The 72,089-nt window shown below is 41.5% G+C and overlaps 1 protein-coding gene across 1 annotated transcript; it reads right to left on the bottom strand.

Annotated features, from left to right (window-relative positions):
- Window positions 1-29,376: 29,376 nt before the first annotated feature.
- marc1 (mitochondrial amidoxime reducing component 1) lies at window positions 29,377-71,407 on the bottom strand. Its single transcript, XM_043695895.2, has 7 exons — window positions 70,620-71,407; window positions 57,564-57,737; window positions 56,355-56,520; window positions 50,388-50,528; window positions 45,249-45,310; window positions 44,878-44,949; window positions 29,377-31,337 (listed from the first exon to the last, which is right to left on the bottom strand). The coding sequence occupies exons 1-7, from the start codon at window positions 70,892-70,894 to the stop codon at window positions 31,208-31,210; spliced, it is 1,020 nt and encodes a 339-aa protein (XP_043551830.1). The 5' UTR covers window positions 70,895-71,407; the 3' UTR covers window positions 29,377-31,207.
- Window positions 71,408-72,089: the final 682 nt, after the last annotated feature.

Below are 72,089 nucleotides of genomic sequence, written 5' to 3'. Positions count from 1 at the left end.
AGACAGAGGGACCCATGGTTGAGAGACATGTTAAAACATAATTACATTGGTGAGATTGAGCTGATGTGACCTCTTTCTATGCCTAATATCTTAATTTTTAAATAATTCTGGCTTTCACTATCTTAGTTCAAGAACAAATAGGTATACAGTATACATTTTCATGATTTTGTGACCCCCACAATACATATTTAAGTACACTGAAGTGCTTTCTTCCTCTATGTAATATCAAAAATACACATGACACACACCTCTAACTTTACTACATTTATAATATTTAAATACTGAAAAAATAACATTATCAGTGAGGAATAGATCTGCACAGTGAAACACGTGAATAGACCTGAGCATTAATATTTTAACTTGGGACCCAATGTTTATTGATGGAAGTTATTTATGAAATTTGATTAAAATTTCATGAAGTCTTTTTGAAACAAGTTACAGCTTTACAGAGATAGTTAACAATAGATTGGGTCATCTCAAAATAATCTCTCATTCCTTGTTTATAGATGAGGAAAAATCATTAATAGATAATGAATAAAGTTGGAGTTTTCCAGTTTTACCCTTGCTTTATGATAGTTTTCTGCCAAACAATTTTAAATGATGGAAAATTGTTGGTTGGATATCGTTTTTTAAATAATAAGGAATTATCACACGATTTATAAGGAGATACTTACAGGTCCAACAGTTCAACTGATACTAAAATTAATTCTATAAAGGCGATTAATTCATCAACATGCACTTTGCTTTCTGATACTAGAACATGCTGTCTCAAGAGTGCATATCTATCAGTGAGCTTCTACAAAAACTCTACCACAAGCCAATAGAATGAATAGGTCATTTTCTGAGTGGTAGCCAGTGAATAATGGGGTATCATTTGGACCCCAGCTATTCACACCATATATTAATGACTTAGATGAGGGAACAAAATGTACTATCTTCAGATTTGCAGATGACACAAAGATGGTTGGGAGAGTGAGTTGTGAGCAGGATTTGGAGATGCTTCAGTGTGACTTGGACAAGTTGAGTAAGTGGGTAAATATATGGCAGATGTGAGGTCATCCATTTTGATAACAAACTAGGATGCAGATTATTATCTGAATGGTGATAGACTGGGAAGAGGGGAGATCAAATGTGACCTGGATATCATTGTACGACCATTGATGAAATTAAGCATGCAGATGCAGCAGGCAGTGAAGACGGCAAGTGGTATGCTTGTCTTTATCGTGTGAGGATTGAGTACAGAAACAGTGATGCCTTGCTGCAATTGTACAGGTCCTTGGTGAGGAGCGATTAGCTGGCGATGGAGAGAGTGCAACAAAGGTTTACCAGGTTGATTCCTAGGATGGAGACAAAGAAACTACAGATGCTGGAATCCAAAGTAGACATGCAGGAGGCAGAAAGAACACAGAAAGCCAGGCAGCATCAGGAGGTGGACAGTCGACGTTTTGGATGTAATCCTTCTTCAGGATTTCTGTGATGCCAGGACTGCGATACGAAGCAAGACAGGACCAGTTAAAATTATATTCACTGACGTTTAGGAGAACGAGGGGGTATATTATCAAACTTATAAAATTCTAACAGGGCTAGATAGTGTAAACACAGGAAGGATCTTTCGATGACTGGGGAGTTCAGAACTAAGGGTCACAGTCTAAGGATAAAGGATAAGTCATTTAGAACGAAGTTGAAGGGAAATTTCTTCACCTAGTGAGTGCTTAACCTGAGCCTCCACTCAGCAGAAAGTAGCCGAGACCAACATATTGAATATTTTCAAGGGGATAGATATAGTTCTTAGCAGTTAAGATATCAAAGGATATTTGGGGAATGCAGTAACAGAGTTCTGAATATGCTACTGATCAGCTTATTTTAAGCCGATCAGCAGCAAATCTGGAGAGGAACAACCTAAGATTGGGGGAGCAGGATGAGAATGAAAGGAAAGTCCGTAAGCAAGGGATGTGAGGAGAAGCAAACTTTCACCATCGGGGTAGTGGGAGATGGGGATGCTGTCTGTCAGGAATTCCACCTTTTAGGAGATGTGGGGGAGAAAGAGGCTGCAAGTGGTTGTGGAGAAGAAAGACGGTGCAAGGTGGGAGATGGGGAAGCTGCAAGGGGTGTGAATGGGAGACTTTTGGGGGGGGAGAGGGAGGCTGCAAACTATGCTGAGGAAGGCAGGCTGGAAGATGTGAGGGGATGATGGGAAGCCGAAAAACGGAGACAACTTTTGTAAATCTATCAACAAAGTATACTCTGCTAACTAAACTTGAATTATTTAAGGAAAATAATTCCTTGCAAATGAAAATGGAATCTCTTGGTTCAGTCTGCATATGTTCAGGGGCTCCTGTAGGGGAGTGAATTAAAGTTCTGAACAAGTGTCGCCATCAGACTCGAAACATTAATGCTGTTTTTCTCTCTCTACAGATGCTGTCTGGCGATTGAAATATGTATGGTTCTTGAGGCATGTCTTAGAATAAGCAAGTCATGGGAGCCTTGTATATACATGAAGAAACACATTATTCTGGTTGAGTGAAACGATTTCTCTGTTCAAAAGCTGTCTGTATTCTGCGATGAGACCTTTAATGCAGCAGGGGTGAAATAACTCCACAGAGGCTGGTAATCCATCACCACATCACCCTTTATTTAATCATGAACATTAACTCATTCAGAGTCAGGTACCAGAGTGTCAGTCTATCCGACACTCCTGTTTATATCTGTCAGCCAGGGCTCACTATTTGGACCAGATTAACAGCTCCAATCAGGGAATTCATTCAATGAGGTCCAACTGGCTGACCACATTATAATCACCACAATGGGTACAATCTATAACACTGTGTGCTGTGGGATGTCAGAATTTTGGGATATAGCTCTCTGTGCTTGAGATACCACACCCAAAGGGAAATGAATGTGCTCTTCCATATGAGTGAACAGAATATTTGTTAAATCCATGATGCAGCTATGTGCTGCTGACTGGGAAATACCAGCCAGGTCATCTTAGAAAGTACCTACGGTTCAGAAATTCATTGCAACCATCACCATCATAGCTACTGGCAGGTGATGTGGATCAGGAGATTGTGGCTCCTAAACGCTGAAACAGGTGACAGATCCCTGTCCCACAGCCTTCTGGCTCAACTGGAGTCTCCTCTGGCAACAATGTTTAGTCAAATTAAGGTAAGGCATCCTCGGTCTGTACACTGTCTGCAAAAGGTAGAACCTGTACTTTTCCCTCTCCAGCTCCTTTCTCAGCCTTGTGGCACATCCTCTTGTTCTAACTCTCTGAACTCTAGATGCTCACATTGATTGATTTCGGTAGCTTTCATAATGTGAGAGGGTTGGCAGAATGTTACCTCAGATTACAATGGGATCCTGAACAGATGGGCCAATGGGCTGAGAAGTGGCAGATGGAGTTTAATTTAGATAAATGCGAGGTGCTACATTTTGGGAAAGCAAATCATAGCAGGACATAGACACTTCATTGTAAGGTCCTAGGAAATGTTGCTGAACAAAGAGACTTTGGAGTGCAGGTTCATAGCTCCTTGAAGGTAGAGTCACACGTAGATAGGATAGTGAAGAAGGCGTTTGGGATGCTTTCCTTTATTGGTCAGAGTATTGAGTACAGGAATTGGGAGGTCATATTGCAGCTGTACAGGACATTGATTAGGCCACTTTTGGAATATTGCGTGCAATTCTGGTCTCCTTCCTATCGGAGGGATGTTGTGAAACTTGAAAAGATTCAGAAAAGACTTACAAGGGGTTGCCAGGGTTGAAGGATTTGAGCTATTGGGAGAGGTTGAACAGGCTGGGGCTGTTTTCCCTGGAGCGTCGGAGACTGAGGGATGACCTTATAGAGGTTTATAAAATCTTGAGGGGCATGGATAGTATAAATAGACAAAGTATCTCCCCTGGGGTGGGGGAGTCCAGAACTAGAGGGCATAGGTTTAGAGTGAGAGGGGAAAGTTATAAAAGGGACCTAAGGGGCAACTTTTTCACGCAGAGGGTGGTATGTGTATGGAATGAGCTGCCAGAGGAAGTGGTGGAGGCTAGTACAATTGCAACATTTAAAAGGCATCTGGGTGGGTGTACGAATAGGAAGGGTTTGGAGGGATATGGGCTGGGTGCTGGCAGGTAGGAATAGATTGGGTTGGGATATCTGGTCGGCATGGACGAGTTGGACCGAAAGGTTTGTTTCCGTGCTGTACGTCTCTATGACTCTATAACTGTTAAATTTAAATCTGAGATTGAAATTTGAGATACAGTAAAAAGAGCAGTAACTGTTTGGTTAAAACTTTCAGCTTTATGCATATTCAAAGGAAATGCATTCGCCATGATGTTACCAGTCTGTTGAATGTGTATTTCAGATGAAGGCTTTTTGTGCAGTCACTTGTAGCAATTGTTTTTATTGCTAATTTATGCCTGTACACTTGTGCTAATTTAAATACTGTTATGCCTAAGAAATGAATGTTTTCCTTCTGTCTGATTGCTTTCAGATTAGTGGACTGTTGATAACTATTAAGGATATTGATAAAATTTCTAGTTCTGCTTCCATATGAATCAAAACCCTTTATATACCAACAGAAATACAGAAGCAATCTTCACCATAAGTGGCAGTGAAAAAGTTGCCCTTAAAACCAAAATGTAGCCTTTGAAAATCAAAACGTAACCCCCAAGGAAGTCTGAAGAAGAGCCCCCAACAAAAAAAAAGTTCACACTGCTGTCAACTATCAAAATAACCCCATTTCCCGTTAAAGTGCGAAGCCTCTGAAAACATCATATTCAGATAACAATTAAGTATAGAGAACATAGCAATGTTTCCAGGTCACATTAATGCACAAAATCAACTTTCTTCTTTTGTGTATTGTGAGCATCACAGCAAGGTCAGCACTTACTGGCCATCCTTAATCACCTTTGAAATGAGTGGCTTGTCGGCCACATTACAGGGCAATCAAGCATCAACCACATTACTCTGTCTGGAGTATAGGCCAGACCGAGTAAGGATGGAAAAGGTTGTGGGGACTTTATGCCCTTTGCTTGAGGGAAAATATGAGAAAACAAAGAACTTAAAAAAATTCATAGGAATTGTGTATATTATTTTAAGTTCATTCCCGATTTAGCTAATATATTCATTCCTTTCTATCAATTCTTAAAGGTGGAATAGTTTGGGAGTGGTCTGCAGAGTGTCAGAAAGGATTTGAAGAAGTGAGAAAAGTCCTGGCAAGTAACGCTGTTTTGGCCTTTTAGGATCGCAAGAAAAGAATTGGTTTTGGCTTGAGTTGCCTCACCACAGGGATTAGATGTAAAGCTATCTTACATCACGGCAAGAAGGTATAGAGAAGACAGGAGCATTCACTTCATTTACTTTAACAAAGTCAAAGCAAAATTACTCAAGTTGAGACAATGAAGTAAATTTTCCATTCTTCTCCACACCTTCTTCCCTGATGTAAGAAGAATTGTCATCCTCTGTGTAGTTCATTGCCATCGAAAGGAAATTACTGAGATCTGTCCTGATTGCATTTGCCTTTGCATGTGTGCTGTGGGGTATTTGATCACGGTATATCATCCGTGGATCATGTATTAATTTTGGATATTAGAAATAAATTGTAAATGTATTCTAGTTTGTATTGTTGTCCAGATTGCATGGTAAAGTATTTTTGTTTGCTGAAAACTATGGGGTCTTGTGGCTTTTTCTCATATTAAATCCCCCTGGAATTCACCTTTTGTCTTTTTTCAAGATGAAGACTATTGATCCCCAACCAGATAATAATATAAATTTGTGACTGTGTCTGGGTTCATTACATAAACTAGGCAGTCCCTAACCAGATCATGATATAATTTTGTGATTGTGCATAGATCATTACATAAAATAGACAGTTTGGTTTGGATCATAACAATGTAAAGTACTCTGGTAATATTGGTCATATATGTTTTGGTTGTAATTTCATAGAATGGAATCATAGAATCCCTACAGTGTGGAAACAGGCCATTTGAGTATCCCACCCAGATCTATTAGGGACTAGGCCAAACCACTCAAAACATTCTTAAGCAGGCAGCCCAGACCATAACTTTGCAATTTGTTTCGGTAAGTGTACACTGAAAATTACCCAGAGTAAGATAGGTAGGTTGACTACCAGGGTTTAAAACAGACAAAACTTTATTCACAAAATTATGTAATGAAACACAAAGAACAGAATGAAGAATACCTCCAGAACTCAGTCTATCCAAACTAGACATAATTATGCTGTTCCGAATATACAGTCCCAATAAACAAACCCCTTAAACACAGAGCAAAAATGAAAGAAAGGCTTACAGGTCAAAGTTAAAAGGGCAGAAGGAAAGAGAGTCTAGCAGCCTGTTTCCACACAGCTCGCCAGCTGAACTCCTCACTAAAGTCCTGCACTGAATTGCTCAGCTAGAGAGCTGGCTACTTCCCTTGACTTATTCAGGTTACTGCTGAAGACAGAAACATTTTGGCCTAGAGTCACATCTGTTAATGTATAAACAAAAAGGTGTCCAATACCCTTTTATTTCTGTACCAAACCCAGCCATTTCGGAGCCTGAAGTGCTTTATGACCCCTCAGAAAAAAAATCAAGGACACAGTATCCTTGAGAAAAGGGATAGCTTTGTGACAGACCTATTCCCCCACATTTCCCCTGACTAATGCACCTATCCTACACATCCCTGAACACTACGGGCAATTTAGCATGGCTAATTCACCTAACTTACACATCCTTGGACTATGGGAGGAAGCCAGAGCACCCAGCCACAGGAAAAATGTTACAAACTCCACACAGCCAGTTACCCTAGGCTGGAATTGAACCCAGGTTCCTGGTGCTAAGAGGCAGCAGTGCTGACCACTGAGCCACTGTGCCACCCCAAATTATAAAGAACAAATAAGCAACCCACTAAAGTCATCGAGTTTTACAGCACAAAAAGAGGTCTTTTGACCCATCATGACTACCCTAGTTATCAAATATCCATCTGTTCTAATTTATTTTTCCAGAATTTGGCCCGTAGCCTTGGATATAATGGCATTTCAAGTCCTCATCCAAATAGTTCTTAAATGTCTCGAAGATTCCTGCCTCTATCCCCCACTCAGGCAATGAGTTCAGAATGACTTGCACTCCAAACCTTCTTTTCCTTACCTTAAAACTGTTCCTGTTGATTATTGACCCCTTTACTAAGGCAAAGCATTTCACTTTATCTGCCCTGCCAATGTCCCTCACAGCTTCATACACCTCATGATTTGGAGATGCTGGTGTTGGACTGGGGTGTACAAAGTTAAAAATCACACAACACCGGGTTACAGTCCAACAGGTTTAATTGGAAGCATAGTAGCTTTTGGAGCGACGCTCCTTCATCAGGTGGTAGTGGAGGGCTCAATCCTAACACACAGAATTTATAGCAAAAATTTACAGTGTGATGGAACTGAAATTATACATTGAAAAATTGATTGTCTGTTAAGCCTTTCATCTGTTAGAATACCGTGATAGATACCATAGGGTCCCATAGGCAGGGCCTCAACCGGGACCTTGGGTTCATGTCACATTACAGGTGACCACCATTGCACTATACACACACACAAATACTCCTACACACACACACTTTCACACACACACAGGTACTCCTATACACACATACACACGGACGCACATACACACAGATGCGCACACAGACACTCACACACACTCTTACAGACGCAGACACTCCCACACTCACACATGCACCCCCTCACAGACTTAAGACACTCTGCACTCACTACACACACACATACACTTTCTCACACTCACAACCCCCAACCCAGACAGACACACACACACACAAAGACCCACATGCACACATTTATTTTGTGGGGTGATTTTGTACTTTCAGGGTTACATTGTATTTTGCTCAAAAACTGCATGCCTTCATGTAGACTTCTGAGCTCAAAAACTGCATGAATTCATGTAAAACTCTGTTATCTCACTTTTTAGATTAGAATCAATCTAAACATCATGGCATAGACAGAGAACACAGGGGGCCAACACCTTCAACATATTGTCTAGCTATCACCATTGTTAACAGCTAACCCAAGAATGCAACTTTTTTAAAAAAAGGTTTTGTGATTTACACGTGAAAGAAGTGAAACTATCACTGTATTCTAACAGATGAAAGGCTTAACTGACAATCAATTTTTCAATGTATAATTTCAGTTACATCACACTGTAAATTTTTGCCATAAATTCTGTGTGTTAGGATTGAGCCTTCCACTACCACCTGATGAAGGAGCATCGCTCCGAAAACTAGTGTGCTTCCAATTAAACCTGTTGGACTATAACCTGGCGTTGTGTGATTTTTAACTTCATACATCTCAATTAGCTAATTTCATCTGTTAAATTTCAAGCATTTTTAATGTTAGTTTAATCACATTTATTCTGGAAAATTGGGTGCTTGCACAATTTTATATTTTAATATACAGGATGTTTATTTTCTGTGGCATGGAAAATAATATATATATATATAGAGAGAGAGAGAGAGAGTAAAGTTGCCCTCTCTGGTTCCATCCTGTTAATGTTGAGGAAGTGTGAATAAAGCTAGTTCAATAATTGCTGCTTGCAGTGAGAGCACATGGAGAATCCTTTTTCTTAGTGCAATATATAACTGCTCAAAGTTGACTGTGTTCTGGCACCAACACATTCTGGCATGTTCTTCTCTTTCGTGCTGTCATGTGTTTTCAGGTCATTTAAGCAGGTGTCTAACTTATACACTAAAACTGACAGAAAATTGTCCAGTGTTATTCATCTGAGATCTGTGACAAATGTGTGCCAAGTCTCAGAGAACTGCTTTACACTGATGATGCTGCATTAACATTCCAAACTGAAAAACAGTGCAGTCCAAATGGATAGAACCTCTGAGGACTAAAAAGTGAACCTGCAAGGAGTCTGGTTTGACTATCAGCATCAAGAAGAGAAATCTCATAGTCTAGAATTTTGAAATACTGCCATCTATCAGCATTAACAATGCAATGATAGAGGTTGTTAATAATTTCAAATATATACACTCCATAATAACTTGTCATTTGATGATGAAATCAACACACACATCAGTCACAATTGGCATGTCCAAGCTGTGTAAGAACGTATGGAACAGTAACCTGACTGACAGCATCAAGCTCTGAGGCTGCCAAGCCTGTATCATCAATGCATCCCCTGAGATCTGGATGATTTATGCTCAGCAGAAGAAAAGATTGAACAGTTTCCATCTTCACTGTCTCAGACATATCCTCAGCATCCCTTGGCAGGACAAAGTCTGAAGACCTGGAGCAAGCTAATTGCATTTGCTTAACCTCATTGATAAGCCCTTCATGTTCATCAGCTGGATGATGGCCAGATACGCAAAGATTTCTGTATGGTGAAGCTGCCAATGAACCCAAGTATGAAGGTGGAAAGTCCTGATACTATGGAGACATTTTTGAACAGCTGTGACCTCTGAAAACTGACTGTTTGAGAGGGAATAGGAAGAGGCAACCAGAAATAAGACAGCTCAGCTGGCCAAAAGGAGGCCCAATGAAAACAGAACCAGGTATCTTCACAGCCCACTGTCTTGCTCTGGTCGATTGGGGCTCCTGAGCTATACTAGGTGTTGCTGGCTGCCGTAGTCAAAGCACTGTCTCAGGAGATGATCCGCTGGGGCTATGCAGCTCCTGACTTTATGACAACTTTGTTCCAAACATTGATAAAAGAACTGGAGTAAAGAAGTGAGACATGAGTGACTAACATTGACATCAAGTCAAAATTTGTCTGAGTGTGGCAGCAAGGAGATTTAGCTCATCAATAACCTCCATCAAAAGGTCAAAAGTATTGATTTTAGCAATACTCAGCTCCATTCGCAGTGTCTCAGATACTGACGCAGTCCATGTCCATATGTAGCATGACCTGGATTACATTCACGTTTGGGCTGATAACTGGCAAATAATATCCATACCATACAATTACCAGGCAATAAACATCGCCAACAAAAAAGAACTTGAACATTCCCCCTTGACACAAAGTGGTTAATAACATCACTAAATACCATACTATCAATGAGATGGTTACCATTGACCAGAACCTGAACCAGATTAGTCATATAAATATCGTGGTCAAAACAATGACTGCAGATGCTGGTAACCAGATTCTGGATTCGTGGTGCTGGAAGAGCACAGCAGTTCAGGCATCATCCGAGTAGCAGTAAAATCGATGTTTCGGGCAAAAGCCCTTCATCAGGAATACAGGCAGAGAGCCTGAAGGGTGGAGAAATAAGTGAGAGGAGGGTGGGGGTGGGGAGAAAGTAGCATAGAGTACAATAGGTGAGTGGCGGAGGGGATGAAGGTGATAGGTCGGGGGGGGGAGGATGGAGTGGATAGGTGGAAAAGAAGATAGGCAGGTAGGACAAGTCATGGGGACAGTGCTGAGCTGGAAGTTTGGAACTGGGGGAAGGGGAAATGAGGAAACTGTCGAAGTCCACATTGATGCCCTGGGGTTGAAGTGTTCCGAGGCGGAGGATGAGGTATTCTTCCTCCAGGCGTCTGGTGGTGAGGAAGCGGTGGTAAAGGAGGCCCAGGACCTCCATGTCCTCGGCAGAGTGGGAGGGGGAGTTGAAATGTTGGGCCACAGGGCAATGGAGTTGATTGGTGCGGGTGTCCCATAGATGTTTCCTAAAGTGCTCTGCTAGGAGGCGTCCAGTGTCCCCAATGTAGAGGAGACCGCATCGAGAGCAACGGATACAATAAATGATATTGGTGGATGTGCAGGTAAAACTTTGATGGATGTGGAAGGCTCCTTTAGGGCCTTGGATGGAGGTGAGGGAGGAGGTGTGGGCGCAGGTTTTGCAATTCCTGCGGTGGCAGGGGAAGGTGTCAGGACGGGAGGGTGCGTTGTAGGGGGGCGTGGACCTGACCGGGTAGTCACGGAGGGAATGGTCTTTGCGGAAGGTGGAAAGGGGTGGGGAGGGAAATCTATCCCTGGTGGTGGGGTCTGTTTGGAGGTGGCGGAAATGTCGGCGGATGATTTGGTTTATGCGAAGGTTGGTAGGGTGGAAGGTGAGCACCAGGGGCATTCTGTCCTTGTTACGGTTGGAGGGGTGGGGCCTGAGGGCGGAGGTGCAGGATGTGGACAAGATGCGTTGGAGGGTACCTTTAACCACGTGGGAAGGGAAATTGCGGTCTCTAAAGAAGGAGGCCATCTGGTGTGTTCTGTGGTGGAACTGGTGCTCCTGGGAGCAGATACGGCGGAGGCGGAGGAATTGGGAATACGGGATGACATTTTTGCAGGAGGTAGGGTGGGAAGAGATGTAATCCAGGTAGCTGTGGGAGTCAGTGGGTTTGTAAAAAATGTCAGTGCCAAGTCGGTTGTTATTAATGGAGATGGAGAGGTCCAGAAAGGGGAGGGAGGTGTCAGAGATGGTCCAGGTAAATTTAAGGTCAGGGTGGAATGTGTTGGTGAAGTTAATGAATTGCTCAACCTCCTCGCGGGAGCACGAGGTGGCGCCAATACAGTTATCAGTGTAGCGGAGGAAGAGGTGGGGAGCAGTGCCGGTGTAATTACAGAAGATCGACTGTACTACGTAGCCAACAAAGAGATAGGCATAGCTGGACCCCATACGAGTGCCCATGGCTACCCCTTTGGTCTGGAGGAAGTGGGAGGATTCGAAGGAGAAATTGTTAAGGGTAAGGACCAGTTCAGCCAAACGAATGAGAGTGTCGATGGAAGGGTACTGTTGGGGACGTCGGGAGAGGAAGAAACAGAGGGCTTGGAAGCCCTGGTCATGGTGGATGGAGGTGTAGAGGGGTTGGATAGCCATGGTGAAGATGAGGCGTTGGGGGCCGGGGAAACGGAAGTCTTGGAGGAGGTGGAGGGCGTGGGTAGTGTCTCGAACGTATGTGGGGAGTTCCTGGACTAGGGGGGATAGGACAGTGTTGAGGTAGGTAGAAATGAGTTCAGTGGGGCAGGAGCATGCTGAGATAATGGGTCGGCCAGGGTGGTCAGGCTTGTGGATCTTGGGAAGGAGGTAGAACCGGGCAGTGCAGGGTTCCCGGACTATGAGGTTGGAAGCTGTGGGTGGTAGATCTCCTGAGGTGATGAGGTTCTGTATGGTCTTGGAGATGATGGTTTAGTGTTGGGGGGGTGGGGTCATGGTCGAGGGGGCAGTAGGAAGAGGTGTCCTCGAGTTGGCGTTTGGCTTCAGCGGTGTAGAGGTCAGTGAGCCAGACTACCACTGCGCCCCTTTTATCTGCTGGCTTGGAGCAGAGGGATTGGAGGGCTGCACGTTGTGAGGGTAAGAGGTTGGAGTGGGGGAGGGGGTAGACAGGTTGAGGCTGTTAATGTCCCGGCGGCAGTTGGAGATGAAGAGGTTGAGGGCGGGTAATAGGCGGATAATAAATATTGTGACTACCAGAACAGTTTAGAGGCTGGGGATTCTGCATCATGTAATTCACCGCCTTACACCCCAGTGACTGTCTTCCATCTACATGGCATATATCAAGAAGGTGATGGAGTACTCTCCTCTTGACTGGATGACTGGAGCTGCAAAAAACACACAAGAAGCTCAATGCCACTGCATCCCTTCACCAGCAGCAGTGTGGAGCAACTACAAGATGCACTGGCATAATTCACTCATTAAACAGCAGCTTACCAAGTCAACTTCTATCAACTGGAATGACAGGGATGGGACAGCCTATGCACTAGAGCATCACCAGCTAAAGAGTCTCCTTCAAGCATACATCATCCTGACTTGAAAAAATATTGACGTTCCTTTACTGTAGTTGGATCCAAATTTTGGAAATCATCACAACAAATGGACTATAATGGTTCAAGAAGATGGCACACCACCACCTTCTGGAGTACAATAGAGAGGGTCAATAAATGTTGGATTAGCCAGTGACAGCCAAAACCTGTGAAAAAATACATTTTAAAAAAGGAAGGCTATCACCATGACTAAACAGTTTTCTTTCAGCCTGTTTTCAAATACTGTTAGAGTCCAATTTCACTCCCATTAATGTTGAAGCAGAATTGCACTTAGAACCATTATTAGCGGACTCTGAGGGAATTCAATGTTCCTGAAAATATTTTTTAACGGCGTTGCAGAAAAACTATTTGAAGGTAATGATGATGGAAGGAGAGTAAGAGTGCTCTCAGGAGATGTTTCCACATTATATGAGCCTTTTGTCCCAGAAATTAATTGAGTGAAGAACTCGAAAGAAAATCTGACATGAATGAAAGGTACATTAAGTGGAGGCATGAAAGACAATATTATTTATACGTATACTGACTGAAAACAGGATTGAGAGATCTCAAAAATCAAGCAGATCAGTGCCTGGAACAAATGAACCATAAAAGGAATATAATAGAAAATAATACATTTTCTTTAAACCAATAAGACGCTTGAAGAAACAGAGTATGAAAATATTAAACATTGGTTCAGCCTCAGCATAGAGACATTAAAACAGGATTAAGTTATTCAGTCCATTGAGCCTTCTGTGCCATTAAATTCGATCCTGGCTGATCATCAACCTGAATGCTACTTCCCTGCACCATCCTGACATCCCTTGGTATCATCTGTCTCCAGAAATTTATCAATTTGAGCATGCTCAATGATTGAGTTCCATGTTTTTCTGGGGTAGAGGATTCCAAAATTTCACTAAAGTGAATGATGACATTTCTCCTCATATCAGTATTAAATGACCCATTCCTTATCCCAAGACTATATCCCTTGTTTTTAGACTCAAAAGCTGGGGGGTATGTTATATCTACAACCAGCTTGACATGCCCTGTAACAATATTGTAATTTTCAATTAGGTCAAACCTCATTCTTCAAAAGTCTAAGGAGTACAGACCCAGTCTCCTCAAATTTTCCTCATTAGACAATCCTACAGTTCGGGGATTAAACTGGTGAACTGCCATTGCACTCTCTCTATGGCAATTGTATCACACCTTAGGCTGTCAGACTAAAACTACATAACATTCCAAGTGTCTGTATATCTCCAGCGAGTCACCCTTAGTCCAGTAGTCAAATACCCTTGTGTTGAAGGCCAATGTGTCATTTGCCTATCTAGTTGCTTGCTGCATTGGATGCTATTAATGACTCATGATCAAGGACATTCAGGTCCATTTAGATACACATTTTTTCACCAATGAAAGGAGTATTCTGCTTCTTTTTTCCGTGTAAGATGAGTAATTTCACTCATATTCACATTATGTTCCACTTATCATGTTCTAGCCCATTCATATTGCCTGTACAAATCGTCATAACTTTTCTTACATTCTCACCCAGTTTGGTGCCATCAGCAAATTTGGCTGATCAATGCTACAAATAATATACTCAAAATATTTTAAAACATTTGTCAAAAATAATTTTCTTTTCACAACTCTACCCAATTCTATCAATCATCTTTAAATACTGTATTTATTTGTATATAGGTAAATCTTAAGTATAAGTGATCCCTTACTTTGGCCAAAGTATCTTACATTTTCCATATATTTCGTGTATAAGTTAACCCTAGTTCTTCACAGTTACAGATCAACATTTATGAATCACGGTACCTGCTCCTTGCACTCCGCTCCAGCTTTCCTGTCTGTTGGCTGTACCACTCCATTCTGGGTCTTCCAGTCTGCCAGCTGTCACGCTTCACTCCAGGTTTTCAGAATTACTATAATGGTACGACAGTATGGGGTGACTGCTGTATCCATGAAGTTGGATTCGGTTACCTGCGGTTTACCATGCCCAAACATGTTACAGGGAATGTTCCAGAACCAGGGACCAGGGAGCTGCCGGGAAGGTAAATTTCCCATTTTATGTATTTTGTGGATAAATATTCATCCCCTTGAAAACAATACCTCATGTATAAGCTGACCTACTAATTTCAGATTTAAAAAACCATCTTCAAATTTTGACATATACACAAGTATATACAGTATCAAGTTATGACATCCATTATAATAAATGCTAATATTTCCCTCCACTTGGCATTAACCTAACAGGTATGTAGTTATCCATTCTCCTTCCTTCTCCTCTTGGAGGTTCTGGGTTGGACTGGGGTGGACAAAATCAGAATTCTCATGACACCAGGTGATAGTCCAACAGATTTATTTGAAATCACAAGCTTTCAGAGCACTGCTCCTTCCTCAGGTAAAGTGGAGGGAATCTTGACGAAGGAGCTTGTGATTTCAAATAACCTGGTGTGGTGTGACTTCTGACTTTCTCTCTCTACTTAAAGAGTGAAGTTATATTTACTACTTTTCAGTCAGCTGAAATCTATCCAGAATCTATAGAATTTTGAAAGGTTGAATACTCTGGAATGAAGCTCATCTAGTGAAGCTGCACCTGGAGTACTGAGTACAGTTATGGTCCCTAAATTTTAGAAAGGGGATACTGGCATTGGAGGCAATTCAAAAGAGATTTAATCAGCAAAATTTGGGGAAGAAGTTACAGAGTCATTCAACATAGAGACAGCCCAGCTGTTATGAAGGTGTAAGGGCTATTGAGCCTTTAAAAGAGTTGAAAAGCTAGCAGAACTACCTGTTACGGCACCAAGTGTTCTGAACAAAGTAACAATGTAACATTTGGTCGAACAGCTAGATTAGCTGGGTTGGCTGGATACAAAAGCAAATTCGAATTTGGCCAATCAGTTTAAATTATACCCCAAGATACCCAACTCTAATTCAGTTTGAATTTAGTATTTTGACAATATTAAAAACCAAATTAGGGTATAAAACCAAAAAGAATTGAACAGTTGGGGGAGAACTGCCAAAAGACCAACAGAGGTAGGCCGTTAGTGAGAACTCTCTGAGAGGTACCCATCTAGAGAAGGTGGTTGCACGGAAAAAAACATTGACACTGACTGGGAGAACAAATCTACAAAGCGAAGATTCGATAGCTGGCTGATTTTGAAATTAGAATTTTTCAGTAAATCTTAATCAGGGATTTTATCGGACCAATATTGCAGAAGGGAAAGTAAAAGATAAGTTAGAGAAAGTAATTGGTAATAGTTGTTGGTTAATATTCTATGTTAGACGTAAAGCAGAAAGTTCTTAAATTTTTTGTACTTTAACTTTTATACTTTTGGGATAGTTCTTGGCGTCTACAGATTACTGTGAAATTTTTTCTTTGTTGCTGGTTTAAATTACCGAGGTCGGGGGGGTTACCTGTGTCATAATAGATTTGGGGATCGTCCAGGATTTGAACTGGTTTAGACAGATTTGAATAGATTTGGGGTATGAGGAATCACAGCAGCTTTAAACACTTGCAGGTTAGTGTCCTAGATCTGTAAATAAAACGTAAGTGAGACAATGTGTTTAATTTCAGTGACTTGTAGTTAATTAAATTAAAAGTGAGAGAAATGGCTCTTAAAACTGCTAAAGAGGTTCTGGGATTTGAAGATGATTCTCAAATTTTCCAAGAAAGCTTAGAAGGAAAGAAAAAGGCCATACTTTTAGAATTTGCAAAGAAATTAGAGTTAGGTTTAACCAGGGGCAGACATAAAGCTGAAATTGTAAAAGAGTTACTCAAACGCTTAGGTGTGTCAGAGAAACACACTTGTAGTAGAGATGTAAAAACTTAAATTACAGTTGAGGAAAATGGAGTTAGAAGATAAACAGAGAGAGGAAGGAGAGAGGGAGAGAGAAAGAGGAAGAGAGAGAGAAGAGAGAGACAGGAAAAAGAGAGATAGAGGAAAGAGAGAGAAAGAAGGTACTTAGCTGAGCAAAGAGACAGAGAAGAAAGGGAGAGACAAAGAGAGAGAATTTGAACTTGAGAATTTGTGACATAGCAAAGTCAAGTCAACAGGATGGAAGTTAAAAGAGAAGGTAGTGATATACACATTTTGATGAGAAAGGTGTTGAAGCCTTCTTTATTTCATTTGAAATATTGGCTAGGCAGATGGAGTGATTCGAGGAATTATGGGTAATGCTAGTTCAGACTAAACTGGTAGACAGAGCTAATGAGGTATTTTCCACCCTGTCAGATGAGGGGTCAAGAGATTATGAAGAGATCAAACAGGCTATTTTAAGGGCTTATGAATTGGTACCAGAAGCATATAAACAGCAGTTCAGAAACACAAAGAAAAAACCAGAACAGACTTATGCTGAGTTCGAAAGAATTAAACAGTCATTTTGATAGCTGGATGCGTGCTTTAAAAATAGGTAGGACCTTTGAGGCTCTAACAGTGATCATCCTGCTGGAAGAGTTTAAAAACTCACTTCCAGAGATGGTAAGAATTCATGTGGAGGAACAGAAAGTTCAGGAAATGAGAAGGGCAGCAGAATTAGCAGATGAGTACATGTTGGGGCATAAGATAAGCTTCCAGCCAAAACTTCATTCTGTGAGGGATAGAAGTTGGGAGAAGGGGAGATCCTGTACTACGAAACAAGGAGTAGAGAACACTGATAGGAATTTATCACAAGTTAAAGAAGCCCATGAGGGTGAAAAAGAGGGGAACGGCCTCAGGTGTTTTCACTGTAATGGACTGGGTCACAGAACATTACAGTGCCGGTGGTCTCAGATGGGCTCTGAGAAAAGGTGTTTTCGCTGCCAGAATGACCACAGTGCTGGTCATTAAATAAAGGCACTGTGGGAACAGATGTGGTAAAAGAAGCTAAGCCAGTTGCATGAGTGAAGGTAGCAAAGGAGACCCCAAGAAGAGCTGAGGAGCTGCAGGAGAGTGCAGGAGAGTGGGAACGGGCTGGGTATGGAGTTAGTACCTGATCTCTGCAAAGAATTCATCTCTGTGGGTAATGTTTATTAAAAACCAATGAAATGTTCCGATGCTTTGGGGTATAAAACCCAAAAAAAAATGAACAGTTGGGGGAGAACTGCCAAAAGACCAACAGAGGTAGGCTGCTAGTGAGAACTCTCTGAGAGGTACCCATTTAGAGAAGATGTTTGCACAGAAAAAAACATTGACACTGACCGGGAGAGCAAATCTACAAAGGGAAGATTTGATAGCTGGCTGATTTTGAAATTAGAATTTTTCAGTAAATCTTAATCAGGATTTTATCGGGCCAGTATTGCAGATTGGAAAGTAAAAGGTATGCTAGAGAAAGGATTTGTAAATAGTTGTTGATTAATATTCTATGATAGACGTAAAGAATAAAATTCTTAAATTTTTGTACTTTAAATAGTGGCTTTTTGGGATAGTTCTTGACCTCTTGAATTTTCACAGATTACCACACAGGGTAATTTTTTTCTGTATTGCTGGTTTAAATTACCAGGGGTGGGTTTACCCTATGTCATAACATAACAAACATTAAACCACAGTAATCCCATTAATTTGCACTTGGTCGATACCCTATTATGCCCTGGCATTTAGTGCCCATCCAGATGCTTCTTAAATGTTGTGAGAGTACTTGCCTCCACCACCCTCTCAGGCAGCATGTATCATACTTCTATACTCTCTGGGTAAAAAAAAATATTTCATATCTCCTTTAAACCACTTACATCTCACTTTAAACTCATGCACTTCGGCAAGTCTGCCATGGGGAGACTCATGATGTACCCTGTCAATGCTTCTCATAATTTTGCATATCTCAATCAGATCCCTGCTCGATTTCTCCTCCAAGGATAACAAACCCAACCTATCCAGTCTCTCCTCATAACTGAGTTTTTCATCCCAGGCAACATCCTGGTGAATCTTCTCTGCACTCTCTCCAATGCAATCACGTCCTTCCAATAATGTGGTGACCCCCCCAGAACTGCACACAGTATTCCAGCTGTTGCCTAAGCAATGCTTTATAAAGTTGTGACTTGTTCCGATAGTCTACATCCTGGCTAATAAAGGCAAGCATCTCCTATGCCTTCTTCATCACCCGGTCTACCTAAGCTGACACCTTCAAGGATATATGGATTTGTACATCAAGGCCCCTTTGTTCCTCAATACTCCCCAAGGACCTACCATTCATTATAAATATCTTTCTCTTGTTAGATCTCCCAAAATGTATCAGATCAAACTTATCAGGATTAATTTCTATCTGTAATTGCTTTGTTCAATTTCCCAGCTGATCAATATTAAAGTGTAGCCTTGGATCATCCTCCTCATAATCAACAACACCACCAATTTATGGGTCATCTACAAACTTACTAACTAAACTTTTTACATTCACGTCCAAGTCATTAATGTACATAAAAGGCAAAAGTCCATGCACCAATCCCTGTAGTACACTGCTGGTCACAGCTTCCAATTACAAAACAACACTCCATCATCACTCTGCTTTCTATTTGCAAGCTAATTTTGGATCCAACCTGCCTTGAATCCCATGGGCTCTTGCTTTTTGGACCAGCTTTCCATGTGGGACCTCATCAAAGGCCTGACTGAAGTCGATGTAAACCACATTAACTGCGCTACCTTCATTGATATATTTCATCACCTTTTCAAAAAGCTCAACTAAATTTTCGTCAGACAGGATCCACTCTAATCAGTGCTGACTATCACTGACCAATCACTGCCTTTCCAAATGTTAAAAATCACACAACACCAGGTTGTAGTCCAACAGGTTTAATTGGAAGCACACTAGCTTTCGGAGCGACGCTCCTTCATCAGGTGATAGTGGAAGGCTCGATCGTAACACAGAATCGAGCCCTCCACTATCACCTGATGAAGGAGCGTCGCTCCGAAAGCTAGTGTGCTTCCAATTAAACCTGTTGGACTATAACCTGGTGTTTTGTGATTTCTAACTTTGTACACCCAAGTCCAACACTGGCATCTCCAAATAATGACTACTATTGTTTCTAAATGTTGTTTAGTTCTTTCCTATCGCACTTTTCCCAATACTTTCCCAACCACTGACATCAGCCTAACTGGCCTGTAACTATCTGGTTTGCTGCCCTTCTTGTAATGGGTCCAAATTTGTTTGAGATAATATTTTTCATTTCACTTACCTAAAGAAGCTTTTGTAGTCCATTGTTATGTTCCTTACTAGGTTGGATATTTATCCTATTTTTCCTTTGTTAGTCAGTTTGTTGATCCTCTTTTGCTGGGTTCGAAATTGTTCACAAGGCAGAGCTCATCCACTACAAATGCTTTTCTTTTCTTTTCTCTTTTCTTGTTTTCTTTGATATCTTCTATTTTCATTACTCACCTCTTGAGCTCAGATGATATTGACGGCAGACCTCGCAGACTTGAGGGAGCCCAGTCCGGACCTCGGGGAGCTCAGTGAGGACCTAGACGAAGCCTAGCCTGGACCTCGAGGGAGCTCGGTGTGGAACTCGAGGGAGTCCTGTGTGGACCTAGAGGGAACCCAGCGCAGACCTCAAGGGAGCTCAGTGTGGACCTACAGTGAGCCCAGCATGGACCTGGAGCAATCGTAAAACTGGGGCCATAGAGGCAGCCGCAGTGATGGAGCATGGCAGTAACTGGAGCCCAGTGCAAGCCCAGATGGCGGCAGCAGCAAAGCAGTGATCAGCAGTGACAGCGAAGTATGATGGCAAAAGTGATCAGCAATGAGGCAGCGGCAGCGATGGATGGTGGCAGCCACGGTAAAAGATGATATGCTAGTCTAGGCTGAAGCCTTGTGAGAGGTGACAAAGCCTGGTGTGTCCAGGTGGGTCTTAGCCCAGCGCAGATGAAAGCATACCCAGCACACAGGACAGCCAACCCTTTGGGGAAGCCCAGCTTAGGCCAATGGCTCAAGAATGGACTGTAATGTTTGACATTTTAACTTTATTTCTTTATTTTTCAACTTTTATGCTAAGAAAGCTGTAGTGCTGAACTTTAAATTTTTTTTTTAACTTCTCCATTTCTGGTAGCCAAGATTTTGTACCTAAGATGGAGCCATGTGTGGCAACATTGTACACTTCTCACTGGATTCTTGTACGCCATTACTTGAGCACACATGACAATTAAACCTAAACCTACAACCCAAACCTCTCACTAGAGTCTGGTGATTTACAAACATTTCTACCAGTGTTTGTTGCCCTTGCTGTTTCTTAACTCTGTGCAAACTGATTCTACATCTTGATTCTTTGATCAAAGGTTCTTTATACCAATGTACACTGTCCTTTATTAGGAATTCTTTTGTATCTCCTTCTCCCTTTTTGTCTAGCCCTCCTAAATGTGATGAAGAGCTCTTGCCCGAAACGTCAACTCTCCTGTTCCTCGGATGCTGCCTGACCTGCTGTGCTTTTCCAGTGCCACACTCTTGACTCTGATTTCCAGCATCTGCAGTCCTCACTTTCTCCTAGCCCTCCCAAATGCCTATCCTTGGATATTCAGTTCCCAATCTTGGTCACTCTGTCGTGACATTTTAATGGCAATTAAATCAGTATGTGCACACAAATCATCAACCCATTTGCAGGTCACTTGACAGGTTCTCGTCAAGGTGAATTGGCAAGGTAGGTTGAGAATACGACTGAGCTCAAGAGAGAACTGTTGGAATGAAAAGCTTTCATTGAAAATTCTCAAAATTCAGAAATGCATTTTTTAAAAATCATATTTTATACTTGCCAGTAATCTATTTTTGTATCTATTTCCTTTTAGCAGTTCTGCTGCCCTTGAAGTTGAGTCCTTCTCAGGTCCCTGTCCAATCTATTTTAAACCGAAAAGCACAAATAAATATCCAGGCTAGGATATTAGTCCAGGACCTGCAAGGTTGCAATCTTGTGCAAGTCCCACCTGTCCCAGAAATGGTCTGCATTGTGTTACAAATCTGATACCCTCTCTCCAAGAACAGTTCTCTATTCACTTGTTGAATTGTTCAATTCTCCTACTTCCATGTCCACTTTCAATATCTCATCCCCCTTCATTTCTAAGTCACAGGTATCAATACTGACCACAACATTTTGCTATTCACTTGTTCCTCCCCAGAGTAATGGCTTACAGGCTGCTGTATGATATTCTTCAACCTGGTACCAGAGAGGCAACATACCATCCTGAAGTGACCTCTGCAGCCTCAGAAATGACTGCCTGTTCCCTTTACTAATCCCCTATCACTACTCTTCATTTCTTTCCCCTCTTATGTGGCTCAGCTGCCGATGGTGCTGTGAATTTGGCTGTAACTACAAAATGCTCACCAGTATCCAAATCAGAAAACTAATTTGCAAAGGAGTTCTTAGGGGACTCCTGCATTACCTGCCTGGTGCTCTGAGACAGCCTGACAGACAGCTGTTCCCTCTTTATCTCCATGTTTATAGTCTGCAGTGTGATAATCTCTGTGAGAGTACAATCCACATAGCTCTCAGACTTGTGCATGTGTCACAGAGATTCCAGCTGCCACTTCAGCTCTAAAACCAGGTTTGCAGAACATACATTCCACACAACCGAGCTGTCCTGCCATGCCTTAGCTTTGCTTCACTTCCATTTGTTTCCTGTATTTTCCTTTACTTACTTCATTGTTGAAATAAGCCTGATCTAAAACACTTCTTTTCCACATACACCGAATCCCCATGCGAACCTAATATGCTACTCACTCAGCCAACTTGTCACACAGACACAATCTCCTGAGCATGTGCCCCTTACTGACTGTGCAGTTTGAAAAAGCTGATCTCTAATTTAGAACCTTGAATGAATCACTGGCTAGCTTAGCCTCCTGCTACAATAATTAAGATATTTTCTGTTCAAGCTGTTCAGAGATATTACTACACTGGATCAGGTGGGACATGAACTCAGGCCTCCTGGCTCAGATGTAGGGGCAGTACCACTTATGCAACAAGGGCCCATTTCTATAGCAATTAAATTTTTAAATTACAGAAGTACTCAAATTTTTGAGGGGTGACCACAGAGTAGCTAGTTAATAATTTTGCACTGGCGATACGATTAACAATAAGGCACAGATTTAAGGCAATTGGCAAAAAGAAGTGATGGACACATGAGGGGAAACATTTGCAATCAATGAGTAGATAAGATCTAGAGTGCTCTGCCTGACAGTGTTGTGGAGCTAGGTTCAATCAAGGCATTCAAGAAGGAATTAGATTAATCTCAAAAGGGAGAACCTTCAGGAGTACAGGGAGAAAATGGAGAAAAAGGAATATTGTTCATTCAGAGACAGGAAATGCCACACAGGAAGTGCTAAACAGACTCTTCTGAGCCATAATTTATGAAGATAAACTGGGAATTTGCTGGCTAAGGCATTGTTGACATCACTTCAATGTGCCGACTGGCATCAGGACAACAAAAAAAAGTTACATAACAGTTAGCATTAAGATCAATAAGTCAAAGAAAATAATTTGGAAATTGCATCTTACCTTTCTGAGACACTATCTAGAGTATTATGAAACATGATTCAATCTAGAACAAGAATAAAGAGCTGAGTTATAGGAAAAGACCATCTATTAAGATCTGTGCTTTCCTGAAGAGGACGATTATAGGGATCTGGTTTCAGATCTTTTAAAATGTCAGGGCTAATGGAGAAATTAGACCAGAAAAATTGGTCAGTTCTGATATTGGAGAGATAAAAAATATCAATAGTGTAGAGACCACGTATTTTATTTTTGTTGTGTTTTTTTTAAATTGTGGACTGAAATGAGGAAGAATTGCTTTAATACTATTATTTTGCAAGGATTGCTGCATGCTTTGAGAAATACATAATCTGACACTCAAGGCAAGTATGATTTATACATCTGCTTAAACAAGCAGTAACTGAAAGGTCCAACAACCAGGAACCATGGAGGGTTTACTTTCAGATGGTGCTCGGGTGGTTTCAAGAAGTTAATTGGTCTATGGACTACTGAGCAGTTATGAATGACAAAAGTCTTTTGTGTGCCAACAACCATGTGATTGGCTCGCAGGTTAGTGAACAGCTTGGGGCTAAGAACAAAAAGCAGAGAGAAGTGATCAGGCGCTTATTTAACCGAAAGAAAACCAGTTTTTTTTTCAGCAGTCGTTACAGATATTTGTAATAAACCTATTCAACTTAATGACAAATCTCAGGTGCAGACGGGACATGAATCCAGGTCTTCTGGCTAGATTCACTATGAGGAGAAAGTGAGGTCTGCAGATGCTGGAGATCAAAGTTGAAACTTTATTGCTGGAACAGCACAGCAGGTCAGGCAGCATCCAGGGAACAGGAGATTCGACGTTTCGGGCACAGGCCCTTCTTCAGGAATGAGCAGAGAGTGTTCAGCAGGAGAAGATAAAAGGTAGGGAGGAGGGACTTGGAGGAGGGGCATTGGAAATGTGATAGGTGGAAAGAGGTCAAGGTGAGGGTGATAGGTCGGAGTAGGATGGAGGCGGAGAGGTCAAGAAGAAGACTGCAGGTCAGGAAGGCGGTGCCGGGCTGGAGGGATTCGGCTGAGACAAGGTGGGGGGAGGGGGGATGAAGAAACTGGTGAAGTCCAAGTTCATCCCCTGTGGTTGGAGGGTTCCCAGTCGGAAGATAAGACGCTCCTCCTCCGACCGTCGCGTTGTTGTGGTTTGGCGGTGGATGAGTCCAATGACCTGCATATCCTCGGTGGAGTGGGAGGGGGAGTTGAAATGCTGTGCTACAGGGTGGTTGGGTTGGTTCGTCCGGGTGGCCCAGAGGTGCTCTCTGAATCGCTCCGCAAGTAGGCGGCCTGTCTCCCCAATATAGAGGAGGCCACACCGGCTGCAGCGGATGCAGTAGATGATGTGGGTGGAGGTGCAGGTGAATCTGTGGCGGATATGGAAGTTTCCTTTGGGGCCTTGGAGAGAAGTGAGAGGGGAGGTGTGGGCGCAAGTGTTGCACCTCCTGCGGTTGCAAGGGAAGGTGCCGGGAGTGGAGGTTGGGTCGGTGGGGGGTGTGGATCTGACAAGGGAGTCGCGGAGGGAGTGGTCTCTATGGAAAGCTGATAGGGGAGGGGAGGGAAATATATCCTTGGTGCTGGGGTCTGTTTGGAGGTGGCGGAAGTGACGGCGGATGATGCGCTGTACATGGAGATTGGTGGGGTGGTAGGTGAGGACCAGTGGGGTTCTGTCCTGGTGGCGGTTGGAGGGGCGGGGCTCAAGGGCGGAGGAGCGGGAAGTGGAGGAGATGCGGTGGAGGGCACCGTCGACCACGTCAGGGGGGAAATTGCGGTCCTTGAAGAAGGAGGCCATCTGTGTTGTAAGTATTTTGAACTGGTCCTCCTGGGAGCAGATGCGGCGGAGATGCCATCCCATTCTCCCAATTCCTTCGTCTCCGCCGCATCTGCTCGCCATCCCATTCTCCCAATTCCTTCGTCTCCGCCGCATCTGCTCGCCATCCCATTCTCCCAATTCCTTCGTCTCCGCCGCATCTGCTCCCAGGAGGACCAGTTCAAAATACTTACAACACAGATGGCCTCCTTCTTCAAGGACCGCAATTTCCCCCCCGACGTGGTCGACGGTGCCCTCCACCACATCTCCTCCACTTCCCGCTCCTCCGCCCTTGAGCCCCGCCCCTCCAACCGCCACCAGGACAGAACCCCACTGGTCCTCACCTACCACCCCACCAATCTCCATGTACAGCGCATCATCCGCCGTCACTTCCGCCACCTCCAAACAGACCCCAGCACCAAGGATATATTTCCCTCCCCTCCCCTATCAGCTTTCCATAGAGACCACTCCCTCCGCGACTCCCTTGTCAGATCCACACCCCCCACCGACCCAACCTCCACTCCCGGCACCTTCCCTTGCAACCGCAGGAGGTGCAACACTTGCGCCCACACCTCCCCTCTCACTTCTCTCCAAGGCCCCAAAGGAAACTTCCATATCCGCCACAGATTCACCTGCACCTCCACCCACATCATCTACTGCATCCGCTGCAGCCGGTGTGGCCTCCTCTATATTGGGGAGACAGGCCGCCTACTTGCGGAGCGATTCAGAGAGCACCTCTGGGCCACCCGGACGAACCAACCCAACCACCCTGTAGCACAGCATTTCAACTCCCCCTCCCACTCCACCGAGGATATGCAGGTCATTGGACTCATCCACCGCCAAACCACAACAACGCGACGGTCGGAGGAGGAGCGTCTTATCTTCCGACTGGGAACCCTCCAACCACAGGGGATGAACTTGGACTTCACCAGTTTCTTCATCCCCCCTCCCCCCACCTTGTCTCAGCCGAATCCCTCCAGCCCGGCACCGCCTTCCTGACCTGCAGTCTTCTTCTTGACCTCTCCGCCTCCATCCTACTCCGACCTATCACCCTCACCTTGACCTCTTTCCACCTATCACATTTCCAATGCCCCTCCTCCAAGTCCCTCCTCCCTACCTTTTATCTTCTCCTGCTGAACACTCTCTGCTTATTCCTGAAGAAGGGCCTGTGCCCGAAACGTCGAATCTCCTGTTCCCTGGATGCTGCCTGACCTGCTGTGCTGTTCCAGCAATAAGGTTTCAACCTAGATTCACTATGAGCCTATCAGCAGTGAACATGGGAGAGAAACAGCCTGGGATTGGATGAGCAACTAGCAGGGTACGTAAGAGGGAAAGAAAAGGAAGGAAGCGAATGAGTGGCTGAGAAATCTTTGTAGTGAGCATGGTTTGGCTAGTGGTGTGATAGGAGTGGGTGAGTGCTGAGGCCAAGGTAAGGAGAGGTCCAAGAATAAATGTGCATGTCTGTCAGGACTTCTACCTCCTGAGCCTGGTAGGGTGGTGCTGGGAATATACAAATAGTTTCCACGGAAAGAAGGCAGGTGCAAGAGAAGTAGAAAAAAAGGGATAGGTTACAAGCGGTTACTACTGAAATGTGGTCTTAAGAGCAGAAGTAGGCCATTCAGCCCACCAATCTGGTGTGCCATTCAAAATTTAACTCCACTTTTCTGCCTTTTCCTCATAATCTTCCATTCCCTTATTGATTAAGTATACTCAAGGCGGAGATAGACTTTTTAAAATCTAGCCTCCTCAGCCCTCTTCTGCAATGAATGCTACAGATTCACTACCCTCAGAGAGATATTCCTCATCTACCTTAATAGCCAACCCCTCATATTGACATTATATCCTCTGGTCCTAGACTGTCCCACAAAGAGAACCAACCTCTAAGCACCTATCCTGCGAAGTCCTGCAAGAATCTTATATGTTTCAATAAACTTGCCTTTCACTCTTCAAAACTCCAATAGGTACTCCAACCAACTCAACCTCTCCTCAAAGTCAGCTCCTCCAGACCTGGTGCCAATATACTGAACTTTCTCTAGAATGCCTCCAATGCTAGTCTATCTTTCCTTAAATAAGGGGACCAAAAATGTTCATTGTATTTCACATCACAGTCCAGTGGTTTGTTTGCTACAGAGATGGTAAAGCCCAATTTGATTTATGGGAAAGAAGATCATGATAAGACTTGTGGACAATAATAAGGGCATTCATTAAGACTGAGTAGACTGCTCATCTTCAGGACTCTCAAGTTGATGGGGCAGAGGATGTTCAGAATGGCAAGATCTGTAAATGTTATATTTGAGATTGTCTAAACAAATTCAAAACAGATTAGAGTAAGGGGTTTATTGCTTTTCTACCAGTTGCAATGCCTATTTGATACATGTTTATAGACTAATACAGCATGGAAACAGACCCTTCAAATATCATGAGATAAATGGATGAATGCTTAGAGTTGGGGATATTGGTTTGATGTTGGATGAGGGGGCAGTGTTCGGTCAGGTTGGAAAGGTGTCAGGTCTGGGGCAGGCTAGGTCAGTTGGGGGTGGGTGGGGTAATATTGGGGTATTAAGTCAGCTTCAGAAAGGGTTAGGTCTATTGGGTGCATTGGCTCGATGTCTATGTTCTAATTTTTCCTGCTGCTGCACAGATCTCAGGGGTCTGTGTTCAGCAACAGCTTCTGAAACCGATGTCAATTCACCCACACGGCAATTGGTTACCGAGAGATTAGCTTTTGCTTATTCCTTTACAGGATGTGGGTGTTGCTCGCTCAGCCAGCATTTATCCTCTGCCCTAACTGTTCTCAAGGATGTGGTGTTAAGTTGCCTTCTTGAACCACTGAGGTCCCTGTGGTCAGACACAGCCATAGTGCTCTTAGGGAGGTACGTTTCATGATTTTGACCAAGGTGAAGAAATGTCAGTATAGGTCCAAATCAGGACAGTATGTGGATGAAGGAATTTGCAGGTGACAGTATTGACATATATCAGCTGCCTTGTCCTTCTCGATAAGAGGTCATAGGTTTTAACAGTGCTGTCTAAAGGAGCTTTGATGAATTGTTGCAGTGCATTTTATAGACGGTACACACTGCTAGTACTATGCATCAGTGATGAACGGAGCATATGTCAAAGGTGTCAGATGTGGTGTCAATTAAGCAGGCAACTTTGTCTTGGATGATATTGAGCTTAATTTAGTTTTATTGGAGCTGCACTCATCCATGCAGTAGAGAGTATTCCATCACACTCCTGACCTAGGAATCAGATGATGGCTAGACTTCTTTGGTAACTAGCCTATTAATCTAGTCATTGCCATAGTTTTTGTATGGTTAGTCCAGCTTGGTTTCTGCTAAATGATAACCCTAGGATGTTGATAGTGAGGGATTCAGTGATAGTAATTTCATTGAAAACAGTGAGGCAATATTCTGTGTTTGGAAATAGTCATTATCTGGCACTTGTGTGGTGAAAATGTTACTTGCCCCTTATCAGTTCAAGATGGAGTGAAGTCCAAGTCTTGCTGAATTTGGACACAGACTGCTTCAGTATCTGAGGATTCAGGAATGGTGCTGAACACTGTGTGACCATCAACAAATCTCAATTCTGACCTTATGACAAAGCAGATGAAGATATTTGGTCTATGACATGACCCGGAAGACTGGCCTCTAATAATAATCTTCCTTTTATGCTTGGCATGACTATCCAGCAGAGATAGTCCTGGATTCTCAATGACTCCAGTTTTATTTAGGGAATAATCTACAGTAGGACATTGTAATATTAGGTCACTAGATTTTTCTTAAGCTAGTCTGAGAATCTAACAGCAGATAGCAGGAAATAGCCAGCCTCTATCATCCATCATACAGAATTCAGGTGGAACTCGATATTGGACTGAAGAGATTGAGTTGACAAATATTTAAATAAGACTAAGATTTCCCTCGCTCCACCTCAACAACAAATCTCCAGGCTAACTCTTACCATTAAAGTCAGCTTGGGGACTAGAAGTTATCTGGCTGGAAAAGTCAACACAATGAGAACAATTGGGAGCCAAGCATAGCTATTGACAGGTTCCTGGAAAATGACATCTCTACTTAAGGTAGAGTTAATATCCATGATGTGGAATTTTGGTAGTTTTAAAATTTTGATACAGGTTCTTTTCTGGATTTTTGACTAGGCGTTGAATTCTACTACTGAATAGTTTTTAAACAATGTTGCTTTTATTTTTACTAATTACAGTAAAATAAATCTTAAAAATATTGTTGAAAGATCCTTTCAGTCAGCTACTGGAAATTCAAATACCTTTCTAGAAGTTTTTGGTTCATAACACTAGGTGAGCCTGATACTAAACACAGTACTAAAAACTACATTGCCTACAGAGAAGGAATTATGACAAATGTTGATTTGTATATTTCCCAGATTTATTTTGGTTATCGCTTGTCTATAAAGAAAAATAAGATATAATTACAATTCATAACATGCATTGATACGGTCTTACATTCAGCCCCTCAACAAAAATGCAGTGTAACAACAGCAGATTGTATTTCTATAGCACTTCTTAACAAATAAAACATGGTAAGGTGCTTCACAGGAACGCTATATAAATAAATGACACTGACTTACAAAAGGTGATCTATATTCAAGATACGAATGCAAGCACATTAAAAAATCCAAATAATTTTTATGGAAGTAATTAAAGTTTCCATTTTTCTATAAAGATTTTAAAATAGACATCATTATCTAAATAGACAGAAGACTAAAAGCTAAGTTATGCAGTCACAGTATCACAATATCACCTTATTTCAGTAAACCATTGCTCACCAATTATTTATCTAATCCATAGCACGATCAGCAAGTAAATTCAGCACTGACTCCAGAGAGGAATAGATTACCAAAATTAATTGGACTACTGGAACCACTGATTGGCACAGTAGAAATAGTTATATTCATCAGGGCAAGAGCCTTCAGACAAAGAATCCATGTAAACCACCTGCAGCAATTGATATTCACGCTCTGCAAAATTCATTAGAAGAGATTAGTATGGTACTGGAAAAGCACAGCAGGTCAGGCAGCATCAGAGGAGCAGGAAAATCGATGTTTCAGGCATAAGCCCTTCATCAGGAATCCTGATGAAGTTTGCTGTGCTTTTCCAGCACCACGCTAATCTTGTCTCTGATCTCCAGCATCTGCAGTCCTCGCTTTCACCCAAAATTCAATAGAAGCTTAGCCTTCTTGCAAGTTAGATGGGCTTCTTTAGGTTATTCTGAATTTACTACTTTAAGAATAAAAACCAAGTTTAAAAAAAAACTGTGGGTGCATGTCACTGTCTAAAAGAGGAAGAGTGGGAGAAACATGAAACCTAAAATCTGCACATACTTGAATTTTGAGGCAGATGGCAGCTCAGCATTTTAACCAACTGAAGTGGTTCACAGAAATACTTTTTATTTCAGAGAAAGTATAGCAATACTAATAAATGAAGTATACATTGGTGAACTTCCTACTTTTATGGCTGATTTTACCCTTTCACAATTGGGTACCACATTATCAGCTATTTTCACTTCTTTTAATATGCTGGAAATATCATCCCTCTTCCCACCCATTTTCAACTGTTCTGGATATAGACACACATTTAGCACTGTTGTGTGCAGTTAAGGATTAGCAAATGTTCCTGTTGAATTTGAAAAGAGTGATGTGGAGCAGAATTAATATTGACAAACACAAAGTCACTGACTTTAAGTATTTCAGTGAACTTGTCACTACTTGGATCGGTTACTTCAGCTCTTTGCATGGGGTGGGCTTGCTAGATCATCAAAGACAATTCTCGCAGCTTTTCGTTAAAAGTAACTGCATATTTGGAGGAGGGTGTGGGGGAGGAAGCTCAGAAGTAAGGATGGAATAAAATTTAAAGGTATGGAAGTGACTAACTCCTTGTAGGTTTTTAAAGCAAATGCCTAGCAATAATATTCAGTACTTTTCAACAATGATTAAATGTTTCATACCAATTAAAAAATTGTAGAAATAGGCCAATAATTCACGAGCTCATCTTTTAAGAAAATAATTATTCAATTAAAGCAACGTTCAGCAGGAAAAACTCTAGCTTCACTTAAATCCTCAACTGATGACTTTTACAAGCAATTAATGGCACAATGATAAGTGTTTCCACAAGTAAAGACATTAAACTTTTCATCCTTTTAAAAGAGAAACAGCGCTTTTTCTGTTATCGTTCATTCCTACTGATCAACAATCAAATACACAGGGTCCCCTACACGAATCACTCCACGTTTTTCAATCCCATAGTGTGAACCAATCACGGGGACAGATTTGTAAATGTGTTTTTCAGATGGGTCACACTGACGGTATCTGAAAGAACAAAGCAAAGTAATTGACACAAGCAGTCTTTAGAACTGTTTCACACCAAAGAGTAACATAAAATTTAAAGACCATATTTAGAATGAACCAAAATTAATCAAGGCTACATGAATGAAAACAGTGAAGGCAATTCATACCAACATCCATTATAAAATTAAAGTACAATCCCATTTTTGGTTATATTTTAAAGCTTAGAACCACTAATCTATGCTTGGACTGTGTGTTTCTGGCTTCAAAACCAACCACAGCAATTAATTCATAAACTTTCCATACTCAATGCAATACTGTAGCTGTGCTGTTGATTGCAGGTTAATACATTCCAGAGTTATGCAACACTAAAGTATTTATACTATTTGGTAGCATTAGGCAAAAGTTAGCACTAGTAAATGAATTTTTTTTTAAATGTTTTTTCCAGGATACAATTACATTATCACACAAAATGACAAGTAGTACCAGAAAGGAATAGTGCTGCACTATATAGAAAAGATTATTTTTGACTGCAAGTGGAAAGGACAATCACAGCCACCTAAAATGATTGCCTTGTTAATTCTGAAAGGTTGCATTAAAAGTTAGAGTCCATAAATAGGTATCCTTTTAAACAAAGTAAACATTAACATGCCACTCTGCAGGTCACTTATTCAAGAAAGGTCCAAGACTTCACAAGTTAAAGTGATAAAGAATTGCCTTCCAAAACCATTCTAAATATATGGTAAACACATCACATGGAAATGTGAATTAAATTATGAATTAAATTTCATTCCGTAACCCTTCAGGTGCCACCAATCAGAAAACTCATTCTGAGCATGCCTACTCTGAATAACCCTGGTAGCTCATGTTCTAAGAATAAGATGTATTGCAAAATAGGTGTTAAATTTAATCTCGATACTTTAGTGATGAAACCAGTCTAATGTCCTAAGATTTTAATTGGTTGATAAATATGGCAGACAAGCAGGAGGCTGGAAGAACACAGCAAGCCAGGGCATCAGGAGGTGGAGAAGTCTACGTTTTGGGTGTAACCCTTCTTCAGGACTGATTTTGGAAGCATATGATGTGATATATGGACTGTGTTAGTGCTAGAATCAGGAAGATAGTTACAACACAGTTAAATGTCCTTCAGGTTATGTTGTTCACTGAAACACTTAAAGAGTTTGCGGTTGTTGCTGCTCAACTAGCTAATACCCATTTTCCTTAAAATAAATTAGAAAGAGAATTTGATGAGGAACAAAGAGATTAAAATGGAGATATCAGGTGGATAATACAAATAAGAATCGGGCTGCATATGGTAAGTTCAGAGAGGAAGTGAAAAAGCATACAAGAGAAGCAAAGAGAGAATGAAGAGAGATTAACAGATAATATAAAAAGGCAATCCAAAAGTCTTCTGTAAGCAAAGTAGATAGTACCAAAAAGGGAATTTACATGGAGCTGCAGGTATGGTTGATGTATTAAATTAATGCTTTGCAAAGGAGCAAGGTGCTGTACAGAGTCATAGTGAAAGAGGGTGTAACTCGAAGACAGTTGCAAGGTTTAAAGTTGGTAAGGACACAGAATTGGATAAGATAACTAATTAAAATTGATAAAGCACCATTTCCCAAATGGGTTGAATCAAGGGATATTGAGGGAAGTGAGAATAATAATAATTGCAGAAGTACTTCTGTAATTTTCTAGTCTTCTTAAGACTCAGAGGTGGTGCCAGACGAAAGGAGATAGATAAATGTTACACATAGGTTCAGAGGACAAAGTAAAGATAACAGCAACAGCAAGATGGACAGTTTAATCTCAGTGGTAGGGAAGCTTCTAGAATTAATAATCCAGGAAAAATTAATGTCTGGGGCAAGATTAACAGGACCTTAGATAACTGCGGATTAATGAAGGAAAGCCAAAACAGACTTGTTAAAGGAAAATCATGTTTGAGTTGTTATCATGCCATTAATGTGCTGTACAATGACTTCCAGAAGACATCTGTTGAAGCATTGCACAACAGATTTATGAGCAACGTTTTTGCTCATGAAATAAAGGAGACATTGATACTATGATTATGAAATACAGCAGAATGATGGAACAGAGAATAGAAAGTCATGGATCATTTTTGGACTCCACTCATTGTGGAGTTCCAATGGTCTTTCTGATATATATTAATGACCTAAACATAAGTATACAGGGCATAAGTTCAAAATTTGCGAATTTACTGGTTACACTGAACTGTGAAGAGGTAGTGTGTAACTTCAAAAGGACATGGACATATTGATATCAATAGGCTGGCAAGTGGCACATGAAATTTTATGCAGAGAAGTTTGATAAGGTTCCCCATGGTAGGCTCATTCAGAAAGTAAGGAAGCACGGGATATAGGGAAATTTGGCTGTCTGGATACAGAATTGGCTGGCACATAGAAGACAGAGGGTGGCAGTAGATGGAAACTTTCAGACTGGAGCTCAGTGACCAGTGGTGTTCCGAAGGGATCCAGGCTGGGACCTTTGCTCTTTGTGATTTTTATAAATGACATGGCTGAGGAAGTGGAAGAGTGGATTAGTAAGTTTGCCGATGACACGAAGGTTGGTGGAGCAGTGGATAGTGTGGAGGGCTGTTATAGGTTGCAACGGGACAATGACAGGATGCAGAACTGGCTTGAAACGTAGCAGATGGAGTTCAACCTGGAAAAGTTTGAAGTGGTCCATTTTGGACGGTCGAATTTGAATACAGAATACAGGGTTAAAGGCAGGATTCATGGCAGTGTGGAGGAACTGAGGGACTTTGGGGTCCACGTCGATAGATCTCTCAAAGTTGCCTCCCAAATTGAAAGGGCTGTTAAGACGACATATAGTGTGTTGGCTTTTATTAGTAGGGGAATTGAGTTTTTTTTTTAATACTTTTTTTTATTAAAAATGCTCAGATCTTTTACAAAACAATTATATATAAAAACACCAAAATACAAAAAAAAGTACAATGTCATAACACAATACATTAATGATAAACTACCTACTAGTCTACCAGAAAAAAACGTATCTACTTAACTTAAACTACAATCAAATTAAATAAAAATTAAATTAAGCTGAATTCAAATTAGCTTAAATTAAATTATATCACATTACTTTATTCTATTTCACTCACCACACTTCCACTAAAACTCCCATCCCTGGGAGCACCAGTCATTGTGCCTGTATTTTCTTTTTCCCCCTGCTTCCCACACTCAAGTCCCCACAGGAGCCCAAGCTGATTCCCACGGCTATATCAAGGCCCTAATTAATAATGCTGATAAGTCTGCGTCAATATAATTTAGAAAGGGCCACCACGTCTTATAAAACTGCTCAGTTTATCACTGTCAGGCAGTAGTGTAAGAAATAAAATGAAAAACACACAAGGCTCAGACGTCCTGTTAAAAAAGAGAGGAGTATCAGACAATCTGATACTCAGAGCTGGCTCTGAAGGTGCTGGATCAGTGTGTGAAGGACTCTTCATTTGTGTGTGCTAGGGAGAAGTGGAGACTGACCTCTGAACTGCCTGGACCACACAGTCAGTGTGTCTTATTACTGCTGTTGGTGTTTCCTACTGAGGAGATGAGGTTTTTTCGTCTCCCCCCTTGTTTCAGGTTAGAAAAAATAAAACTGCTCCGTTTTGCGATGCACCATATTTGTGTGAGGTAGTCTTGGGGGAGATGTTCCATCACCAGCCTGTGCCACCCATAAGACCTGGGAGTTCTTCCAACGTCCAATTCAGTAAAATGCGCTTCCACACACATTGTGTAAGAATGTTATGCAATCTCTTCCTGTGTTCCCACAGAGAGGGCAAATTTGGCAACCCCAGAAGCAGAAATACCAGGTCCACTTTGACTTCAACTACCAGGATTTCCTTCAGCTCCCTTACTATGACACTCCAGTATCTCTGGATCTTGCAACATGACCAAAAGCAGTGAGAGAGTGCCTACACTAAGTTTACATTTGGGACATCCTGCAGCTGCTCCTCTCTTGAACTGGTGCCTCTCTCCGACGCCACATGAGCCCTGTGTAAAATCTTCAATTGCACGGTCTGCACTTTGTTACATATTAAGATTTTCTTTACATTTTCCCATATATCTTCCCACGTTTAATATGAAATACCTCTCCTAGTTCCCGATTCCAACTCCTACAGAGTCTCTCCACATCACCTAAGACGTGATCTTTCCGTAAATTGTACAAAGTATTAACTGAAAGAGTGCCCGTACACTGGAGCACTCTTTTCTCCACGTCTGACTTGTAAGGCCGAGCCAGGAGTATGGTCTTCTTCTGAATATAATCCCTTATCTGAAAGTACCGGAAAATATCCCAATTTCTGACTTAGTTGGCTATATGACATCAAGACCTCCCCCTCGAATAAATCTCCCAAACAAGAGATTCCCTTATTCTCCCATACCTTAAAGCCGGAGTCCATTGCCCCAGGTTTAAATCCTGGGGCTCCCATCAACGGGTTAAATAGTGAGGTCTTAAGCCAATTGCCCTCGTTTTGCCTCATTATCCTCCAAGCTTTCACCGTATTTATCTAGTTTGGCTCTTACACTGCTCGGTCACGGATTTCACCTTATCCATGAATAATAGATTAACAAGGGGACATCTTGACTGTGAGGCTTCAACGTCAAGCCAAATCGACCCCGATTCCTCCCCCCATACCCAATCACCCATATACACTGACAGGGCACTTATTTGATATCTCTTCAAGTCCAGAAGGTCCATCCACCCCCACCCTGCAGGAGTTGCTATTTAGTAATTTAATTAGGGGGCGTCTGCGACATCAAATAAAAGGAGCCTAGCCAACCACGTAGCCTCCATAGCACTCATCTGGGTAGCAACAACAGGAGCATGCTCGTGGGGTACAACAAGTGAAGAACATTCATTTTAATCAAGTCTATTCAGCCTAACCATGATAACCGGTAATCCCTCCCACCACTGAAAAGCCTGTTTTATTCTGTCCAGTAATTGTACATAATTGGCTTTATACAGCTGTGGAAGGCAGGGGTAATAAAAATTTCCAAATACAAAAAACCTTTTGACAACCATCTAAATGGGAACTGCATTTCATTCTTCAGATCAGGCACCTCCACTAATCCTCCCACTGGCATGGCTTCCGATTTTGTGAAGTTAATCCTGTATCCCGAAAAGCGGCCAAATAAATTAATTTTTTTGAATCAAAGAACAGACTCCTCTGGATTGGCCAAGAAAAAAGGAAACCATCAGCGTATAGGGGGATCTTATGCTCCCCCATTACCACCCTTGGTGCCACTATTTCAGGATCCCTCCTGATAGCCTCGGCTAATGGCTCAGTTACCAAGGTAAATAACAGCAGTGAAAGAGGACATCGCTGTCAACTACCTCTCCCAATACTAAAGTTATCCGACTTAGCACCGTTTGTGATGACTGCCTCGTTAGGATCATTATACAACACCACCACCCACCTAACAAAGGCTCCCCCCAAAGCAAAGTGCTCTAGGACTCCAAACAGGTGTGGCCATTCTATCCAGTCAAACCCCTTTTCCACGTCTGGGGAGACCACCAGGCCCACGATCAATCTTTGCTGGCATACCTGAACTATGTTCGGTACCCTCCTGATATTGTTAGAGGAGCTACGGCCCTTGATAAAACCCATCTGATCTTCTTTTATAATATGGAGCAATACTTTTCCAACCTCAGGGCCAGCACCTTTGACAGAATTTTAAAGTCCACATTCAACAACAAATTTTTCTGTATGGAGCACATTTTTTTTTGTGTCTTTCCACTTCTTTAAAATGAGGGAGATATTAGCCTCCCTAAGAGTGGGTGGAAGATAACCCGGTGTATATGAATAGCTACACATCCCCAAAAATGGCTCCACCAACACATTTATGAATTCCTTATAAAACTCACTCGGAATCCATCTGGTTCCGGTGCTTTGCCATCTTGGAGATGTTTTATTGCTTTCTGCACCTCTTGTATCTTCTTGGGCGCATTTAACAGGGAGGCCTGTTCCGCGTTTATACTGGAGAGGTCCAGGTTCTCAAAAAAGGACTGCATTCTCACTGCACCATCTTTGCCACCCTCCGACTGGTATAGATCTGCGAAGTATCCCCTAAATCTAACATTGATCTTCTTCAATTCTTGGGTAACTGTGCCAGCTTTCTCTCTAACAGACATAATGGATTACGAAGCATTTTTCTTTCTAGCCAGATATGCCACATATCTACCTGGCTTATCTCCAAATTCAAGCAAACAATCTTTGTTTAGCAAAGGAGACCTTTTTTTTGCCATCTGTGTATGCACTGAGTCAAGAGCAGCCCAGAGAGCCATGACCCACTGCAGCTTAACCAATGAAGGCATATGCTTCCATAACCAATATGCTTCCTCAGCTACCTTCAGCCGGGTCTCCTTTGCTGCCCCATCCCCACCCACCTCTTTCTAGTAGAGGAGTACAAAATGATCAGGCCTTGTAAATATGTTTTAGTGGCCTCCCAAAGTATTGCTGGATTACTGGCCGTACCCGATTTGATATCCCAGAAGGCCCTGAACTCTTTTGTAACGTTCTCAACAAATTTGTTATCCCTTAACAGGAATGGGTCCATGCATCTATTCTGCCACCCTTGATTTTAACATCTAAATACACTGGCACACGGTCCGAGGTAGTTATATTCTCAATTTTGCAAGCCAACGTTCTGTCCAAACAAACTGATGGCATATAAGGAACATGTGTGGCACTTGTGTGGGTTGGAATAGAAAATAAAGTCTCTTCCATTCAGGTGGAGATGCCTCCACACATCCACTAATCCAACTCCTCACACAAGTCCACCAACTGTCAAGATTGCATGGGCATACCTGCTGGACCCCTTGGCATCCTGTCTACCCCGGGATCCATTAGGCGGTTAAAATCCCCTCCTATGATTGTACGGCATACCCCAAGATTCATTAATTTAGCAACTGCATCAATTAGAAATTTTAGAGGGTGCACTGGGGACAATAAACATTCAGGACGCCATACTCTTCTCCATGTATTAGAGCTTTAAGAATGAAGAACAGTCCAAGTTCTTCCCTAATTTGCTCAGTTACCTTCTTACCAGTATAGCCACTCCTCTACTCTTAGAGCTGAAGAAGAAGAATACCCTATCATTACCACCCTGCTGTAGTTTCAGATCTTCTTTATTAGTTAAATGTGTCTCCTGCAGCAGGGTGATGTCAGCCCTTTCCTTCCTGAGGCTTGGAAGCACCTTCTTTTTTTTAAAATAGGGGAGTGGCTCCTTTTTACATTCCAGGTACACCATCTGAACAGATCACGAGTCATGGTCATCCAGGGAAACCAGTGATTTCCCAACAGGAGGAACATTATTTGATGTATAGCAAATGAAAAAGACATTAACTCTTTAAAGTCTAAAAACTACAACTAAAAAACTAATCACTATATTTAACTTAAACAAATACCCAAATAGCTCCCAATTCACTAGAGATCTCCCCCCTTGCCCAATCCTTGCAACCATCCTGGCTCCTTCCAGCTGAGGCCGCGCCCTAGCCCCAGGCAATGAACAGATAAAGAGAACATGTTATTTACATTCCTGAGAGTTAACAATGGACGCCCACCCTCTCCACTCCACTACTCTTTTCATACATCTTAACCACAGACATTGCCACCCCCAAAAAAGGACAGCAGCAGAAAAAAAACCCAGACAATAACCAACCTTCCAAAGTGATAAATAAATCAGGTTTTACATCAAGGCAGTACAAAAGCTATAAAACCGATAACCACAAAAAGGGGAGAGAGGATAAAAAGAGGGCCAGAAAAACTAAGGAAAATTTGTACCATTGCCCGGAATGGTGTCCCTTCACCAACCCCAACCTTCCCCCCACTCCCAACCAGAGTCCTTTACTTTAAAGAGTTCACAAAGTCCTTTACCTTTTCTGCTGAATCAAAATTAAATACCGTTCACCCGTGAGCAAAACGCAACACTGCCGGGTACCTCAAGGAATACTGAATGTTCAGATCGCTTAATTTTCTCTTAACTTCATCAAATATCTTTCTCTTCTTAACTATGGCTCATGAGAAGTCTTGAAAGAACATTATTCTTGAGCCTTTGTATGTTAAAGCCTGTGGATCTCTTCCCAGTCTTCTTCTTGTTTCAATGACTAATTGTTTTTCTTTATAATGCTGGAGTTGCACTCCCGACAGGCATGGACACAGATCCAGCCCAGACCTGCACACTGCGATCCGGTGGGCCCACTCCATACTCACCAAGCCCAACTCCAACTTCAGCCCCAGGAACATAGAACATAGAACATTGAAGAATACAGCGCAGTACAGGCCCTTCGGCCCTCGATGTTGCGCCGATCCAAGCCCACCTAACCTACACTAGCCCACTATCCTCCATATGCCTATCCAATGCCCGCTTAAATGCCCATAATGAGGGAGAGTCCACCACTGCTACTGGCAGGGCATTCCATGAACTCACGACTCGCTGAGTAAAGAACCTACCCCTAACATCTGTCCTATACCTACCCCCCCTTAATTTAAAGCTATGCCCCCTTGTAATAGCTGACTCCATACATGGAAAAAGATTCTCACTGTCGACCCTATCTAAACCCCTAATCATCTTATACACCTCTATCAAGTCACCCCTAAACCTTCTTTTCTCCAATGAAAACAACCCCAAGTGCCTCAGCCTTTCCTCATACGATCTTTCTACCATACCAGGCAACATCCTGGTAAACCTCCTCTGCACCCATTCCAGTGCCTCCACATCCTTCCTATAGTATGGCGACCAAAACTGCACACAATACTCCAGATGTGGCCGCACCAGAGTCTTATACAACTGCAACATGACCTCAGTACTCCGGAACTCAATTCCTCTACCAATAAAAGCCAGTACGCCATATGCCTTCTTCACCGCACTATTTACCTGGGTGGCAACTTTCAAAGATTTGTGTACATGGACACCAAGATCCCTCTGCTCATCCACACTACCAAGTATCCGACCATTAGCCCAGTACCCCATCTTTTTATTACTCTTACCAAAGTGAATCACCTCACACTTAGCTACATTGAACTCCATTTGCCACCTTTCTGCCCAGTTCTGCAGCTTATCTATATCCCGCTGTAACCTGCCACATCCTTCCTCACTGTCTACAACTCCTCCGACTTTCGTATCATCCGCAAACTTACTCACCCAACCTTCTAACCCCTCTTCCAGGTCATTTATAAAAATGACAAACAGCAATGGTCCCAAAACAGATCCTTGCGGAACACCGCTAGTGACGGCACTCCAAGATGAACCTTTGCCATCAACTACTACCCTCTGTCTTCTTCCAGCCAGCCAATTCCTAATCCAAACCTCCAACTCACCCTCAATGCCATACCTCCGTATTTTTTGCAGTAGTCTACCATGGGGAACCTTATCAAACGCCTTACTAAAATCCATATACACCACATCTACTGCTTTTCCCTCGTCCACCTCCTTAGTCACCTTCTCAAAGAATTCAATAAGGTTTGTGAGGCACGACCTGCCCTTCACAAAACCATGCTGACTATCCTTGATCACATTATTCCTATCCAGATGTTCATAAATCCTATCCCTTACAATTCTCTCTAAGATTTTGCCCACAACAGAAGTGAGACTCACCGGCCTATATTTACTAGGGTTATCCCTACTCCCCTTCTTGAACAAGGGAACCACATTTGCTAGCCCCCAATCTTCTGGCACTACTCCTGTAGACAACGAGGACATAAAAATCAAGGCCAATGGCTCTGCAATCTCTTCCCTTGCTTCCCAGAGAATCCTAGGATAAATGCCATCAGGCCCAGGGGACGTATCTATTTTCGCCCTTTCCAGAATTTCCAACACCTCTTCTCTACATACCTCAAAGCCATCCATTCTACTTAATTGTGACTCAGTATTCACATTGACAACAATGTCCTGTTCCTGATTGAATACTGACGAAAAGTATTCATTCAGTGTCTCCCCAATCTCTTCAGCTTTGGAAGCAACTTCTCCAAGAATCCAGAGGTCCTCACCTTTCTCCCACTCCAGGAGACCAACAAGCCATATGTTTTTTTGTTGTACTTTTGTTTTCCAGGTCATCAACTTGTTCCTGAAGGACCTGAACCTGGTCTCGCAGTGTTCGGATCCTTCCTCCCGAGACCTCCGCCACGGTCTCCAATGCCGCAGTCCTCTGCTCCACTGCTTCTACTCTTTGAGAGAAGATTGAAGCAGCGATGGAGCCAATATCAAACACTGGACCAGAGTTGGCAAACTCTGCCCCATTCGATCCAAAGGGGCCACCCCGGGAGTTTGAGCAATGGCTCCGGGCACCCCTGACACATTAGCCCTGCTTACTGTACTCCTTTAGCCCCTTTTCCTTTATTCACCTTCATCCTGATCTTAGAACTGTCAAACCATAATTTTAGCAGCTCCAGATGTTCAGTAACTTTATATTATCAATTTTTCTCCTGGGGTGGTTAACAAGGGCAGGGGTAAAGGAACACCTTGCCAGGGGGTAGGGCACAGAACCCAGCACAGCAGACCACTCAGCCCGCCATCTTGGATCTCCCAGAAGGATTGAGTTGAAGTGCCACGAGGTTATGCTGCCGCTTTATACAGTCCTAATTAGACCACACTTGGAATATTGTGTTCAGTTCTGGTCGCATCATTATAGGAAGGATGTGGAAGCTTTAGAGGGGGATTTACCAGGATGCTGTCTGGACTGGACAGCATGTCTTATGAAGAAAGGTTGAGGGAGCTCAGGCTTTTCTCACTGGAGGGAAAAAGGATGAGAGTAACTTGATAGAGATGTACAATGGACTGTGATGAGAGGCATAGAGTGAATAGTCAGAGACTTTTTCCCATGATAGAAATGGCTATAACAAGGGGGCATAATTTTATTGTGATTGGAGAAGGTTTGGGGAGATGTCAGAGGTAGGTTCTTTATACAGAGAGTGGTGGGTGCATGGAATGCACTGTCAGCAGTGGTCGTAGAGTCAGATACATTAGGGACATTTAAGCAACTCTTGAATAGGCACATGGACCGATAGTAAAATGTAGGGTTTGTCTAATCTTAGAGTAGGATAAAAGTTCAGCATAACAGATGGCCAAATGGCCTGTACTGTTCTATATTCTAAGTGCAGATTATTCATTTTGGTAGGAAGAATGTGGAGAGACAATATAATATAGTGTACAGTTCTAAAGGGGGTTCAGGGTACTAAGTATATATGTGGGATAGGGATTAAGAGCAGAATTCTAAAATGTTTCTCTTCACTTGGCTCTAGATAAAGCTGACACTGCTTTTATAGACCAGATCAAACAGCAGGAAGCTGATCAATGTGTTGAGATATCAGAGTGTGCAGCTTTATTACGCTAAACACTATAAATGCGTCTGGCAGGGTCTACTACCTGGATTTATGAGGATTGCATTAATATACTCTCACAACACTAAACATGCAACAGTGATATAATCACCAGTTGAGAAGCCTCCTGACTTCTTTCTAAGTTCAACTGCCAAAGAAGCCTAACATTTGACAGGCATCCATATCCTTACAGCCTGCTCTTCTCAAAACTTATGATCTGGGTGTCTTCTAGGCACGTTTCATATTGGTACTTGATCAGCCAAGGTTGAGACAAGAGAATAAGTCAGCAAATGTTATTATGTTTCTCTCCTCTGCATAATTTCCATTCTTGAACTTCTTGGAGGGATTACTGATCTATGTCACAGAATGTATTCCCAGGAAATGCCCAGGCAACATTAATGACTGAAACCCTAACAGGATACAAATATGTATCTCTGTTCTCTTTTGACCTGAAGTGAATGCTTATTTTTGGGAACAAAGCAGATGAAAACCAGCCTTAAGAGGAGGAGTTGGTTGAAGTAGTCTCACATAAAATGTCATATTACTTTACAGTAAATCAAACTATTAGAGCCAGAAAAAACTGTGAAGAACAAGCTTTTTTTTTGTTCAAAGGCTGTTAAAAATAGAATTATCTACATGATGGAAATGCAAGACTGAAAAATTAGGAACATTAAAAAATGATGTTAAATTGGGAAAGCTAGAGCATTCAGGGTGAATTCAATGAAATTTTTTTTCTTGTATTATATTTTTATTCTATGCATTAAATAGCATCCACAATGACACCTAGTGGCAACAGCATTACTTACTATCTGATCCAGTTTCCCTGCAAGTATTTGGTAAGGAGACAGATAAGTTTGGCTGAAGAATATGGCATAGTTATGGTCCTTTCTGCAGGGTTTCATGCAGTTCCCACAATGCTCAAAGACAACATATCTATCACTCATTTTATTAGCTCATCAAATTCAATAATCCTCAAAAAGTACTTCAAATACCTTGGGCCACCCCTTCTGAAGACATCGCCCTTCAGTGACTATGGACTGTATCCACTCTCCTACACCCCCCCCCCCCCCCCAATGCCCCACTAGCCGCCTACCCCACCATCACTTGGCATCTCAGTATTGATAATAGAAGCCCTCTTTTAGAAAAGATACGTGGTAGCAAACTCATCTTAGTTCTTGAAAATAAAGTGTAGCAGAAAAAACAACACTAACAGTTTCTATGGTTCTGTGATTGATGTTAGTACACTCATTCTGTTCAGGTCAATAGTAATTCATGTGGATTCAGGCTGGACAGTGAGCTTAGCTTATGCGAGTGCTTTCTGGTGTAGCTGAAATATTCAATGCGACATTCAAAATTTACCATGAATGCAAGATACGTACGTCAGGCCATATTTACCTAGAGCTTTAGTTAGGATCTTGAGTACGTTAAACAAGCAATGCAAATTCAAATTGTTGAGCAAGATGCAGTTCCCTCTACCTATAAAGCATTTAGTACTGTTACAATTTCTTTCCTTTCAACATAAAATGGTTTATGTTTTAACATTTTGCATTTAAAGCCTGCTAATATCTTTACTCCCTGATTATGCTTCAACCAGCCTATATGAATCACAATAAGGATGGTTCTGCTGGAACTCAGTGGTCTGTAATTCAGAACCCTTCATATTTTCCTGTTGTGCCATACGCATCATGGACATCATTTATTGATCAGCACAATTCACACATTGATGGGTCAGGGCAAATAAATGCTCATTACTGGTACTTGATGCTGCTCAGTGATTAGAGAATTTTAGTCAGTTTCTCTTCATCTCGATTTCTTCTATGGCTTCATTACCAAGCAGTACAATAGGTAACTGCACCGCATTAAGGTGCAAGCTACTAACTGAACTTGCGTCTGCCTTAACGTAAACAGCAACTATGCAATTTGAAAAACAGAATGGCAAATGGTTAGTGCTAAATTTAAACAAGGGCAGTTCAGGTGATGAGATCGGTTTTAGCAGGGATTACTGAATAACCATCAGGAGCTGAATTCTTTCCCATTTACCTCCTCATTACAGAGACAGATTTTAAAGGCATCCAATATCAGTTGAGTTAGCCAGAAATCAACCCTGCAACATGCTAATCCCTCACGCATCCACCAATTAACCTCTCAACGTATCAGGGAAGCTTGTGCACTTTAACTGATAAATTATTACGAGTTTGTCTTTGTATATACCTCCTGAGTGACTCCAGTGGCTCCTTCCTGTCTATGATTCCTGTATCAGGATCTACAGTTGTAAAAACGCATCTAAAAAAAAAGACAGAAGTGTAAAATAACATGGAAAAGGCGACACTAATCCTCAGCGTGATGTAATGACAGTCCGCTGGAGATTCAATGTCCAAGCATTAAAAATTGATGAGGGACATATTGAACCAAAGAATGCAATAATCGAGAGGAGGGCAAGATATATTGGGTAACACATGTTCACTGGTATTTTTGTACAGTTCCCCTCTCATTCAGCTAAGAGTAATAATGGCAAGAGCCATCTCTCTCCTCCCAGATGCTGCAGAAAGCAGAAAGAAAAGTAATACTGCCTCGGGATATACCTGGTACAATACATCCTGTGGTGCAATTTTGCAGTCCCAATCTGTAGACCTTTCCATGTATCCTAAAAATTAAAAAAAAAATAAATTAAGTACATGAGAGTACTTAGACCACTTGTGGGCAATTATTTATTATTACAAACCCTTCTACCACTCTCAGGCAGTGCTGTTATGAAGTTGTGGAGTGTTCTGTACCTTTAAGACAGAGGTGTCATGGGTGGCACAGTGGCTAGCACTGCTGCCTCTCAGCGCTAGGAATCCAGGTTCGATTCCAACCTCCAGCAACTATCTGTGTGGAGTTTGCACATTCTCCCCGTGTCTGCCTGGGTTTCCTCCGGGTGCTCCAGTTTCCTCCCACAATCCAAAGATGTGCAGGTTAGGTGAACTGGCCATGCTAAATTGCGCATAGTGTTCAGGAATGTGTAGGTTAGCTGCATTAGTCAGGGGTAAATGTAGGGGAATGTGTATGTGTGGGTTACTCTTCAGAGGATTAGTGTGAATTTGTTGGGCTGAAGGGCCTGTTTCCACACTGTTGGAATTCTATGGTACAGTACCGTGGATACTGGAAATCAGAGTGAAAGCTGGCAAGGACTTAACAAACAATGTGCTGAAACATTTTAAAAATGTAACATTTGACTGTTAAACAAATAGCTGAGCTGAATTACTATGGTACACAACAAATTCAAATTTGGCCAATTAGTTTAAATTATGTCCCAAGATACCAAAATCCAATCGTATTTGAATTTTACTGTTTTGAAGACATTAAACCAATGAGATGATCTGATGTTTTGGGGTATAAAGATCAGGCATTTTGAACAGTTAGCCAGAGCAGCAAACAGCACCAACAAACAGACTGCTTACAGAGACGCTCTCTGAAAGGTACCTGTTCATATGAAATCTGTGCAGCAGGACACCAAAGAAAAGACAACCCAGGAAAATCTACAGAGAAAAATACAAAGCAGACACTGACAGCTGGCTGGTTTTGAAATTTAATTCTTTTTTGTTGTTAACCTAATTGGAGGGTTTTATTAGGCCAGTATATTGTTGTAGAGTGGGAGGTGGATAAATTGATCAGACAAAAGGAGGCTTACAGGTGTAGATAGTTGTTGTTCAATGTTTTCTTTTCTATTTGGAGTTAAAGAATAAATTGTTAATTTTTTCTTTAAAAGTGGAAATTGGGGGATCTTTCTGTCACTCATTCTTTTACAGATTTCAAGGCAAGGTGAGCTTTTCTATGCATTTGATGTAAATTAGCAGAAGGGTTTACTCCGTGTCATAACGGTAACGGTTGGGGGTGCTCAGATCTGCGATTCGGCCAGTTCCAGTCTCAGATGTGGACAGATTTGAATAGATTTGGGATACGGAAAAATCCCAGTAGACGTAATCACTTGCCGGTTAATGTCCTAGATCATTAAGTGAAATGTAGGCAAGACAATTTGTTTAATATAACCAACCACAAGTAGCTGAAATTAAAAGTAAGGGAAATAGCTCTTCAAATTTCTAAAGAGATTCTGGGGTTTAAAGATGATTCCCAAATTTGCCATGGAAGTTTAGAAAGAAAAAACACCATGCTCTTAGATGTAGAAAAGAGGTTAGAATTGGGTTTAAACAAGGACAAAAGTAAAGCTGAAATTGTAAGGGAATTACTCAACACTTCGATGTGTCAGAGGAACAAACAAATGCAGCAGAGTTAGAAAACCTTAAAATTACAAATGAGGACAATGAAGTTAGAGGCTAAACAGAGACGAAGGCGGGGTGGGGAAGGGCAGAGGGGGTGTGTGAGAGAGAGGGCAAGTGAGAGAGAAAAAAAAGAGCGAAAGAGAGCAGAATTGAGAGAGGAGGTTCTTAGCTGAGCAAAGAGAGAAAAAGAGAGAATGTGAACTTCAGAAATTGTGACTTAGTCAGCAAAAAGAGAGTTAAAAGAGGAGGTAATGACATATACAAATATGTCAAAGCTCTGTCACACTTTGATCAGAAAGACATCGAAGCCTTCTTTACTTCATTTGAAAAAGTGGCTAAGCCGATGGAGTGGTCAGAATTCTTGTGAGTAATGCTAGTTCAGACTAAACTGGTAGGCAGAGCAAGTGCAGTATTTGCAGCGATGTCAGGTGAAGGGTCAAGAGATCATGATGAGGTTAAACAGACAATTTTAAGTGCTTATGAATTGGTACCAGAAGCATACAAACACTGGTTCAGAAACACAAAGAAGGAATCATATCAGATTTATGCTGAGTTTGAAAGAATTAAACATAGCCATTTTGATTGATGGATGTGGGCCTTAAAAATAGATAAGGCCTATGAGGCTTTAAGAAAGATTATTCTGCTGGAGGAATTCGAAAAACTCATTTCCAAAGATTATAAGAATTCACAGAAAGTTCAGGAAGTGAGAAGAGCAGCAGTGTTAGCAGATTGGTGCATAAGGCAAGCTTCCAGCAAGAATTTCATCCTGTGTGGGATGGAAGTTGGGAAAAGGGGAGATCCTACACTATGCAACAAAGAGTAGAGAACAAAGGTAAGTGTTTAACTACAGGTTAAAAAAGAAGCCCAAGGGGGTGAAATGGTAGTGAAAGGCCTCAGGTGTTTTCACTGTAATGGAGTAGGACACAGAAAATTACAGTGTCAGTGATTTAAGGAGGGCACTGGGAAAAGGCACTTCACTGCCAGAAAGTAGGACACGTAAACTCACAGCCTTGTTCATTAAAGAGAGACACTGTGGGAAAAGATGTGGCAAAAGAAGCGAAGGCAGTGGCATTGGTGAAAGTAGTAAAGGAAACCTCAAAGAAAGTCGAGGAGCTGCAAGAGTGTGCACAGCTGAGGCAGGGGATGGGTATGGAATTAATACCTGATCTCTATAAAGAATTCGCCTCTGTGGGTAAAGTTTATTCAGAAAGAACAAGGGGAGAAGGACAAGTAGTTATCATTTTGGAGAGATACAGAATCTAACCAGTCTCTAATAGTAAGAGATGAACGAATGTGCAATCTTTCTGACCGGTTACCTGAGGGGTGGTAAATTTTAGGATAGGTGGACAGATACTTAGCGTTCCCCTATGTAAGATCAGGTTGGAGTGCCAACTCAAGACTGGGGAAGTAAGTGGGAGGGATTGACAGAGTGTCAGTTCCAGGAGTCTAGCTTGTTCTTGGGAATGATTTAGCAGGGTCCAAGGTGAGAGTGACACTCCTTGTTGCGGAGAAACCAAAGGAAGACCAGGAAACTGAAGAGTTAAAAATAGTACCCTGGTATTTTCCCAGACTGTGTAGTAACAAGGACCCACCATTGTAAGTCACAGAACAAAGCAAAAAAGAGAAAAAGATGAAGGAGTTGAGGTTCAGTTAGCGGACACCCTGTTTGACGTAAAGGTGCAGGAAAAAACCTGGACAGGCAGAGGGTCAGACAGAAGTGTTTAGTCCTGAAAGGCTAATGGAACTTACAAGAGAAAGATGAGACAATAAAAGATATACATATTGAGGCATACTCAGAAAATGAGGCAGAGAATATTCCTGAGGGTTAGTATCTGAATGACAGAATCCGATGATGAAAATGGAGTCCACGACAGGTTAGTGCAGAGGAGAAATGGGATGAAGTGCACCAGATTGTGTTGCTGGTAGCATACAGACAGGAAGTGTTATGGTGAGCACATGAAGTAACTGTAGGACGTCACCTAGGAGCACAGAAGACTCAGGCTAAGGTACAAAAATATTTCTAATGACATGGAATGGACAAGGATGTGGTTAACTTTTGCTGTACGTGTCATACATTCCAAATGGTAGGTAAGCCACAGGCAGTCATAAAATCAGCACCTTTGTTGCCAATTCCCGTATTCGAAGAACCTTTCATGCGGGTTGTAATTGATTGTGTAGGTCTCCTCCCAAGAACTAAAAGTGGGAACGAGTACTTGTTAACCATAATGGATGTATTTACCAGATTTATGAAGACAATTCCATTACAGAGTATTAAGGCAAAAACGGGTGGTAGAGGAGTTGTAACTTTCTTCGCACAGTATGGGCTACCCAGAGACATTCAGTCAGACCAAGGGTCTAATTTTACTGCTAGGCTGTTTAAGGTTATAACACTTTAAATCAAGTGTGTATCATCCTGAATCCCAGGGAGCTTTAGAAAGGTGGCATCAGAAGCTGAAGACCATGGTACGAGCATACTGTCAGGATTACCTGAATGATTGGGATAAAGGTATTCCACTTGTATTGTTTGCCATTAGAGATTCCCCAGATAAATCTACTTAGTTTACTCCCTTTGAGTTAATATTCAGTCATGAAGTGAGAGGCCCTTTGAAATTAATTAAAGAGAAATTGACAGGACCAAAGTCAGAGATCGCACACTTGGATTATGAATCGGATGTGAGGGAGAGATTACAGAAATACAAAGGGGAGACTGACAGTTTTGAAATGTGATTTTTTTTTTGATGATTACTTAATCAGAGGGTTTTATCAGGTCAGTATATTATAGTAGAGTCGGAAGTAGATAAATTGATCAGACAAAGGAGGGTTACAGCATAGATAGTTGTTGTTTAATGTTTTCTTGTTTCCTTTGAGTTAAAGAATAAATTGTTAATTTTTTCTTTAAATATAGTGGGATTTGGTAGTTCTTTGTCACTCACTTTTATAGATTACGAGGCGAGGTGAGCTTTTCTGGGTGGCTGGTTTAAATTAGAGGGGTTTACCCTGTGTCATAATATTGCACCCAAGATTATAACAACCCATTACATTAAATTATCTTTTTTCTTGTCATCTCTGGGTCTGCTGCCAAGTGCTGTGGATTTCTTTACTTTCTGACTCTTCTGCTGCTGAAACCACCAAAACACTTCACTACATCAAAACCTTTATGATTTTGAATATCTTGGCCTTGAAAAGGATATCCTGTACAATAGACCAGCACTCTCACGTTTTGCAGTGAAGTGTCAGCACACTTTTGTACCCAAGTTTCCAGAGTGAAATATCAGCCTGTCGCTTTCAGATTTAGAGTGAAGAGTATGACATAGCTTAGATTGCTTTGGGTGCAAGCCAAAAATGAAACACTTTTGCACCACACTAAGATTCTCTGTCCAACTCTTCATTTGTTTTAAAATACGAAGCACAGAATACACATTAGTTTCTGAATTTCCACGTAAATGCAAGTGAACTCTTTACCTCAGCATATGGCTTACAATCCTTCACTACTACCACGGGCCTGAAATTCTCAATTTTAACTTTTTTCTCCAACTTGGTATTGAAATCTTCGACAGTTTCCTCAGACATCATCATGCAGGAACTGGTATCATTATACACCGTCTGTAATGGGGTGGAAAAGAAATTTTCAGTGAAGGATTTCTCCACAGACTGGAGTAGAGAAACAAGAAACGAACAGTTTAACCTTTCAATCAAATTAGTTATGCATTATTAATACCCTTGGATGAACAGAGAAAATCTACATAGAACAATGAGAGACTCTTGCAGTCCTTAAAAGAATACATTTATTAACAAAGATATTTATTTGTATTTCAGACAAACTAATTTCCCTTCGGATTTTTCCATGGTTTGGAGTCAGGTTCACAGTTGTATTAGCTGTGTTTAAATCAATTTGTTTATCTAAGTAGGCATTGCTGGCAAGACTAGTATTTATTACTAATCCCTAGCTACCCTTGAGAAGGTAGTGGAGAGCCACTTGCTTGAAATGCTTCAGGTCAATATAATGTAAATTCACTCAGACTTATGTTAGGGTTGAAGTTCCAGGATTTTAACCAAATGACGATAAACGAAAGAGAATATAACAGGCTCATAACTGAAGTGAACAATAGGCTAGCTACAGGTTATTTATTTGTAGCATTAAGCATCAAGGGAAGCATTAGGAAAAATCTCCACAAGAAATCAAGAAGTGACTAATTTTTCATATTATTCCTTTTAAATGTAACAGGCACACACTGGATTGAAGCATTTTATTTACACTAGAAGATATCACATTTCATTATTCCTACCAAGTTATAGGTTATACTGTTGCAAAAGGATTGAGTATGGAGGAAAAAAAAGAGGGAGAGAGAAAAATGCATATTCACATTTTACTGAAAAGATTTGATAAGAAGGCTGTAACACATGTTTTCAAATAGCTATGTATTTCTTGACTGTTTTTGCAAAATAATACTTTCCTTTCCCAACGTATAGAAGGAGATAAATAAATGTATTCCTCTCAATGCAAAAAAAATTGTATAGCTCATTAAGTCTAAGTATCTTATAGCTATGTTTAACAACACTTTACCTCGGATAGCATATTCGCATTATTATGTGACACCACCACTGGATAGATTTAAAACAGATCTTGCAACTCAAAAACTGGACAACAGGTGGTGCTGTGAATCATCAGCAGAACTGTATTCAATGACAGTCCATAACTGCATTGGGTATCACTCCTTCCAATTTTAGCACAAACAGATGCATTTGTGTCATGATGATATAAAATCTATCAGCTTAAAAGTCTAGGACTTTGGAGTAAAGTGTTAAACAGATTTAAAAAACATCTAAGACACTTTAAGTGTCACGTGACCTGAAAGTAGCCTTAACTCTCAAATAGGAGGAGAAAGTGAGGTCTGCAGATGCTGGAGATCAGGGCTGGAAATGTGTTGCTGGAAAAGTGCAGCAGGTCAGGCAGCATCCAGGGAAAGGAGAATCGACGTTTCGGGCATAAGCCCTTCTTCAGGATTCCTGAAGAAGGGCTTATGCCCGAAACGTCGATTCTCCTGTTCCCTGGATGCTGCCTGACCTGCTGCACTTTTCCAGCAACACATTTCCAGCTCTAAACTCTCAAATATACAAAGCAATGTCAAATGGCGAGGACTGACTAATATAGTTGGGCTATGCAGGAGTACCAACCTGGACATTTAAATTCACCTGGAATAGACAGCTCACCATGAGACTTTCACATGTCTCTGGGCCAAGATTTCAGGTATTGCTGGACCAAAGACTTAAATTTGAAACTCATTATACAAACAAGAGGTTTGAACCCATCACCATCTCTGCCACACACTACAGCTACAAAGGATAACAGGGAGTTCCTGCAATGGACCATCAAAATGCTTTGGTAAAAATGTATTGTCCCTATTATGAGCTAACAGCTGGGTTTTCACCTATCATTGTCTCAGGAGTATGTTAACAAATGCAAATTACTGGACATTGATACAATGGCTGTCACTTACAAACCCACTCAAAGAACATCTTGGATATATGTATTGGAACCAATATTTCAGAGGAGGTTCCAAGAGCATTTTAACAGCTAATTGAACAGAAATTATTGTTTCGATTCTTTTTCTCCGAAGAAGTTGGTACCCAGATCCTTCAGAGACAAAAGAAAACAAGGAACTGAGAATTTTCAATAACTGTAACATTTGCTACGATTGGCTGAATTCAAGAAACCAACCAATTTACATCATCCTCAGGTTAAAATTATATGCCTCATAGACATCCAAAAGACAAAACACATTCTTTTATCTCCCTTTGTACTTGATACTATTCCCCTTTAATATTTATGCATCAATGGACCAATGTGACTTTACAAAGGCCATGTGTTTGATGTCACTTATTTTCTTGGGTTTAGTAGTTAATAAATTTGCTCCTTGATTAAAGAAACCCTGCACTTGGCTCCTTATTACTTACCATAAAACAGCTAACTACATTTTCTATAGGAAAGACCGAGAGAAAATAGGTGTTGAAGAAGTTAGAAATAGTATTCGATGCAAAACACAGGCATACAAACTGGCAAGAATAATCCAACAGACCTAAGGACTGGGAACAGCTCAGAGGTCATAGGAGAACCAAGGCATTGTTTAAGATAGGGAAAATAGAATACGAGTGCAAACGTAAGAACTAACTGTAAAAGTTTCGATAAGCAGGTAAAAAGAAAAAGATTGATGAAACCTAATGTAGATCCCTTTGAGCCAGAAATGGGGGAATTTACAATGGAAATCAAAAATGGCTAACAAACTAAATTCACACTTTGCTTCCATTTTCACCAAGAAGGATACAAATAATGTACCAGAAATGATGGACTTATTGAAAAAAGAACTGAAGAAAATCTGCACTGGTAGAGAAATAGTATTGGAGAAATTAATGGGATTGAAGACTAATAAGTCCCCACAGCCTATTAATCGACATCCCAGAGTACTTCAGGAAGTGGCCCTAGAAATAATGGATGCACTTGTGGTCATTGTAGTGATTGTGACAAGGCAGGTGGGATCTCATAGAATGTGTGTTCCCCAATTAGACCAGATTAACAGCCCCAATCAGGGAGCCCTGGCTGACAGATTAGAACAAGAGTGTCAGACATCATGTTCACTCTGGAAGCTGGATCAGTGTCAAGGACTCTCCCCATGTAAATAAGGGTGACTTGGTGATGGGATAAGAATCTCTGTAGAATTACTTCAGTCATCCTTCAAAATTCTTCAGACTCTAGAACAGTTCCTACAGATTGGAGGCTAACTAGCGTAACCTTACCACTTAAAAAGAGAGGTTGAGAGAAAACAGGGAATTATAGATCAGTCAGTAGTGGTGAAGATGCTAGAGCCCATCATCAAATGTTTTGTAGCAAAACACTTCGAAAACAATAGTGCAATCAGACATGGTCAGCATGGATTTACAAAACGGTAATCATGCTTGACAAATCTACTGGAATTCTTCAAGGGTGTAATAGCATTGATCAGGGGAGACAGTGGATGTGGTTTATTTGTTGAATGTCCTTTGAAAGTCCAAAAGACGTTAATGTGTAAACATAAATTGCATGGGACTGGGGTGGTGTGGTAGTGTATGAAGATGGATAGAAAATCGATTAGCAGACAGGAAACAGAATAGGAATAAATGCTTTTTTTTGAATGGCAGGCAGTAACTCATTGGATATCATGGGGTTTGCTACTAACGCCCCGGCCTCGGATAGGGTTAGGGTCACAACATATATATTAATGATTTAGATGAGGAAACTAAATGTAATATCTCAAACTTTGCAGATGACACAACCTGGGTAGAAGGGTGAACTGTGAGGATGATGCAGAGATATTGCAGTGTGATATGGACTGGTTGAGTGGGCAAATGCATGGCAAATACATTATAACATGGACAAATCAGGTTAGCTACTTTGGTAGCAAAAACAGCAATGTAGATTATTATTTGAATGTAAAATGAGAGAGATGAATGTTCAATAAGTTCTGGGTGTCCTCATGCACCAGTCTGAAAGTCAGCATGCAGGTGCAGCAGGCACTAAAGGCAAATTGTGATGATCTTCACACAACAGAATTCCGCTGAGGTCTACAAGAGGTCTTGCTGCAATTATACAGGGCATTGTTGAGGTCATATCTGGAATATTGTGTTCAGTTTTGGTCTCCTTATCTGAGCAAGGATGTTTTTGCTATACAGGGAGTGCAGCAGAATTTTACCAAATTAACTCCTGGAATGGCACGACTGCCATATGAGAACAGTTTGAGTCAGTTAGGATTGTACTCACTGGAGTTTAGAAGAATGTAGGATTGGAGCTGGGTGGAGGGAGAATGGAAAATCTCAGAAACCTATAAACTTCTAACAGGACTAGATAGGTCAGATGCAGGAAGGATGCTCCAAATGGTAAGGGGGTGGGGGGGAAAAGAGGAATATTGACCATTCTTGAACCATGAATCAAGAGTCTGTGGAATTCACTACCACAGAAAGTGTTTGAGGCCAAAGCTTTGTTTTGAAGGAGGAGGTAAATATAGTCCTTCAATCAAGGGATACTGGGAAAGGTGGGACTAGGGCATTGATCTCGACGATCAGTCATGATCATAATGAATGGTAAAGCTGGGTCAAAGGGTCAAATGACTACTCCTGCTCTTATCTTCTATGTTCCTAGGTTATATCAAGGGATTCAAAAACAGTGTAAGTGTGAGGTAGCAGTGGGTGCAAGATAGGGAAAAACAGCTTTGAAATTCAGTTGAGGTAAACTGAGCACTGAGGTTTTTGTGTTCTGCCTGACTTAGCTTGAGAAGGCAATGAGAGGGATAGGGTCGGTAGCAAAGATTTTAGTACAATTGAACCAATGCTTTTGGTTTTTCTTAATTTTAGCTAGGAAATTCGAACTTATCCAATGATAATGTAAGACAAGCCATATGACAAAAGAGATTTTCATGGAGCAAAGGGAAACAGTAGAGATGTAACACAGGATATCATTACTATAGTATAAACATGGAAGTTCTTCCCATGCATATAATGACATTTAGAAAAGAGCCCTAGGAAATTTCAGAGCCTGGGGGTGAAACCATGACAGGAATTGCAAATGATTATGGTTGATGATGCTATACCATGCCATACCATGGAGAGGTCTAGTTCAAGGGAAAATAGTGTTTGACAACAGTCCTCATTTCGGGCTTTAACCATAATGTTCTCAGTGTTCCAAGCAAACAAGAAACATTAAAAAGAAACTGATACACGAGTTCCAAACAATGTGAGCATGAAGTTGGCAGACAATGCCAACTACAAGGGAATAAAGCAGGGAGGGGAGAATAGAAAGGAGGTCAGAGGGAGAGGGGATGGATTCGTCCAAAAAGTTTTTATTTTGTGAAAGGATAATGACGGCAGTTTTGAAAGAGCAACGTAAAGAAATGGTTGCATGCAGGATTATTGAATTCCCTCCTTCAGAGAGGAACAAAGCAATGAAACCTGACACACAATTAAACATTAGCCCTTTAAGTGATATCCGAGATTACAAGTTAAAGTATTAAGATTTATCATTTCAAAGTGATGACATATCTCTCACATTAAACAAGCAATTTTTGATTACAATCAAAAGTGAACCGACATAACTGCCCAGTGTTGCGTAACACTGACAATTCTCCAAGGTGAGCTCCCGCTTGCAGACCTAGTACTGGAGAGCAGTGCTTGAGGGTGAAGCTAAAGACCAAGCAAGCAGAAGCTCACATTCTCATGCATCATTTAACAGCTGATCCCAGACTGGTAGAGGTAGAAACTTAATTGCAAATTTCCTCAAAGACTGGAGTACTTGAATTGAATAATTCAAATTATTCCTTATTTCCAATAAGATGAATGTAATGTTTAAAATATTGTTATTTCATTATACATGTCAAAGCTATGCCATGAACTGTAGCAAATTACCATGTCTTTCTCCACGAAAAGTGGCTCCTTTTCTTTTGGATATCTTGGTCGCATGGAAGGTTCATAGCACACCAGTCGGAAGGCCTTGCTATTTTTTAAGTACGTAGTAATCCAATTGGCAGCTTCATCACCACAATCTCTACCTTCTATATTGCATCCCCATACTCTTTTAAAAAAAAAGGAGTAATAGAAATTAGTTTTATCTAATACTATCTTCAGTTAATAATTTCTTTGATCCCTATGTGTAAATCTTCTTGTGAAGATTTTCTTTTTGAAATTCAAGGAAAGCTGCATAAATTACCAGTGATATTTTCACCCACCTGTCAATACAGAAATAAATGTGATCAAATTCTATTTCACAGCTCATCCACTTGTGTTTCACCATCAAAAATCAGCTGAAGTGTACCATAATGTTCTTAATGTTCCAAACAAACAAGAAACATTAAAAAGAAACTGATACACGAGTTTGAAACAATGTGAGCATGAAGATGGCAGACAATGTCAACTAGAAAGGAGGTCAGAGGGAGAGGGGATGGATTTGTCCAAAAACTTTGTATTTTGTCAAATGGTAATGACGGCAGTTTTGAAAGAACAACATAAAGAAGCAACACATCTACACTGTTCCGAGATTAAAATTGTCTGGTACTCCCATTCGGAGTGGGTGCAGGCAACTATGTTCATGAGCCAGAATTTAGTCTTCTGTTGCACTATAATATAGTCAGATTGTAACCCACTCCTTTACATGACTTTTTTTACCACACTTCCCCCCCCCCCCCCGATGGTGAGGCTCTTCATTTTAACACCTGCCATTTGTGTCATCTCTGTTGATGCTGTTGCAGTTAAAAATACCTAATGGTTTTAGGATATGCAAATCTTATCCAACTGAGGCATAAAATCAAGCACAATTAATCAGTTATAAAAATATTTTTAAACATACACCATGTTCCAGCTTATACGAACTTTTACCTAGATTAAAGTTCAGGGTAGAGATTAAGAACAAATTGCTTGGAGGAAAACAATCTAACTCACTACACAGCAAAGTCCACTTCTGTATTAAGTGTTTTTCTTTTTCCTTAAAAAGTTCATAACTGATAAGTCTGCTTAATGATTCCTTTGAAGAAAGCACCAAAGCATATACCATTTAGTCAGATTTGGCAGTTGTAAACACAATCTTTGACACAGAAATATGAAAAGTTCAGAATCAGTTACCTGCACATCTTTACAGGATTTGACTTAGGCAACTTCAAAGGAACTCTCAGCTCTTCCATGCCCGGGGCATTAAGACATAGAAAGCCATTTTCACTGGATACAGAGACCAGCACCAATGTAGGCTCTACCCTACCAGTAATCATATGCCACTTCTCATCAACTATAAGCCATTGCCTAGAAGATTAAAAAAAATACACTTATTAGAAGATCTTGGGTTCAGTTAAAATAAATATTCTCGCACAGGTTATAGGCTTGAAGAGCCATGAAACAGCATGTCAGTTTTCTTTAGTACAGCCTCCCATGGAGGGAAAAGTAAATTCAATTTAAAACTAGATAGGATTAAAGGAAGTGATTTGGTATGATGCCACATTTGCAAATTTCTATGTCAAACACATTCTTTCACCCTGGTGCTGCGTTAGTCAGACAAAATGCTGATTTGAGTGGATGCAACTATATCAAGACACTCAGTCTAGATATGATTAAATAGCTTGTGGGGCAAATTTGGTTTTGTCACTTATGGGAATACTCAATCATGTAGAGGTTCTTACAATCAACCTGTCAAGCAATGTAATATATCCTTTGATATAATTAATATTCCCATAATAAAGATCATACTCAGTTCCGCAGGCTCAGGCATGAAATTCAGATTTTGAAGTATCTTTCCCGGTTTTGAACATAATCTTTCTCAACCAAATGAACAACGTGCCTAAACAAGCATAACTTCCACTCTCTTGAACTTTACTCCTCTATAGATCATTTTCACATATTTCTCTAAATTATTCTGTCAGCGCTAAAAGAAATTAACAAAACAATGAGTGACACAAATTTTGAGTTTCTGGATTGTCAGCTCCATCACTCATGAAAATAAATACTCACTTTGTCTATTTGTTACTCTTCCCCTAAGAAAGAAGCCTTCACAATAATTTGTTTTCCATCTCATTTACTGGATAAAGAAAGGCTCCTAAATGCAGAGCTCTTGACAAATATCCTAACCAATAAACAGAAATACATAGCGTACACCTCATTCTTTCTCATTATTCAGCAAATCAGTACAAGTTTACACCAGATCCAATTCATCACCAATACTAAGCTTTCTTCAAAAAAGTAAGCTTATTCATCTTCCTTTAGTTTCCAAAGTGCTAACTGCAATTCCTCTCTAAGCTACTCCAGTATTGCCCTTACAGCAATGGGAGGCTCTCCATCCCCCTTCTAATAAATTACCTCCCATCTTCCTTGCAAATAATTTTGTCTAATCTCAGTCACCCTATTGATCCTCACAGAAAATAATCCACTATTTCATGTAATGCAGTTAAAAGATTAAGGCATGAAATCATCCCATCAATGCTAAGTTTCGACACGTTGTGATGAAAGTTCATAACATATTAAAATTATTTTTGAGAACTTGGATTTGAAAGGAGAAGGTAAATGGGGTTTTGGTTTACAGTACTGAAAAGTTCTGATGTGTTACTTTTAAAAGAAAGGATCAGAAAGTAATTTAGAACAGTGATGAAAAACAGCCTTTTCAAAATAAATTAATGTAATTTTAATTAAATGATCCAAGCCAGCTGGTGATTTGTACTTTCCCAATCTACAACAATAAGGTTGAGTTCAGAAGAAAAGATCAATTCCAACAGAAGCCAGTTGTCAGCTTGTGGAAGCTCAGGCCAACTGAGCTGGAGGGGGGGCTTAAGCTGTTTTAACAGCTTCAAAGTAGTCAAAAATCAAATAAAAGTAACTGAGTTAGTCTGTGTATCTTGGGGCGAGACAGTAATGGAGTGAATCACACTTGGTAAATGTGAAGAAAGTAGCCAAACAGAAATACTTGCTATGCTCAGCATCAGTAAGAAATATTAAAGTGAACATAGGAGTGATACTTCAAGGTTGATATTCTGTTAAAGGATATTACAGAGAAGAGATGAATATGTCTTTTTGCCTTTCAAGGTACTTCCAAATTTGTCTTAAATATACTGAATTTAATGTCCTGAATGTAAATAAAAAGGAAATTACAATGATACAAAGTGTAAGTTGGCGATGGTAAATTGGAGAAAGTTAATTAAGGGGATGACAGTGGAGAAGCCAAGAGCTGAAAAATGTGTTGCTGGAAAAGCGCAGCTGGTCAGGCAGCATCCAAGGAGCAGGAGAATGACGTTTCGGGCATAAGCCCTTCTTCAGGAATGAGGAAGGTGTGCCAAGCAGGCTAAGATAAAAGATAGGGAGGAGGGACTTGGGGGAGGGGTGTTGGGAATGCGATAGGTGGTAGGAGGCTATGGTGAGTGTGCTAGGTCGGAGAGGGGGTGGAGCAGAGAGGTTGGGAAGAAGATTGCAGGTCAAGAAGGCGGTGCTGAGTCAGAGGGTTTGAGATAAGGTGGGGGGAGGGGAAATGAGGAAGCTGGAGAAATCTGCATTCATCCCTTGCGGTTGGACAGTTCCTAGGCGGAAGATGAGGCGCTCTTCCTCCTGGCGTCGTGTTGCCATGGTCTGACGATGGAGGAGGCCCAGGACCTGCATGTCCTTGGCGGAGTGGGAGGGGGAGTTAAAGTGTTCAGCCACGGGGCGGTTAGGTTGGTTGGTGCGGGTGTCCCAGAGGTTTTCTCTGAAACGTTCCGCAAGTAGGCGGCCTGTCTCCCCGCTGATCGCCAGCATCTGCAGTCCTCACTTTCTCCTAGTGGAGAAGCCACGGTAAACATTTAAGAAGCTACTGATGAACCGCAATAATTATTCATTCCTACCTGGCATAAAACAAGAAAGGTGGCCTAACTATGGCTGAAAAGGGAAATTATGGATAGTATTTGAATCAAGGAAGGGGCATGGAGTCCTTGTACACGAGTCACTTAAAACAAGCATGCAAGGTGTAGCAGTTAGTAAGAAAGCAAATGGTATGTTGGCTTTATAGTGAGAAGATTAGAGTACAGAAGCAGGGATGTCTTGCTGCAGTTGTACAGGGCATTCCTGAGGGATCTGGTGGTGCAGTGATAATGTCCCTGCATCTGACCCAGGAGGGTTCAAGTCCCACCTGCTCCAGAGGTAAGTAATAATTTTGAACAGGTTGATTAGAACATATCTATACCTGGAGTATTGCGCATAATTCCGGTCGTCTTACCTGAGGAAAGATGTTCCGGACATGTACGGAGTGAAAGGTAGATTTGTCAGACTGATTCCTGGGATAGCACGACCCATTGGAGTTTAGAAGAACATTGGGGTGGGGGGGGGGGGGGGGGGCTGGGGCTGGGTGCGATCTAATAGAACCCTATAAAATCCTAAGAGGACTAAACAGGATAAGTGCAAGGAAGATGTCCTTGATGACTGGAGAGTCTAGGACTAAGGATCAATTTAGGAAGCCATTCAGGACTGAGGCGAGGAAAAATTTCTTCTTGAAGAGCCTGTGGAATTCTCTACCACAGAAAGCAGTTGAGGCAAGAACACTGAATGCTTCCAACGAGGAGTCAGATATCATCCTTAGGGCTAAAGGGATCAAAAGGTATGGGAGTAAAGTGGGAACAAGATACCTTGTTGGATAATCAGCCATGGTTATGTAAATCATGAACAGAACCAGCTGACAAAAATAATAGTCTACAAGACCAGCTTCCACTCATATTTGACTTTTATTCTCTCATGTGATGTGGATACTGCTGGCGAGCCAGCACTTATTCCACAGCCCTGACTGCCTTTGAGATCGTAGTAGCGAGCTGCCTTCTTTAAGAGCTGCAGTCCTCATGCCGTAGATTGACTCACAATGCCTCTTGTCCAGTATTACCATCAGCTGGGATCATAACAACAAAGAATTTCTTTCAAAGCATTCACAATGGGAAAGGAAATTAAACTGCTGCAAACCAACAAAAAAAAATGACGTGAGTGCTCAGAATTTAAGTCATGATTTGGAGACGCTGGTGTTGTACTGGGGTGTACAAAGTTAAAAATCACACTACACTAGGTTATGGCCCAACAGGTTTATTTGGAAGCACTAGCTCTGAAAGTTAGTGCTTCCAAATAAACCTGTTGGACTATATCCTGGTGCTATGTGATTTTTAACCAGAATTTAAGTGGCTGTCACTTTGAGTGAATTTTTCATACATTGTTCAATGATGCCTAATATTTCCAGATGCTTATTTTGAGACAATTCTCACTAAAGATTTCATTTTAAACAATGACTCAGCAATTGTGGTTTGGCTATTTCACATATATTGTTTGCATTCTATTTCTTAAAGTGAGATAAGAAGCATGCCTCAACCATTTATGAAGCAAAAAGCAAGAACCTCCATTTATATAGCTAACTTTATAACCTCAATATACCCAAAACAGCAGTGCCTCAGTGGTTAGCACTACTGCCTCACAATGCTAGGAAACCAGGTCCAATTCTAGCCTAAGGCAACTGTCTGTGTAGAGTTTGCACATTCTCCCCATGTCAACATGGGTTTCCTTCAGAAGTTCAGACTTCCTCCCACAGTCCAAAGATGTGCAGGTTAGGTAGATTGGCCATGCTAAACTGTCCATAGTGTCCAGGGATGCAGAGGTTAAGTGGATAAGCCATGGGAAATGCAATGTTACAGGGATAGAGTGGGGGCTGGTTCTCAGTGGGATGCCCTTCAGAGGGTCGGTGTGAACTCGATGGACTGCTTCCACACTCTAGGGATTTTATGATTGCAGGATTCTTTTATGAAAATATTTTACAGACAAATAAAAAACACATTGGAGAAGTATAGTCACTGTTGTAAGCTAAATCCTACACTTCCTGTATAGACTGATGTAGCGCCTGTGGAAATATGCACTTCCCATACATTGGTAGCCACCTCTCTCGAAAGGCTACAATTGTTGATCAACAGCAACAGCTCAGCATTTTATAAACAATGGCAATGAGTGCTTGTCAAAGAGTCCTTGCTGTGGACATCTAATCAGGGAAAATCACCATTCCTACTTCCAATTGGTTCAGCCCTGTCAGAATTTCATATATTTCAATGTGATCCCCTCTCATTCTTCTAAGCTCCAGTGAATACAGGCCCAGTCAACCCAAAGCCTTTTCATATAACAGACTTACTATCTGAGGAATCAGTTTTCACTGTAACTTCTTTTATGGTATATACATATTTTCTGCTTTAAGGAAACCAAAACTGCATACTCCATGTGAGGTCCAAAGGTTCTGTACAGCTGCGGTAAGGCTTCTTTGCATCTCTACTTAAAATCTCCTGCAATGAAGGCCAACATGTAATTTTCTTTCCTAATGGCTTGGTGCACCAGTGTGCTTGCTTTCAGAGACTGGTGTACGTCTATGTCCCAACCTATCACTATTTAAATCATACATTGCCTTTCTGCTTGTCCTATAAATTGGGAAACTGAACATAATCACATTGCACTGCAACAGTCACGAACTTATCCATTCAGCCAACTTGCCTAAATTGCCCTTAGCGCCCTTTACATCCACCTCACACCTTCATTCCCTCCTAGATTTATGTTGTCAACAAACATGGAAATCCAAAATTTGATTCCCTCACCCAAAACCATTGATAGAAATTGTGAATAGGTGGGGGCCAAGTACTGATACTCACTAAACCCCACTAGTCACCACCTTCCATTCCAAACAAAACCTATTTACTCCTACTTCCTAACCACTAACCAATTCTCAATCTGTACTATTATCTTACTCCCAAATTCTGTGTGTTTTGATTTTGCATATTCATCTCTTGCGTGGAACTTCAGCAAAAGCTTTCTGAAAATCCAATTACACCACCATACCCGCTCATTCATCTTCTATTCTACGAATTACTTTCTCAAAAAACTCCAATAGGTTTTTTAAACATGATTTCTCTTTCATAAATCCATGTTGACTTTTTGCAATTCTGTTGAGAATTTAAGCGTTCTGTTATCTCATTCTTTACAATAGGCGAACTGGTCTTAATTCTATTTACTCACTCCCTCCTTTTTTAAATAATGGGATTACCTTTGCTGCCCTCCAATATGCCAGGACTGTTCCAGAGTCTACAGAATTTTGAAAGATGACAAGCAATCCTCCCATTATTTCCACAGTCAGCTGCTTAAGTACCTTACCATATAGATTATAAAACCCAGAGGATTTATCAGGTTTCAGTACCATTAATTCCTCAACCACTTTCTTTTAAAATGATACTAATTTCCTCCAATACCTCCTTCCCAATATTCTATAACATCCCTGAAATGCTAGGGAAGCTATTTGTGTCCTCTTCTGTGAAGACAAAAGTAAAGTTGTTGCTTAATTGCTTTGCCATTTCATTGCTCTCCATTATAATTTCACCCATTTCAGAGCATATGCATCCTACATTTGTCTTCACTAATCTTTGAACACACTTACAGGAGCTTTTGCCATCCATTTTTAAGTTTCTTGCAAGTTTTTTCACTTTCCCCCACTTAATACCTTGCTTATTTGCTAAATTCTAAACTTGTTGCAGTCCTCAGGCTTGTTATTTCTGTTACTTGCTCAAGCAACTTTAGAATATTGGAATAATATGGCAAGTTCTTGTGATATCTACACCCACAAGGCATGTGGGCCAAGTGAACTATCAACTCTAAAACACTCGCAGCCTTTCCAATAGACCTTGCCTGTCAATTTTCACCTGGCTATTACTTCTATCTTGATCTACTCAGTGATATTCTGTCAGCATCCTCTTCCTTCATAAAAATAGATACAAAGTGCTCATTAAGTATTCAAGCTTTGACCTATGCCTCTAAGTATACAACATCCTGTTTCTCCTTAATATACCCACCCTATCCCTTACCATCCTCTTCTTATTTGCGGTCTGGTAGAAGATGTTAGAATTCTTTTTGCTGTTAGTTTCTGCCAGTCCATTCTCTCTTTGCCAATTTTATTGTTCTCTTCGACTCCCCTCTCAGCATAATGTCCTTGCTTAAAGAATTCATCCAACAAACATCATGCATCCTTCTCTTTTTCTTATCACATTCTCTGCCTTACTTGACATCCAAGGAGCCCTGTTGGGTCGATCCACCTTTCACTCTTTTTGGAATATAGTTTCTATCCAAAGCTTCCTTTGTTTAACAATGACTCATAGGTTCATGACAGATTTGCTTGTTGATCTTTGTTTCCATTTTACCTGGCTACATCCCTACTCATGCCATTTAAATTAGCACTCTTCCAAAATAGGTTGATTTAGTTTGTACCTTGCTCTCCTCTGTTACTTACCTAAACCTTATAATATAAATTCACTTTTATTCAAGTGTTGCTCCACAACCAGTTGGTCCAAGTAGCACAATACCTAGTACCAGAGGCACGGTGGCACAGTGGTTAGCAGTGCTGCCTCACCCAGCGCCAGAGACCTGGGTTCAATTCCCGCCTCAGGCGACTGTGTGGAGTTTGCACATTCTCCCAGTGTCTGCGTGGGTTTCCTCTGGGTGCCCCAGTTTCCTCCCACAGTCCAAAAACGTGCAGGTTAGGTGAATTGGCCCTCAGGTGAAGGGGTAAATGTAGGGAAATGGATCTGGGTGGGTTGCACTTCGGCAGGTCGGTGTGGACTTGTTGGGCCGAAGGGCCTGTTTCCACACTGTAAGCAATCTAATCTTTAAAAAAAAACCCTCCTTAGCTGTATGGAGAAAGTGCTGGTCAATAAAGTCGACCTGAACACATTTCAGAAATTCCTCCCCCAACCTTAAGACAATAAGACAAGTGCAGAAATTAGGTCATGCAGCCCATCGAGTCTGCTCCACCATTCAATCATGGCTGATAAGTTTCTCCAATTTCCCCGTAACTGGATCCCATTGACAATCATTCCTATCTATCTCAGTCTTAAATACACTAAATGACTTGGCCTCCACAGCCTTCTACTGATAGTGAATTCCATAGATTCCCTACTCTTTTGCTGAAGAGGTTTATCTTTACCTCTAAAAAGGTCTTCCCCTTACTCTAAGGCTGTGCCCTCTTGTTCTTCTCTCTCCTACCAATGGAAACATCTTCCCAACATCCACTTTGTCCAGGCCATTCAGTATTCGGTAAGTTTCAATTAGATTCGCCCTCATCCTTCTAAAACACCATCAAGGAAAGACAGAGTCCTCAAACATTCCTCATATGTTAAAGCTTTTCATTCCTGGGATCAGTCTTGTAAACCTCCTCTGAACACGCTTCAGGCTAGTACATACTTTGTGAGAAAGGAGGCCCAAAACAGTGCACAATATCCAAATATGGCCTGACCAGAGCCTAATAGAGCCTCAGAAGTACATCCCTGATTTTATGTTCAAGTCTTTTCAAAATAAATGCCATCATTGCATTTGCCTTCTGAACTACTGAATCAACCTGCAAGTTTACATTGAGGGAATCCTGGACTAGAACTCCCAAGACTCTTTGCACTTCAGACTTGTGAATTTTCTCCCCATTTAGAAAATAGTCCATGCCTCTATTCTTCCTACCAAAGTGCATGACCTCACATGTTTCAATGTTGTACTTCATCTGTCACTTCTTTGCCCACTCTCCTAACCTGTCCAAATCTTTCTGCAGCCTCCATGCTTCCTCAATGCTACGTGTCCCTTGGTGGAGTAGCAGAGAGCATAAGGGACTGTCAAAGAATACAGGAGGATACAGATAGACTGGAGAGTTGGGCAGAAAAGTGGCAGATGGATTTCAATCCAGACAAATGTGAGATCATGCATTTAGGCAAGACTAATTCTAGAGCGAATTAGACAATGAACGGAAGAGCCTTGGGAAAAGTTGATGGGCAGAGAGATCTGGGAGTGCAGGTCCATCGTACCCTGAAGGTTGCTGCACAGGTGGATAGAGTGGTCAAGGCGGCATATAGTATGCTTGCCTTCATCGGACGGGGTATTGACTATAAGAGCTGGCAAGTCATATTAAAATTGTACAGGACATTGGTTTGGCCACATTTGAAATACTGTGTACAGTTCTGGTCGTCACATTACCAAAGGGATATGGATGCTTTGGAGAGGGTGCAGAGAAGGTTTACAAGGATGTTGCCTGGTATGGAAGGTGCTAGCTATGAAGAGAGGTTGAGTAGGTTAGGTTTATTTTCATTAGAAAAAAGGAGATTGAAGGGGGACCTGATCGAGGTTTACAAAATCATGAAGGGTATAGACAGGGTGGATAGAGACAAGCTTTTTCCCAGGGTGAAGGATTCCATAACGAGAGGTCACGCTTTCAAGGTGAGAGGTAGAAAGTTTAAGGGGGATACACGTGGCAAGTACTTCACACAGAGGGTGGTGGGCGTCTGGAATACGTTGCCAGCAAAAAGTGGTAGCTGCGTCTGGACAGATGCACGAGTAAGTGGGGAGCAGAGGGATACAGATGCTTAGCAATTGACCGACAGGTTTAGACAGTACATTTGGACCAGCTCAGGCTTGGAGGGCCTGTTCCTGAGCTGTAAATTTTCTTTGTTCTTTGTATACCTTTATATCATCTGCAAACTTGCAAATGAAGGAACTGAGAGCATTCTGGAGATCAGTAAAGTGAAAAGTTGTGGTCCCAACACTGAACCTTGCGGAATACTATTCGTCATCGGCTGCCATCCTGAGAAGGAGCCTTTTATCCCCACTCTCTGTTTTCTGCCAGACAGCCAAGCTTCTATCCATGCTCTAACACCATAGGTCCTTATCTTACTCAGTATCCTGTGGAGCACCTTGTCAAAGTCGTTCTTGAAGTCCAGGGAGATAACATCCATTGGCCTTCCTTAGTCTAAATGGCTTGTTACTTCCAAGTGTTCAGAAATCTCATCCTTCACAATGGATTCCAGGATCTTACCCACAACTGAGGTTAGGCTAATTGGTCTGTAATTTTCCGTCTTTTGCCTTACTCTCTTTTTAAACAGGGGTGTCACATTAGCAATTCTCCAGTCCTCTGGGACCCTCCCTGATTTCAGTGATTCCTGAAAGGTCACCACTAACGCCTCCACTATCTCTTCAGCTACCTCCCTTAGAACTTTGGAGTGTAGTCCATCTGGTCCAGATTATTTATCCACATTGAAGCCATTCAGTTTTTCTCGTACCTTCTCCTTAGTGATGGCCACCATCCTCAGCTCTGCCCCCCGACTCTCTCGAAGTTTTGGGAAATTTCTCATGTCTTCCACCATGAAGACTGATGTGAAGTAATTAGTCAGCTCCTCAGCCATTTCCTTGTTCCCCACTACTATCTCTCCAGCATCATTTTCCAGTGGCCCAATGTCCACTTTTGCTTCTGTTTTGCCCTTTATATATCTACAGAAATTCTTACAGTCTTCCTTCATATTTCTGGCTAGCTTACCCTCATATTTAATCTTCTCCCTCATTTTTTCCCCTCTGTTGGTCTTTGTAAGCTTCACAATGCTCTGGTTTCCCACTGCCCTTCACCACATTATAAGCTTTCTCTTTTGCTTTTATGCTACCCCTGACTTCCCTAGTCAGCCATGGTTGCCTCATCCTCCCTGTACCATGCTTCTTTTCCCTCAGGATGAATCTCTGCTGTGTCACCTGAATTAATCCCAGAAACTCCTGCCATTGCTTGTTCCACTGTCTTTTCTGCTCGGCTCCTCTCCCAGTCAATTCTACCCAGCTCCCCACTCATGCCTCTATAGTTGCCTTTATTCAGCTTTAATACCGTTACCTCTGATTTTATCTTCTGCCTCTCAAATTGCAGAGTAAATTCAATTATAATCACTGCCTAAGGGTTCCTTCACCTTAAGCTCCCTTATCAAGTCTGTCTCATCGCATGACACTAAATCCAGTATTGCCTGTTCCTTTGTGGGCTCCACTACAGGATGATCCAAAAAGCCATCTCTTAGACACTCCACAATTCCTTTCCTTGCAATCCACTATCAACCTGATTTCCCCAGTCCACCTGCATACTGAAATCCCCCAGGATCACTTGTAACTTTGCCTTTCCTACACAATTTTTCTATCTCCTAGTATATCTTGCAACCCAGCTCCTGAGTACTGTTTGGAGGCCTATACACAACTCCAACTACGTTTTTTCACCTTTGCGGTTCCTCAATTGTACCCACACAGATTCTACATAATCTGACACTACTTTGTTCCTTACTCTTGATTTAATTTCATTTCTTACTAATAAGGCAACCACACCCCATCTGTCCACCTGCCTAGCTTTTTGGTAGGATGTATATCCTTGAATATTCAGCTCCCAGTCCTGATCCCCTTGCTGCCACATCTCCATACTGGCCATGTCATACTCACCAATTTCAATCTGTTCCACAAGCTCATTTACCTTATTCCATAAACTGTGTACATTCAGAAATAACACCTTCAATCTTGTATTAACCATCCCTCTTCTGTCATTCATTTGTCCAGTGTGCTTGAAGTTTGACAGCTAACCCTTTGTAAACCTTCCCAGTCTCAGATTTTTGTCTGTGCTTGAGATTTTAATACCTTCTCCTGAGTTCTGCACTCTTGCCTCCTTATTTAATTCAGGTTTTCTAATCTCCCCTATAACTGAACCTTCCCCTCCATTTAATTTAAAGCCCTGTCTACACCCTAGTTATGCAAATCACTAGGACTCTGGTCCTAGCACAGTTCTGATGAAAACTGTCCCATCAGAACAGGTCCCTTTCTCCCCCCATACTGGTGCCAGTGTCCCATGAATTCAAACCCATTTCTCCCACACCAATCTTTAGCCACACATTTACTTGCTTAATCTTATTGACCCTGTGCAAATTAACTCGTGGCTCAGGTAATAATCCAGAGATTATGTTTATGGTGCTGTGGTCAGTTGGCTCACCCTCCCTGCAGTGAGCAAAATTCTTGAACCCACTTCTTTCACTATACTCTAACATTATCCCAATTGATAATTTAGTAATTCAAGTCCTGTAATATCATTGCTCTACAGCGCTTGCACGATGGTTTTTTTTCCTCAAGATTTGTTCTTCTGCCTCTCTATTTGGAGCTGTATAAGATTGTCCACATGACAGTACCATTGCACCACAAGAGCCCTATTCTCCAGCTTTATGTGCCAAAGCCACCTTCCAACAGGAGTGTGAGATGATTATTATTTACTGCTCACAACTCCACACACCATACAATGCAGTGTTGAAGAAGACCTGCCAATTGGAGGTGCCAACGTTTGGCTACATGTTAACTAACCATGGCCCATTTGCCAAATTCATTGGATGTGAGAAAGTAGTGTTTCAAAAAGGAGCAAAGGAGTTATTCCTGGTGTCCTGGCCAATACTTATTCCTCAGACAAAATCCTCTAGAGACACATTGTGTGGCCATTATCCAAATTGCTGTTTGTGAAAGCTTGCTGTACATACAATGGTCATCACATTTCTTACGTTACAACATCGGTTACACATCAAAAGTAGTTCATCAGCTGTATAATGCTTTGAAATGTTTGTTAGTCAGGACAAGTGTTACCATATATGTACAAGTCTTCCTTTCAGACACTACTCCTTTGCACAAAGATACTACGCCTCTCCCTTCATTCAAAAGTTTCTTTGACCTTGATATATTTAATGTGGAGCGTTTGAAGCCCAGAATTAGTAGCTGGAGAGAAGGATATTGTTCGAGACAATACTGAATATTGTCAGATTAACTGACACCTTTAGTGAAACCACACGAAGTATCTTGGAACAAAAGCAGCAGGAAGCAAATGAATATGGTACTGCATAAAGGATTCATTTTTAAAAAACTTTTTCGTATGAGTCACTGAGGTCTATAACCACAGAAAAAAAGACCTTTCGAGCCTGCGCCGGTTAAAAACGACCAAATTATTATAATCCAATTTTTCAGGCACAATTATTAAAACTGGTATGCATTCAATTATGTTTCCTACGTGTCCAAACGGGTAGTAATTAATATCTCATCATATATCTCACGCTAGCAGAAAAACTTTATGAAACATCTAAATTAAAACAGTGCTCTGACTTGCGTTTGCTTGTCCTGGTGTAATATTCTGACTGTACTCGGTAGAAACAAGAATTCATGGGACTGCTGACAACGACACGTCTTGTGAAAATAAGTCTGAGGCCAAACATAGCAGGACACTAACTTTCAATTGTAAAAATACGGTTTTAGAAAAAAAACAAAGCAGAGAATGGAAAGTTAAGGAATTTATGTTTGTTTGTGATAATAAAGTTCTTGGAATACCTGTCCTTTAGCGGGCCCTTCTGCAGTCCCAGTTGATTAACCTCCACGTCAGTCAGCGGAATTCCTTTGCATGATTTGACCGGGTAAATGAAGATTCTGGACACCTCAGCCACTTTGACCAGTTTGGGCTCGGGGTAGCGTTGCCAGTAAGCCTGCAGGAGACGCCTGAGCCCGAGCACTGCGAGCCCCAGGCCGGCTGTTGCAGCAAATCCTGTCGCTAGCACCAACATCGTGCGTCTTGGGCTCTGTGGCCCAGCCTCGGGAAAGCGGTTCATCGGCAGCAGTTACTCGGAGACGCCCAGGTCACACTCAGGTCAACGCCGTAGGCACCACTTTCTTCCACCCTCACAAACTCTTTCTCGCCCTGAAATTGGCGTCCGACTTCAAGGCAGTCCTGTCAAAATCAACCACAAACAAAGGAGGAAAAATGGGGCTGGGTTTACAAACAATTAGTCGTCCCGGGCCGTTTGCTTTGCACTGTGTTTCCCTTTGGATTAAATTGTTGACATTAGCCAGCTCAGATGTGAGATTAAACACTTGTGGGTCTTGTTTCCAGTCAACGATCTAATGCGATCCAAATCCCAATGTCATTGCAGACCAAAAGTCCAAATTTCAAACCACGCCGTTAAGTTAACGGGAATGTGTCTTGCAACCAAGTTTCAGTAAATATGCTTGAAACTTGCGTCTCAATACATGACACAATCATGCAATTGTACTGTTAACTTTAGTGACGCAAAATTAAATCTGGTTATTTGTATCATTTCTATGTCAATATCGGCCCAATCCTGACCTCTCTCAGCAACATCCAGAATGTTTCCATTAACGTCCGGGAAGATTTTTTTAACCAAGTACTGATGTGTCCAAAGGTCAAATTGCATCTGTCGCATGAGTTGCAGGACATAGCGTGACCAGGCTTTAACTCCTTTGGTGCCCAAACTCTCAGTTTTCCTTTAGTTCTTATTAAACTGCAGTGCTTCAAGAAGTTACAGTCCAACACGTTACCTTGGAAGTGTAGGCTTCCTGAGCACTGCTCTTTCGTCGGGTAGGTAGTGAGGCAGGATCATAGGATACAGAATTTATAGTAAAAGATCTTTTACTATAAATTCTGTGTCATATGATCCTGCCTCACCAGCATCTGCAGATGCTGGAATCCAAAGTAGACAGACAGAAGGCTGGAGGAACACAGCAGGCCAGGCAGCATCAGGAGGTGGAGAAGTTTACGTTTCAGGTGTAACCCTTCGTCAGACTGGGGGAGGGTGTAGGGGGAGCTGCAGATAAAGGAGGTGACTGGACAGGGAGGTGAAATAGGGATAAGTGATGATAAGTAGAGGGTAGTTGGTCAATGGGAGGAATGAATCTGGTTGGTGGCAGGGAGGAATGGAAGGGAGGGGGAGGGGCTCACATTATCCCACATTGTACTCCATCTGCCACATTTTTTGCCCACTTTCCTAACCTGTCAAAATTCTTCTG

The sequence above is a fragment of the Chiloscyllium plagiosum genome, unplaced genomic scaffold (genome assembly GCF_037043375.1).
Source record: "Chiloscyllium plagiosum isolate Xiang-an unplaced genomic scaffold, Cpla_swu_hap1 HiC_scaffold_10, whole genome shotgun sequence".
NCBI lineage: Eukaryota > Metazoa > Chordata > Chondrichthyes > Orectolobiformes > Hemiscylliidae > Chiloscyllium > Chiloscyllium plagiosum.
Note: the sequence above shows the minus strand (reverse complement) of the source record. Positions and strands in the feature narration are given on the sequence as shown.

What these genes read in the sequence shown, in the direction of transcription:
- marc1 (XM_043695895.2), bottom strand. Translation starts at nt 70,894, where the DNA reads ATGAACCGCTTTCCCGAGGCTGGGCCACAGAGCCCAAGACGCACGATG. An exon ending in AAGGGCCCGCTAAAGGACAG is followed by an intron (nt 57,738 to 70,619) that starts GTATTCCAAGAA and finishes TTAATCTTCTAG; the next exon opens with GCAATGGCTTATAGTTGATG. An exon ending in ATTGTAAGCCATATGCTGAG is followed by an intron (nt 45,311 to 50,387) that starts GTAAAGAGTTCA and finishes TTTAATTTTTAG; the next exon opens with GATACATGGAAAGGTCTACA.